This window comes from Arachis hypogaea, chromosome 11, assembly GCF_003086295.3.
Source record: "Arachis hypogaea cultivar Tifrunner chromosome 11, arahy.Tifrunner.gnm2.J5K5, whole genome shotgun sequence".
Classification (NCBI taxonomy): Eukaryota; Viridiplantae; Streptophyta; class Magnoliopsida; order Fabales; family Fabaceae; genus Arachis; species Arachis hypogaea.
Window position 1 is genome coordinate 41,391,828 of NC_092046.1, and position 72,089 is coordinate 41,463,916.

The following is a 72,089-nucleotide window of genomic DNA, read 5'->3' on the forward strand; positions in this document are numbered from 1 at the left end:
AGCCATGAAACTTAGGCAGTAGATTTATTAGCGCAGTTTTCAGTTCAAAATCTGTAGCCAGATTTGGATGACGCGTTTGATACGATTGTAGTGTAAAGTCCAGAGCTCCTACTTCCTGGAGAGTAATTCTTCTGGGCTCCGCCATATTACCTGCGCGTAAATCAACAGAATCAGTAGAAGAGGAGCTTGTTTCTTCCTCAAATGGCGCTTCAGATTCGCCCTCAGATAAGACTGGTGAATTGGTAGTAACCACTTCACCACCCTCAGAGGCTAACCGACGTCGAGCTCGCCTAATACGTAAAATAGTTTTCTCGATCTCAGGATCAAATGTGGCTAAGCTCGGATCCGAAAGTGAACACGTCATTCAATAAAAGAAACATACAGCTCATGATAATATAATAAAATATATTAAGAAAAATTAAACTAAAAATAGAATAAAAAGTGCAAAGAAGCAAATATAAAAATATTTACACCAACCAATAATTTAGCACACTGTTGCAACTCCCTGGCAACGGCGCCAAAAATTGACGGACGGAAAATTGCTGATTAAGAATTTATAATGAAAATAGCATTGCAAGTACAGTTCTTAACCGACGAAAATTCCGCTTATCAATTTAAAAAGAGTTGTCACAATTTAAGAATGAAATACTGGGAGTAGAATTCTCATGTCGTCTCCCAACGAGTTGACAAAAGAGTACAATTTATTGGTCAGGAATTTTCTAAGAAATTTTAGAGTTGGAGAATGGAAAAATAAAATGATTATTAATTAACAAGAGGTTTTATATATTTGAAATAAAAAGTCTTGACTGGGAGAAGATTAATCGAAATTTCTATCCTTGTTGAAATTTCCCAAGGATAATAGTAAGAGGTTGTTATTCTACTTAGTTATCCTTTACTTAATAAAGAAAAGTCAAGTAACTAACCAACTTTGATTCACAAGTCCTAATCCTCTCCTAGGGAAGGATTAGAGTAAGTGACTAGAGAGTTAGCCAACAGCTCCCAATTACAAATTAACACTTGAGTATTCCAACTCAAGGGTCTCCTATTAATCAACTCCCAAGTCAAGTTGGGAGTCTACTCCATTGACATGAATACCATTTTCATAAACATGTAAAGGGGGTAGATGGAAGACATGGTAATTCAAATAAAGCAATAAAAGAAAATTAATTAAAGGTAAAAAAAACTCTTTGCATTAATAAATTCCAAAATCGAAGATATCCATATGTGACTCTGAACAAACTAAATGGAAAGTAAAATAGTAAGGAAATAAGAAAGCAAACTATAATGATAAAAGACTTCAAACGGAGGTAGTAACTCTTCTCAATATCCAATCCAAAAGCATAAAACTAGAAATCTATGAATATGAAGAACCCTAGAGGAAGTAGTAGTTTTCTCTCCAAGATTCAAAAACTAAAACTAAAATTGTGTCAAAGTGAATGTGTGTTGAGTCTCTGCTTGTCCCCTGGCTCTAGTCTGTGTTTCTGGGCCGAAAATTGGGTCCAAAACCAGCCCAAAATTGCCCCTAGCATCTTCTGTAATTTCTGCACATGGCGCACGTCACGCGTACGCGTCGATGGTCTTCTGCGCGTGTACGCGTGCACGTCGGTCGCGCGTGTACGCGTGCACGTCAGTCACGCATGCGCGTCGATATGCGACTTTGCTGTTCACGCATACGCGTCAGTCACGCATACGCATCGTTGTGAAAAGCTCCAAGCCACACGCACGCGTAAGCCATGCGTGCGCGTCGATCCTCGCTGGTCATCTCCTCTGTTTCTCGTGTTCCTTCCATTTTTGCAAGCTTCCTCTCTATCCTCTAAGCCATTCCTGCCCTATATAGCCTGAAAACACTTAACACACATATCGCGACATCGAATGGTATAAAAGGACATTAAAAATTGACAATTTAAAGGCTTAGGAAGCAAGTTTTCAATCACAGAACAAAATTGGGAAGGATTTGTAAAATCATGAAATTTGTATGAATAAGTGTGCAAAGAACTAATAAAAACCTCTCAATTTAGCACAAGATAAACCATAAAATAGTAGTTTAGCAACAGGTCCAATATGCACATTATCAGACAAAATAATAGCAATTCTCTTAAAACAGTCAAGAAAAACATGGTTCTTGGATAGCTAATTTAATCCTAGAATAACATCTAAACCATGCAAAGATAAAACAAATCAAGTCATGTGTAAGGGTTCTACTATCTATATCAAACTCTACTTGTGATCACACTAGGCCAGTCAGAACATTTTGGGATGTAGGTGTATGAACAAGCAAATCAAAATTCAACTTGGAGAAATCTAATCCAAACTCTCGCGCAACAGTTAAAGAAATAAAAGAATGCGACGCACCAGAATTGTAAAATGCAGTTATGAAACGAGTCTTGACATAACACTGACCTTGGATCAGGGAGTCTGAATAGACAGCATCTTCAGGAGTCATTATAAATACTCTTCTTTGCTGTTGCGTCCTAGCCACTCCTTGTACCGGCTTCTTCGGACAATTACTCACTATATGTCCCGGTTCACCACAGTTGTAGTAGACTTTTATTCTAAAATAACAAGGGCTACCAATGTGATCCTTTTCACACTTCTTACACATCGGGCCTACCTGGATCTGCTGAGGTTGCTTACCAGCATTCTGTCTTAGCCTGTTTTCATTCCCAACAGTAGAGTGCATAGGAAAGTTACTAACTTGATGATTTCCTCTCATAGGTACTCCAAGTGTCTTAGAATTAACCTTCTGCAGTAATGCATGCCTACATAATATTTCTTAGTTGTAATTTTGGACGACTCATCCTTGATGCTGCCATCTTCTTTTCACAGTCCTCCATCAACGGCTCTTATTGACAAGCTCTGCAAAAGTTCGTATCTCCAGTGGTACTAACAATTGCATCAGCTCATCACGAAATCCTCCATTGTACTTCAAACACTTCCATTCTTCAAAATCATCTGGGTTTTCCTAACAGATCTTGGAGAATCGGCACAGATCCTCAAATTTTTGGGTATATTCTGCCACCGACATATTCCTTTGTTTCAACTGCATCAATTCCATCTCTTTAGCATCACGAATAGATCTAGGAAAATACTTTTTGTAAAACTCCTCCTTAAAAGTATCCCAGACAATCTCTCTTACCTCCTGCCACAACAAACGTTGCACTTTATGCAACCAATGCTGAGCTTCTCCTTCCAACATATAGGTTGCAAACTCTACATGGTATCCCTCTGGTACACGTTGCATTTTCAATGACCTTGCAATACCTCGAAACCAATTGTCAACTTCGGTCATAACAAGCGTCTCCTTAAACTTAGGCGGATTCACCTTCAGAAAAACTACCAGCGTCATAGGTTTATCATGATTCCCACTATCCTCTTCTTCGTTATGTTCGTCATCACGACCCCGTTGAGCCTACCATTACCTTCCCATAAATGGTAAATTGCTCGAGTCATAGTAGTTGCCATTTCACGCACAGCATCAGCCATGGTGTTTATCGCGGCCATAAAAGTGTCCGCGTCTCTCATCGGATCACCTATAGGATTCTCATTGCGCTTACCACGTTCTTGTCCCCGTGCAGCCATCAAGATCCTATTCATACCCAACATTCAATATTAAGGTGATCAGTCATAACATTTCAGGCAAGGTGTGAATAGTCTGTAAGATGGATACACGGTGACAATCATGTAGTCCATATCACAAGGATATCCTATATGCATGAGACATAACTTAGACTATGCAATAAAGCATGATTCAATCCATTTTCTCAGGCTTTAATCTATCTGGTGATAACCCGATCGCAAATCAATCTTTGAGAACACAATTGCACCCTTTAGCTGATCCATCAAATCTCAATCCGTGGAAATGGATACTCGTTCTTAATAGTAACCTTGTTTAGCTGTCGGTAATCTACACATATCCTCATTCTACTGTCCTTCTTCTTTACCAGTAGCATCGGAGCTCCCCAAGGTGATGCACTTGGATGAATAAACTTCTTTCTAAGCAGCTCATCCAACTGTTTCTTTAACTCTGCAAGTTCCAATGGCGACATCCGGTATGGTGCTATAGAAATCGATCCAATTCCAGGTACTAAGCTAATGCTGAACTCTATCTCTCGTTGAGGAGAAAACTCAGGAATATCTTTTGGAAAAATATCAGGAAATTCCTTCACCACTCGAATCTAATCTAAACTTAGTTCACTATTGGTGCACGAAATTGTGATCTCTGACAACGGCACCAAAAACTTGGTACGCACGATTGTAATCTCAACTCTTTTTCACAACTCCGCACAACTAACCAGCAAGTGCACTGGGTCGTCCAAGTAATACCTTACGTGAGTAAGGGTCGATCCCACGGAGATTGTCGGCTTGAAGCAAGCCATGGTCATCCTTGTAAATCTCAGTCAGGCGGATTCAAATGGTTATGAGGTTTTGATAATTAAAATATAAATAAAACAGAAAATAAAATAAAGTTACTTATGTAATTCACTGGTGGCAATTTCAGATAAGCGTATGGAGATGCTTTGTGCTTCTTAACCTCTGCTTTCCTATTGCCTTCTTCCAACCATGCGTTACCTCCTTCCATGGCAAGCTGTAAGATCCTCTCAGATGAAAACAAATCCATATGCGCTGTCACTGCACGGCTAATCATCTGGTAGTTCCCGCTAGCGTCGGAATAGGACCATTGTCCTTTTGCACACTGTCACTGCGCCCAACATTTGCAGGTCTGAAGCTCGTCACAGTCATCCCTTCCCAGATCCTACTCGGAATACCACAGACAAGGTTTAGACTTTCCGGATCCCAGGAATGCTGCCAATGATTCTAGCCTATACCACGAAGACACTAATCTCACGAACTTGGTCCGTGTATTAGATATCCAAGAGAATATACTCCGGCTGTCGTCCAATGACTACGTTGAACATCATGTAGACCACTTTGTGGTTGTCAGGCACGCGATTTTGGCTAAGCGAGTAACGAAGATTGGGTGATTATCACGGGTCACCCCTTCATTCTGACTTAACTAAATTAAGTACGAGAGTATATCTTGGAGAAGAAGTAGGTGTGAATTGAATAGAAAAACAGTAGTAATTACATTAATTCATGAAAAACAGCAGAGCTCCACACCTTAATCTATGGGGTGTAGAAACTCCACCGTAGAAAATACATAAGTGAAAGGTCTAGGCATGGCCGTGAGGCCAGCCTCCAAACGTGTACAATATCAAAATAGGAACATAAGGTATATCCCCCAAAATAAATCTCTAAAAGTAGTTTTTATACTAAACTAGCAACCTAGGGTTTACAGAAAATGAGTAACTAAGTGCAGATAGTGCAGAAATCCACTTCCGGGGCCCACTTGGTGTGTTCTTGGGCTGAGCATTGAAGCTTTTTCGTGCTTAGGCTATTCTTGGAGTTAAACGCCAGCTTTGGTGCCAGTTTAGGCGTTTAACTCCAATTCTGGTGCCAGTTTGGGCGTTTTACGCCAAGATATTTTGGGCTGACTTTGAATGCCAGTTTGGGCCATCAAATCTCGAGCAAAGTATGAACTATTATATATTGCTGGAAAGTCCAGGATGTCTACTTTCTAACGCAATTAAGAGTGCACCAGTTGGGCTTCTGTAGCTCCAAAAAATCTACTTCGAGTGCAGGCAGGTCAGAATCCAACAGCATCTGCAGTCTTTTTTCAGCCTCTGAATCAGATTTTTGCTCAGGTCCCTCAATTTCTGCCAGAAAATACCTGAAATTATAGAAAAATACACAAACTCATAGTAAAGTCCAAAAATATAATTTTTGAATAAAAACTAATAAAAATATAATAAAAACTAACTAAAACATACTAAAAACTATGTAAAAACAATGCCAAAAAGGGTATAAATTATCCGCCCATCACAACACCAAACTTAAATTGTTGCTTGTCCCCAAGCAACTAAAAACAAAATAGGATAAAAAGAAGAGAATATACAATGAATTTCAAAAATATCAATGAAGATTAGTCTCAATTAGATGAGCAGGACTTAAGCTTTTTACTTCTGAACAGTTTTGGCATCTCACTTTATCCTTTGAAGTTCAGAATGATTGGCATCTATAGGAACTCAGAATTTAGATAGTGTTATTGATTCTTCTAGTTCAGTATGTTGATTTTTGAACACAGCTACTTTATGAGTCTTGGCCGTGGCCCTAAGCATTTTGTTTTCCAGTATTACCACCGGATATATAAATGCCACAGACATATAACTGGGTGAACCTTTTCAGATTGTGACTCAGCTTTGCTAAAGTCCTCAGTTAGAGGTGTCCAGGGTTCTTAAGCACACTCTTTTTGCTTTGGACCACGACTTTAACCGCTCAGTCTCAAGCTTTTCACTTGACACCTTCACGCCACAAGCACATGGTTAGGGACAGCTTGGTTTAGCCGCTTAGGCCAGGATTTTATTCCTTTGGGCCCTCCTATCCACTGATGCTCAAAGCCTTAGATCCTTTTTATCCTTGCCTTTTGGTTTAAAGGGTTACTGGCTTTTTGCTCTTGCCTTTTGGTTTAAAGAGCTATTGGCTTTTTCTGCTTGCTTTTTCTTTTTTCTTTCTTTTTCTTTTGCGCCATTTTTTTTTTCGCAAGCTTTTGTTCTTCACTGCTTTTTCTTGCTTCAAGAATCAATTTTATGATTTTTTAGATTATCAATAACATTTCTCCTTTTTCATTATTCTTTCAAGAGCCAACAATTTTAACATTCATAAACAACAAATTCAAAAATATGCACTATTCAAGCATTCATTCAGAAAACAAAAAGTATTGCCACCACATCAAAATAACTAAGCTAACTTCAAGATAAAATTCGAAACTATGCACTTCTTGTTCTTTTGCAATTTAAAAACATTTTTCATTTAAGAAAGGTGATGGATTTATGGAATAATCCATAGCTTTAAGACATAGACTTTAGACACTAATGATTATGTAATAAAAACACAAACATAAATAAAACATAAAGCATAGGAAACGAAAAACAGAAAAATAAGAACAAGGAAATCAAAGAATAGGTCCACCTTAGTGATGGCGGCTAGTTCTTCCTCTTGAAGATCTTATGGAGTGCTTTAGCTCTTCAATGTCTCTTCCTTGCCTTTGTTGCTCCTCCCTCATGGCTCTTTGATCTTCTCTAATTTCATGGAGGAGGATGGAGTGCTCTTGGTACTCCATCCTTAGTTGTCCCATGTTGGAACTCAATTCTCCTAAGGAGGTATTGATTTGCTCCCAATAGTTTTGTGGAGGAAAGTGCATCCCTTGAGGCATCTCAGGGATTTCATGATGAGGAATTTCCTCATGCTCTTGTTGAGGTCCATGAGTGGGCTCTCTTGTTTGCTCCATCCTTTTTTTAGTGATGGGCTTGTCTTCTTCAATGAAGGTGTCTTCCTCTATGACAATTCCAGCTGAATTGTAGAGGTGACAAATGAGATGAGGGAAGGCTAACCTTGCCAAAGTAGAGGACTTGTCCGCCACCTTGTAGAGTTCTAGAGATATGATCTCATGAATTTCTACTTCCTCTCCAATCATGATACTATGGATCATGATGGCCCGATCTATTGTAACTTCAGACCGGTTGCTAGTAGGAATGATTGAGCGTTGGATGAACTCCAACCATCCCCTAGCCATGGGCTTGAGGTCAAGCCTTCTTAGTTGAACCGACTTGCCTCTTGAGTCTCTCTTCCATTGAGCGCCTTCCACACAAATGTCCCTAAGGACTTGGTCCAACCTTTGATTAAAGTTGACCCTTCTAGTGAAATGGTGAGTATCTCTTTGCATCATTGGCAAGTTAAATGCTAACCTCATATTTTCCGGACTAAAATCCAAGTATTTCTCCCGAACCATAGTGAGCCAATTCTTTGGGTTCGGGTTCACACTTTGGTCATGGTTTTTAGTGATCCATGCATTAGCATAGAACTCTTGAACCATTAAGATCCCGACTTGTTGAATGGGGTTGGTGAGAATTTCCCAACCTCTTCTTCGAACTTCATGTCGGATCTCCGGATATTCACTCTTTTTGAGCTTGAAGGGGACCTCGGGGATCACCTTTTTCTTGGCCACAACTTCATAGAAGTGGTCTTGGTGCACTTTTGAGATGAATCTCTCTATCTCCCATGACTCGGAGGTGGAAGCAATTGCCTTCCCTTTCCTCTTTCTAGAGGTTTCTACGGCCTTTGGTGCCATTAGTGGTTATGAAAAACAAAAAAAAAAGCAATGCTTTTTCCACACCAAACTTAAAAGGTTTGCTCGTCCTCGAGCAAAAGAAGAAAGAAGTGAGTAGAAGAAGAAGAAATTGAGGAGATGGAGGGTAGTGAAGGTTTCGGCCAAGCGGGTAATAGTGTGTATGTTGTGTGAAAATGAAGGTGGTAAGGAGGGGTATTTATAGGGTATGGGAGAGAGGGTATCCATGTATGAGGGGTTAGGTTTGGGAGGAAAATGGTTTGAATTTGAATGGTGAGGTAGGTAGGGATTAATGAAGGATGGATGTGAGTGGCGAAGAGGTTGTGGGGAAGAGGGTAGGATTTGATAGGTGAGGGGTGTTTGGGGAAGAGGTATTGATGGGATTGGTCAATGGTGTTTGGAGAAGAGTGTTATGGAAAGGTGTGAAGAGGAGAGAAGAAGTGGTAGGGTAGGTGGGGATCCTGTGGGGTCAACAGATCCTGAGGTGTCAAGAAAATTGAGTCCCTACACTATTCTGGCATTTAAACGCCCATTGTGTGCCAATTCTGGCGTTTAATGCCAGCACTGCTACCTTTCCTGGCATTAAACGCCACTTTGCTGCCCATTTCTGGCGTTTAACGCCAGCCAGATGCCAAACAGCCCTTTCTGGCGTTAAATGCCCAGAGTGCTACCCATTCCGGCGTTTAACGCCCAGAATGCTGCCAGGTTGGGCATTAAACGCCCATTCTTCTATCCTTACTGGCGTTTAAGTAAGTCTGTCCTCCAGGGTGTGCTGTTTTTAATGCTGTTTTTCATTCTGTTTTTGATTTTTTAGTTGTTTTTGTGACTTCACATGATCATCAACCTAAAGAAAACATAAAATAGCAATGGACAATAAATAAATATAATTAAATAACATTGGGTTACCTCCCAACAAGCGCTTCTTTAATGTCAATAGCTTGACAGTGTGCTCTTAGAGAGCTTCACAGAGACTCAGAGCTTGATGTTGGCCTCCCAACACCAAACTTAGAAGTTGAGTGTGGGGGCTCTGTTTGACTCTGTATTGAGAGAAGCTTTTCACGCTTCCTCTCCATGGTTACAGAAGAAGATCCTTGAGCCTTAAACACAAGGTAGTCCTCATTCAATTAAAGGACTAGCTCTCCTCTGTCCACATCAATCACAGCTCTTGCTGTGGCTAGGAAGGGTCTTCCTAGGATGATGGATTCATCCTCATCCTTCCCAGTGTCTAGGATTATGAAATCAGCAGGGATGTGCAGGCCTTCAACCTTTACTAAGACATCCTCTACAAGTCCATAAGCCTGTTTCCTTGAATTGTCTGCCATCTCTAGTGAGATTCTTGCAGCTTGTACCTCAAAGATCCCTAGTTTCTCCATTACAGAGAGGGGCATGAGGTTTATCACTGACCCCAGGTCACAAAGAGCCTTCTCAAAGGTCATGGTGCCTATGGTACAAGGTATTAAGAACTTTCCAGGATCCTGTTTCTTCTGAGATAATTTCAGTTGAAGCAGATCCTTTAGTTCATTGATGAGCAATGGGGGTTCATCCTCCCAAGTCTCATTACCAAATAGCTTGGCATTCAGCTTCATGATTGCTCCTAGATACTGAGCAACTTGCTCTTCAATAATATCTTCATCCTCTTCTGAGGAAGAATGCTCATCAGAGCTCATGAATGGCAACAGTAAGTTCAGTGGAATCTCTATGGTCTCTATATGAGCCTCAAATTCCTTTGGTTCCTCATTAGGGAACTCCTTAGTGGCCAGTGGACGTCCATTGAGGTCTTCCTCAATGGAATTCACTGCCTTTTAACTCTCTCCAGGTTTGGCCACGTGGGACGTGTTTATGGCCTTGCATTCTCTTTTTGGATTCTCTTCTGTATTGCTTGGGAGAGTACTAGGAGGGAGTTCAGTAACTTTCTTACTCAGCTGACCCACTTGTGCCTCCAAATTTCTAATGGAGGACCTTGCTTCAGTCATGAAACTGAGAGTGGTCTTAGATAGATCAGAGACTACAGTTGCTAAGTCAGTGTGGCTCTGCTTAAAATTCTCTGTCTGTTGCTGAGAAGATGATGGAAAAGGTTTGTTATTGCCAAACCTGTTTCTTCCACCATTATTATTAGTGAAGCCTTGATTAGGCTTCTGTTGATCCTTCCATGAGAGGTTAGGATGATTCCTACATGAAGTATTGTAAGTGTTTCCCTAGGAATCTCCCATGTAATTCACTTCTTCCATTCCAGGATTCTCAGAATCATAAGCTTCTTCTTCAGAGGAAGCTTCTTTAGTACTGCAGGAAGCAGCTTGCATTCTAGTCAGACTCTGAGAAATTATATTGACTTGCTGAGTCAATATTTTGTTCTGAGCCAATATGGCATTCAGAGTATCAATCTCAAGAACTCTTTTCTTCTGAGTTGTCCCATTATTCACAGGATTTCTTTCAAAAGTGTACATGAACTGGTTATTTGCAACCATTTCAATGAGTTCCTAGGCTTCTTCAGGCGTCTTCTTCAGATGAAGAGATCCACCAGCAGAGTTGTCCAATGACATCTTGGACAATTCAGACAGACCATCATAGAATATGCATATGATGCTCCATTCTGAAAGCATGCCAGAAGGACACCTTCTGATCAATTGCTTGTATCTTTCCCAAGCTTTATAGAGGGATTCACCTTCCTTCTGTCTGAAGGTTTGGACTTCTACTCTAAGCTTGCTCAACTTTTGAGGTGGAAAGAATTTGGCCAAGAAGGCATTGACCAACTTTTCCCAAGAGTTCAGGCTATCTTTAGGTTGTGAGTCCAACCATGTCTTAGCTCTATCTCTTACAGCAAAGGGGAAAAGCATAAGTCTGTAGACCTCAGGATTAACCCCAGTGGTCTTAACAGTGTCACAGATTTGCAAGAATTCAGCTAAAAACTGATGAGGATCTTCCAAGGGAAGTCCATGAAACTTGCAATTATGCTGCATAAGAGAAACTAATTGAGGCTTAAGCTCAAATTTGTTTGCTCCAATTGCAGGAATTGAGATGCTCCTTCCACAGAAGTCAGAAGAGGGTGCAATAAAGTCACCAAGCATCTTCCTTGCATCTCCACCATTGTTATTGGGTTCGGCTATCTCTTCTTCTTTTTTGAAAAATTCTGTCAGGTCCTCTTCAGAGTGTTGTGCTTTAGCTTCTCTTAGCTTCCTCTTTAGAGTCCTTTCAGGTTCCGGATCAGCTTCAACAAGAATGTTCTTATCCTTGCTTCTGCTCATATGAGAAAGAAGAGAACAAAAAAGAAGAGGAATCCTCTATGTCACAGTATAGAGATTCTTTTATGTGAGTAGAAGAATAGAAGAAGAGAAGAATGATGTAGAGAGAAAGGATGAAGAACTCGAACACAGAGAGGGAGAGAAGGTTCGAATTATAAGAAGAAGAGAAGAGTAGAAGAATGAGAAGAGAAAAAATTCGAACACAGAGAGGGAGAGAGGGTTCGAATTTTAAGAAGAAGATAAGTGTTAGTGATTAAATAAATAAATAGAAAGATATGAGAGGGGGAGAAAATTCGAATACTAATTAAAAAAGAAAAGAAAAATATTTTTTGTTTTTATTTTAAAATGTAGTTAGAATTCGAAAATTAAGAGAGGAAATATAATAAAATTAAAATTTAAAACATTTAGTTAGTTAAAAAGAATTTTGAAGAAGTGGTGAGGAGTTTTCGAAAATTAGAAAGAGAAAAGTAGTTAGGTGGTTTTGAAAAAGATAAGAAATATTAAAACAAACAAAAAGTCAAGTAAACTTTTAAAAATCAAACAAAAAGTTAAGTAGTTAATTGAAAAAGATTTAAAAATTAATTTTGAAAAGATAGGAAGTTAGAAAAGATTTTGAAATTAAGTTTTGAAAAAGATATGATTGAAATTTATTTTGAAAAAGATTTGAAAAAGAAATTTAAAAAGATTTGATTTTGAAAATTAAAGTTGATTACTTGACTAACAAGAAACTAAAAGATATGATTTTAGAATTTAAAGATTGAACCTTTCTTAATAGGCAAATAATAACTTGAGATTTTTGAATCAAAATATTAAATGTTAGCAATGAATTCAAAAATATGAAATAAAAATAAGAAAAAGATTTTGAAAATCAACTCTAAAATTTTCGAAAATATTAAGAAGAAAATTGAAAAAGATTTGATTTTTGAAAAAGTTTTGAAAAGATAGTATTTTTAAATTGAAAATTTGACTTGACTCATGAGAAACAACCAAATTTTAAAAATTTTTGACTAAATCAAACCAAATTTCGAAATTTATTAGTAAAACAGGGGAAAGATTTTATTTTTGATTTTTGAATTTAATGAAGAAGGTGAAAAACACAAAATTAACACAAAACATAAAAATTATGAATCAAAACTAATAATGCATGCAAGAACACTTTGGATGTCAAGATGAACACCAAGAACACTTTGAAGATCAAGATGAACATCAAGAACTTATTTTTGAAAATTTTTAAGAAAAGAAAGACATGCAAGACACCAAACTTAGAAATTTTCACACTTTAGATACTAATAATTAAAAAATACATATGAAAAACAAGAAAAGACACAAAACATGAAAATACAAAGATCAAACAAAGAAAATCATCAAGAACAACTTGAAGATTATGAAGAACACATGCATGAATTTTCGAAAATTTTTAGAAAAGTTAAAAATATGCAATTGACACCAAACTTAAAATTTGACACTAGACTTAAACAAGAAACATAAAATTTTTGGTTTTTATGGTTTTATAAAAAAAATTTTGGATTTTTTGAAAATTATTTTGGAAAAGAAAATAAAGAAATTCAAAATTTTTAATAAGAATTCCAGGAATCATGCAATGTTAGTCTAAAGCTTCGATCCAGAAATTTAGACATGACTTAATAGCCAGCCAAGTTTTATGTGAAAGCTTCGGTCCAAAAGACTAGACATGGACAATGGCCAGCCAAGCTTCAGCAGAGCATTACATACAACAGCCAAATTGATGGGAATCAAAAGCCTCCTGCAATGATAAGTGGAAACCTCGGTCCAAAAAATTAGACATGGCTTGACAGCCAGCCAGGTTTCAACAGATCATGATGAAACTCTAGAAATCATTCTTAAAAATTCTGAAGAACAAAATAAAATATATTTATTTTTTTTGAAAATTTTTTTTTTCGAAAATAAAATAAAATAAAATTAACTAATCTGAGCAACAAGATGAACCGTCAGTTGTCCAAACTGGAACAATCCCCGGCAACTGCGCCAAAAACTTGGTGCACGAAATTGTGATCTCTGACAACGGCGCCAAAAACTTGGTACGCACGATTGTAATCTCAACTCTTTTTCACAACTCCACACAACTAACCAGCAAGTGCACTGGGTCGTCCAAGTAATACCTTACGTGAGTAAGGGTTGATCCCACGGAGATTGTCGGCTTGAAGCAAGCTATGGTCATCCTTGTAAATCTCAGTCAGGCGGATTCAAATGGTTATGAGGTTTTGATAATTAAAATATAAATAAAACAGAAAATAAAATAAAGTTACTTATGTAATTCACTGGTGGCAATTTCAGATAAGCGTATGGAGATGCTTTGTGCTTCTGAACCTCTGCTTTCCTATTCACTTGTTGCGCTTTAAGGCTCGTTCCATCGCCCGAAACCACTTGTCAGCTTCCGTCAGATTTGTAAACCCTTTAAAGATCGGTGGATTTATTTTTAGGAAGGTCACTAAAGTCATTTGTCCATTGCCACTGTTTCTACCATTACCATACCCAGCTTATTGACCAAGTACCTGACCGGTGGCTTGCATAGCAACAGCCATACTCTCTAGTTCAGCCATGAAGTTCACGGGATTATTTTCAGTCGTTTCGGGTCCTTCACTGTCTCTCTGTCCTCTCCCTCGATCACGTTTGCGTCCACGAATCGTAATATGGTTCTTGTTCATACCAAACAAGTGATATCCAATTGATTAGTCTCAATATCTCAAATCTAGTGCTTCAAAGTCTCAAATGCATGCTCATGAACAAATATGCCACATATATCAGTTAGATATCCTAATTAGCATATACACACGCTCAGGGTATGCCCAGAGGCATAGTCATTCTGTCTCTCAGGCTTTACAGAAACAAACTACTCTGATATCACAATGTAACGTCTTACCACACAGAGCTTTACGCCTAGGACGTAAATCAGAGGTGGTGAGGCACTATGACCTCTAAGAGAAAAAAAACACACATAAATATTATTGAAAGAATTATAACTAGGAGCCTTGAAAAAGAAGCTTAAACAAAAGCGTATCAGAACACGCATCACACTCATCCGAATTAGCGCTAAACGGATATACGAGATTGAAAGAAAGGATAAACTATGCATATATAGAATAGAATTTCAAAAGATATAAATATCAATCTCTAAACAGGACCTGCGAAGCAAAGGCCGGCCAGAGTATACATACATACATACATACATACATACATACATACATACATACAATATATATATACCCAAATGATTAACTCAAACTCCAAAATAAATCCTATTTCTCCAAGTTAACCTCTAAGAGGGACAAAACATAATATATACAAGGTAAAGAATCTATTTACATATATATACATAAACGGAATACAACACAAAGTCCCAAGAGTTCTTCGCTTCCAAAGAGTCTTCAGAATGCTCAGTGAAATGCCTCCCTACCTGCATAAAAAAATAACAATATATGTATGGAATGTGAATCAAGGGTTCTCAGCATAGTAAATGTGTCCGCATAGTTAATATAAAAGGTCCCGAGAAAGTCAGAGGCATTCCTAGAACTCCAGCACTCAAACTTAAACTTAAAGAAGTATACTAAACAGAAATTAGGTAGATTATCAAAGGTATTCAAGTTCTAAATCTAACTTCTTCACTTTCTATCTCCCCCAACCCTCCGAATCACTGGTGGAACTATCCTCAGCGTCACCTCCACCAGCATGAGGGATCTCTCAGTTGTATACACATACAAAGCATACAACAAAACATGATTTAAAAGCAGATACAGCAGGTAAGTCAAGTAGCAGACAAATACGGATAATCAATTAGGCAAACCAAAATATGCATACTCAAACAAATCACACAAATGCATATGATACATGTCTGTCCTATGGCTGATGATATCATCTGTCGGTTATATAGCCAATTCGACATGTCCTAGTAGCTAACCTTGGACAGAAACACCCCATCGCAGAGCAAGTGGATCAAAGCCACAACCGCTCACATTCTACTCGCTTGACTCAGAGCAAGTGGATTGAACCACTACTACTGCGTACTATCCAGGTGAGTGTTTATGAACTCATCCTAGAGCAAGTGGCATAAACCACTATTGCTGTTACTGCCTAGGCATCTCAATCACTAAGCTGAAACAAGTGGAACAAACCACTACTACTGAAACTGTCCAGGTATCTCATTCAAAAATTCATTCTCATTATTATTGCAATTCATTCATATTCATTCAAAAATTTTAATTAAACTCAGTTCTCATTATTCTTCTTTCTCATAACCAACCTCATCATCAATCACACCTCAACTTGGTCACGTTTCATTGCTATTATCATTATCTTCATCAATTACTTTTTATTCAACATTACCGACATATCATTACCTAGTTATCACTTCGCAAATCCGTCTTAATATTCCTTTAACTCATCTAATCTTTTTACCTTTGTTCTAAAGTTTAAAAACTTGCTAACAGACCCTAAACAGGTATTAAAGAGGTTTGGAAAGCTAGAGAGTATGTCTAAAACTTAAAAATGCCACTTTTCTAAAATAAGGTGGTCATGCATACGCATGCCACCCCATGCGTACGCAAAGACTTAAATCTTGCCAATCTCGTGTACGCGAGCACTTCCCGCGTACACGGGTTCTCCAAACAGAGGTGGTGGCACGCGTATGCATGAACACTGCCGCGTACGTGCACTTTCAAAACTTGGCCTTTCATGCATACGCCTACCTCATGCCTACGCATGATTGTAAAATTTGACAAACTCGCGTATGCATCCACCTCATGCATACACGAGTATATGAAACAGAGAAGATTCTCGCATACGTATGCATGGGTCCGCGTATGCATGCCTCAAATTTTTCAGAAAAGCTGCTAAGTCTGTAGAAATCAATTTTACACACCCAATTTCGAATGCACATAACTTTTTCGTTAGAAATTGTTTTTAATCCGTTCTTTGAACATTGTAAACTTCACAAATCCAATTTTCATTTAAAACAATTTTTTTAAAGTTTGAAGGTCCAGAAGCCAAGTTATGGCCTGCCAAATTTGGTCAAAAATCAACTTTTACCAAGTTTATCAAATCTCTAGTTTTCCAAAATCCTCAATCCAAAAATCAATGGTTTCATCCTCAAATGTATCCTCTTGTCATTGTTTCTCGTTGCTCTTCCACCCTTCCCTTCACAAGCCCCCGACTTTGTGAGCCAAACCATACTCACAAAGTTTTGGGAGCTTCTCCACCTTCTCTTTGTTGCAATTGTTGTTGCTCATGACTTGTTTAGTAGAAGATACAATGAAAAAGAGGAGGGAAAGGAGGTGTGGGAGAAAAAAGAAGAAGAAGAAAAGGTAGATAAGGGAATTTTTAGTTCCTGCAACCATTTGAAGTGACATTTGGCACTATTACCTAACACGTCAGCGGACAACCATTTGTCTTCTGGTAGTAAGAGTCAATTTGTTCATTTTTTTAATGGGTGGGGACTTAGATGAGGTTTAACAATGATTAAGGTATTTACCCTTTCTGTTGTTGTTATTGATGATTGACTACTTCTACTCTGTTCATGTAGTAACTAATTTTTATAAAGCTGATATTATGGTCCTCAAAAGTCTCTTTTTTTTTTTTTTGTTATGATGGAAAACGTTATAATGTAAATAAAAAAGACAAACCAGCTGGCCAAGGGCATAAGAGATCCCGGGTTGTAGCTGAAGGGTCGTTGCCCCCAACATTGCTGATGACAATAGTTTGATTATACATTATACTAATTATTTAAAACGAAGTATAGTTTGATTCCGATCCACACTAAGATGCATAAATTTGTAACCTTCTCTTTGCTCAACTCCAACATGTCTTTGGACTGCATCATGCTAAAGCAAAACATATAGTAACTAAATTCTCAAAAACTTTGGCTTCCTTCCTTATTCCAATATGCCAACCAAAATGGTAAATCATTTATATGTTATGTTGATCATCAATGCGTTTTGTGTTTTGCACACTTTTCAAGGATGGCATAAGGTCTTAATCCCATTAGATCATGTTGTAGGTGAGTTGCAGCAGAGGTAAGGCAGTGCTAGTAAGGGTATATGCTGAGAAGCATGGGAAGAGGAGATCATCAATTCAACAGCATCGCCACCACCACCATGTCCATCAAACATTTAGACAAGAGGCGCATAGTTCTGCAAGTAAGGGATATGATAGAAGAGCAGGGTTGCTTAACTACTCGCATCAATTGCGCGCGTCCGCAAAAGGAACATCTGCATCTTCCACACCCTTACTCTCCATGTCTACTAACATCCATGTTCACACAGCTCCAACCAAGGTACCATTGACATTATAAAAACAATAGATTCACATGATCAAATAAAAAAATTTTAATGGGCTATTAAAATATTCCTTCTGATGTTTTGTAGCTTCTGGCTTTTGATCATTCTTGTAGGGTATGCTGAAATGTATGTTAAGAATATAATATGTAGTGAAGGAGTTTCCTCCGTGTTACCGTTTTGCAGATGACCTCTCCCAAGAAAAAGCCCAATTATACTGGAACACCAACTTGCTTTGGCAATTGGAAACTATTGATTCCAAGCTTCTTAAGATCATGGTGCAATGCCCCAAAAAAGAAGAAAAAGGTGCATAGCAGATTTTTAGAAAACCGCATGAAAATTTTCCAGGTATGTAGATTAAAATATAATATATAACGGTTACATACATGGTACTAATATATGGCCCGTTTTGATACCTGTTTTATTATCAGAAAAGGAGAGGAAGGAATTTCTTTTCGAATGTGTACTCAGTAAGACGGACGCGTGCTTGTGTTTAGGATCAATTTTGTTGTGGCTTTTCACTTTTCTCAATGGTGCAATGTCTCGATACAGCTAAGTTCTTGTCTTACCTAACTGCCAATTATTGATAAGCACATTCAAACTGCTTGAATTGGCTCTACATTGTCATTTATAGGTGTGATGGACCAAGACTTCAATTTATATATCTAGAAATCTTATTCAGTATTTCATTGATTTATAACTTGCATCTCTATATATATAAATAAATAAATAAAACACGACTAATCACGTAAGAACTATCATGGTTAATGGCACTGTTCACTATAACCCGCTCTGTTTCACAATATCTGTCATATTCACCTTTTTTTATATATTCATAGGTCAATGTAAGCCACAAAATTATGATAAGCATGACATTGTCAAACGAATTCAATGGGACCAATCCCATAACGCTTATCTAATAACACAACAATTATATTACAGTTACATTATAAAATATAATTCTTACAAAATTATGCTCACAAAGCATGGGCTATTGAGACCTCTGTTGTCGAGTATACTCCCAGAGTGCAATAGCGCCACTGACATGAACATTGAGAGATCTAATAACTCCAAATTGGGGAATTTCAACGCAAGCATCCAATATATGAATTATATCCACAGGTATACCTTCTTTCTCTCTGCCAAGAACCAGGACCTAAGTATACAACCACATAGCAAAGCAGCAAGGTAAGAAAATCGTGGCACCAAATAGGAAACTAAATGAACTATGATGTGTATATGTTAAGTGTGGGATATCACACTGACTCACATCTCAAATACGAATATATTAGATTGGATGTGGACACCACTTAAGAGAATGGATCCACACCTTATTCAATGGAAAACAACAAAAAAAGAAAAAGATAAAAAGATAAAAAGAAAGTTTCTTCCTGCTAATAACCTGAATCTATAAACACGGACTTATAAAAATACGAAAAAGCTAGAGTACAACATTTTATTCCTATTTGTTTCTTTCCATCATTTCTAAGTTGTATACGTACATTTCAAAAGTAGTGAAACCTGTCTATACATGTAACAGACGGATTGAAGAATGTATTCCCACAAGGTATCATTCTAGGAGGCCGTTCATTAATCAACCATGTTATGTGTATATCAAAATTAGTCACCCAAATCATCCGCCCTTATAAAATACATGTTGGAATACAAAATATACATTGAAAATGAGTTAAACAACACATTATTTATATACAAATCTATACACAAATCCATGATAACTAATTTTTTGTATGAACATAGCATTTTTGTTCATTATTATCATTTTCTTTGAGACGTCTACTCACAAATCTTGACATTGTATAGAAGTGCCTTATCAATAGTAGAGAAATCGGATAAAATATATTTTTTATCTCTAAAGTTTTTAAAGTTTTAAAAATATCTCTGACATTTTATTTGTCTTAGTTTTGTCTATAATGTTTCAAATATGTGTCAATTATACCCTTGAGAGTTACACCATTATAGAATATGATAATATAGCAATTCAAAGCTGACATTGCAATTCTAAGCTGTCGCGCAAGTGACACTGCAGTATACAATTGTCACGTCATAAATGTCAATGTCTAAGAGTATATTGAAACATATTGAAAATTTACGAATAAAATTAAAACCATAAATAACAGTAGAAAACGAGAAAACATATATAAAATACAGTAAATATTTTTATAAAAAATCATATTAAGATCACTTTTCAAAAACATCCTTTTTAACAAAAACTCATAATACAGCAACATACATATCTATTAAAAACAAATATGAAATTAAGGTAAATAATTAATAATTATAGACTCTTATTAGTAAATTATAAAAAAAATACTTTTAAGGAATGCAGATATATTTATATAATGTGAAAAATATGTGATGTTTGTCATAATTTATATTTATTTTTAATAAAAATGTTACTATGTTAAAGTGAATCCCAATAAAATGATACATTATAAGAGTAGTTTTAATATATTTTTATTTACAAAAAACTTTTATTGAATAATAAACGTTTTTTTTCCTCAACATTTTTATTTGGTTTCCATTTATTTCAAACATTTGGTTTTAATTTGCTCTTATCATTTTAATATTTCGTCTCAGGTGGTTTAGACACGTGAGAAGAAGATCAACAAAACATCCGGTTAGGAAGATAGATGAGATGGAAGATGGACAGGTAGCGAATGATAGAGAAAGACCTAAAAAGACTATACATGAAGTGGTCAAAGGAGATCTACGTGTCAACAGTCTCACTGTAGACATGATACATAATAGGGTGCAATGGGTCGTTTGATCACCCCACCTACTAGAATAAGGCTGCTGTTGTTGTTTACTCCTAACATTTTAATGTTTCAAATATACCGCTGGTAGACATTGACCCTCATAACGTGGCAATCATCTGTTAACATGTCATTGATACGTTAGTCTAAGATTACCATTTGCCAGGTTGTCATGTTAGTGTAATCATTAACAACGCTAAACTCTAAAGGATATATTTTAAACTTTTCGAAAACTCAAGCGACAAAAAACATACTTTATCCTAAAAAAGGAGAAATTATTATTTCTATCCACGAACCCCCCCCCCCCCCCCCTCCTTCTTTAGTCATTAGATGAATAAATGGGTTCAACCATTTTGATTGGCTTATGATGATGAACTAGAATCGGAGTTTCCTCATAATTATTGATTTATTCGCTACCTCCTCTGTAATGTTAAGTTGTTTGGTAAACAAATCTTATGTTGATATGATGTCAAAGAGAAGGAGTGAGTTTTAGGATTTCTGAAAGTTAATGAACAAGAACTCCAAAGGAAAAAACCAAATCCCTACATTATATAAAAGAATTTTCATTTTAAGAATGGATCATACAATTCTAATAAACCTTTGTTAATATGAACTGGTTAAACCATCCTTTAAAGAAAAAGAGAAAGGGTTTATCTGGCTTAGGGTCTTCTCGTCTGCTATGGTAGCATCTAACCTTATTGACCAGCAATCTAGAGCCTAAATACAGTTAATCGTCTTAGTTGACTCACTTTGACATGAACATGTTAGAACTGGTGGTGGTGGTGGTGGATTGGAGATTGGGGGTGGAGTAGGATTAGAATTAGGATTAGGTTAGAGGCTAATTTGGGGATTTTTTGATAGTTTTTTAGTGTTTGGGTATTTTGTCAAGAGAAATCCATCTTTTATGTGTAGTTTTGTTTTTTCGAAGATAGATTTGTCAGTGTCCTAAACATTTATGAGTAGAAATGGTAGTTTATCACCCTAAGAAATATAAGAAAATAGTTGGGAATAAGGAACCACAATAGAAATCAAAAGTAAATCAGGTTTAGGAGGACACTTGAATTTGCAGTGGTTCCTGTTGAAATCCCCTCGATCATACAGCAAATTTAAAGCGGAGGGTCAGAACTAAATGGACAACTTACAGTATTTTTTGGAAAGGAATACTTGTCCAAGGGTATGCTATTTGCAGTTTGTTCCAAACCCAAGATGGAAAATCCCTCCCTCTTCTTTTTCTGCAAGTAAGCCTTGATGCTATCAACTGGGACTTCTATGATTGGAACCCATTTTTCAGCTGTCACACTGTAAAAAAGCAACTTTTGGGAATGATTGACAAAATCATATTGCAAAATAAATTAAATATATTATATGATACTATATATTTAAGGATAATGCTGTAATTTTCCCCCACTTTGCATTATCCATTAAAGACAGTAAATTCAACTTAAAAATAAATCTACTACTAATTAATAAACAAAGAAAATATCGAAGCAATATACCTTGCATTATCAATACACTAAAGAACATAATATATAAGCACCAGAAGAGAATAGCCAATTTTAAGCATACGCAAATTAAGGATGTCGCATCTTGTGCAATTATGAAACATTAAGTAGAAAACCTTAATGGGATTCTGCATAACTTGGAATTCCAACATGCATTTGAATTACATGTACATAAATCCCATTTTTTGAAAAATAAGATTGAGAAGTAGCCTGCCTCCAACTTTATCATTTCAAATTAGCTATGCAAATCAGTGAACTCCACATTTTTCAAATTACATGTACATAAGTCCCATTTTTTGTATATGCAAATTAGTGAATACATATCAGGAACAACAAAACTCACTTTCATTTGGAAATCTTTGGAATGATGATTTCATGCAAGTGAATAGTTACAGGCATATTAAAGTGCAAGAAGTTTGCGTGAGCTAAAATTAATTGTGGTTGTTGTTCCCTCGGAAACTTTACATTGTTTCACTATATGCACAAAAGATGCTTATAAGAAATGTTATATCTTCAACTATTCTTACCCCTCCTTCTGCTCTGTTACACAGGTGCATATAAGCAGTCTAATACATCATCAAAAATCATGCTCTCTAAAGATTTGATCATTTTGAATTATTGGTGTCTTAACAGTAATCCCATTTTTGAGCTCCAATAACCCAAGTAGCGAATCAAGTTTGTATGTGAAGTATGTGACACGCATAAAACAGAAGTAAAAACAAAACAAAAAACAGAAAAAAAAAACAAAACAAAAAACAGAAAAAAAAAACAAAATAAAATAAAACATTATACTATCATGAAACCTGATCAACTGGAACTGCTTGTCGCTTATGATGTTTGCATCAGCAACAGCCAGCCCTGATGCTCTAAATACCTGCTTAAAACAAAAGCTTGTTTAAAGAACAAACCATTTTTTCCGAAATGCACAAAAGGAAAGAATGAGAAAATGAAATTGTAGGATAGATACTATGAAGAACGGGAGAAAAATTAGTTACTTACCTCGCATGTCCGCGCCAGACCAGCAAGATTGGGTATGCGGTCAAGCAAGGATGCTACAAAGATAAAATGTTGTCGACTTTCAGTTAGTCGATTGAGAGAAGATCTTCTTGACTGCAGTAAATTGTCCAGAAGGAGATCATCCCTTTCCAATTCTGTTACATTGATATTCAAATTAAATTACGTTAGATCTAAAACATGAACTCAGCGCATTATCTGGTCAGTGTTTAGAAATTGAGGCCATGGCAGTGTCATGGCAAAATGGTGTGGCACACATTGGGCCCACCACCATTTGGGTGAGGCTGCGTTGCAGAAATAGTGGTGGTCACCATAGTGACAGCCATCGTGGTCCACAATGTGAATGGTGGGGCTGGGTGTAATTTTTTTTTTTTTTATTGCATTTGAAGGTTGTTTCAGACAACTAGAAACTCCTAATAGCTATTAGCTAATGTTAGTGAGGTCACATTACCCTAGTTACAGCCTCTTTCCCTCACCAACCCAACAATCTCTTTCCTCTCTGTTGAGCTCCCTCCCTCTAAGCGCCAACAGCATTGCCTCTACACTGCTTTCCAGTTCCTCCTCCCGTCTTCCCTCTCTGTCATTCTCTCTGCTGCTGGAGGAAGAAGCCATCTGCTGCTCGAGGAAGAAGCCGTGCAGCATCTCTGCCACAGCATTGCTGCCACCGCCGGTTGGCCCTCCTCCAACACTCCAGGTGGTTTTCCTTTTCCAACTCTTCCTTCCCCTCTCTTCGAGACCCCATTCTGTTAGGCTGTATTTGTTTACCAGCACAGAATACTGAGACGGAGACACAGAGGAACAAAATCATATTTGGCAGATGAGACATGGACATAGATATTATGTCCAAAGACACTTGAATGTTCTTTTTGACAGGAAAGACACAGAGACATTGACAAACACAACTTATTTTTCTATTTTTTTCATTATTCCTATCAATTTTTCATAATTATATTGTTTATCATTATATTTTTCCTTCTAAAGTTTTTGTATGGAAAAAGATAGTAAATTGGACTTTCAAAATTTGTTCTTTTTTATATTTAGTTTATCACCAAACAAAATATAAAAATACTAATTTTTGTATCTATGTCCTTTTCATGTCTTGTCCTATCTTTATAACCAAACGCAGCCTTACAAAACATTAGTTTTTATTTTTTTTCTGGTTCGTTCCTCTCTTCGATTCTCTCTCTAATCAGAAGTTCTGAACCTCACTTCTTCTATCCTTTGTTTCAAAACAACAAACTCCTCCTAATCACTACTTGTAAGGGCCCGGTTTCCGGTAAACTAGATTTTCAGTTACTTTTCAACTTATTTTGCAAATCCCGAGAATCAGAACTCATCATGATTTAGTGAGGCAGGCCTAGATGAAAGAAAAACCGAAAATAAATCATAAATAAGGTAATAAATGAGTCAAATTTACTTTTACTAGGGTAATAAATCCCTTTGGTCAAATTTGACTATGCAGAGACCTGTTTACACTCATTTTTGGTCTGCTTACCTCACTATATTATCCTAGAGACATTTTAGAGCTGGGACTGCAATTAGTGACGGTTTCGCGCACGCCAAGATAAAAGTCAACGACCGAAGACTGTAAAATCAGTAATAATACAATTACCACCTTGGTAATTATCTTCTAGGAATAATCTAAGCCACTCATTATTGAGTTATTCTTTTAAGAATAAACCTCGGCCGTTCATTGTTTTACCACGCGGTAAACTTAATCCCAGACAAACTTCAGCCTAATACTCAATGTACACCTCTTAGAGACCAGGAATTCTCTTTGTTCTCTCTCAAGTAAACCGGTCATTCTCTCCCTCGCATATGGTAAAAGAGAGAAGGAATTCGGCCATATGAGAGGGAGAGATGACCGGTTTACTTGAGAGAGAAGAAAGAGAATTCATGGTATCTAGGAGGTGTACGTTGAGTATTAGGCTGAGGTTTGTCTAGGATTAAGTTTCACCGCATGGTAAGACAATAAACGGCTGAGATTTGTTCTTAAAAGAATAACTCAATAATAAGTGGCTGTGATTATTCCTAGAAGATAATTACCAAGGTGGTAATTATATTATTATTGATTTTACGGTCTTTGGTGCGCTGACTTTTATCCCGGCATGCGCAAAACTGTCACTAATTGTAGGCTCTAAAATGTTTCTAAGATAATTTAGTGAGGCAAGGTGAAGAATAAGTGTGAACAGGTCCTTGGATGGTCAAATTTGACCAGAGGGATTTATTACCCTCGTGAAAGTAAATTTGACTCATTCATTACCTTATTTATGATTTATTTCCGTTTTTTCATCTGGGCCCGCCTCACTAAATCATGATGAGTCGTGATTCTCGGGTTTTGCGAAACAAGTCGCAAAGTAGCCGAAAATCCAGTTTACTAGAAACCGGGTACTTACACTACTCATCATTTGTTAGTTTGAAAACATGATGAGACAATGTTTTTGGTGTTTCTTTTGGGGTTTTAGTATTTGAATATGCCATAGTTGACATTTGGACGAGTCTTATATTTTTTGGTGTTTTATGACTTACATGTTCTGCATTTTATTTTATTTTACTTTTGCATATAGATATATTTTCAGTCCATCCACCATTTCTGCCATTTCCCATAATGCCATACCCCATATGGCGGATTTCTCGGCCTCCACCATGAGCGGTCTGCAATCAAAAGCTATGTATCTAGTACTCAGGACGTCTACAACTATGCAGTCTAGAGTTGATCATTGAAACCCCCATTTGTCTTTATAGAAGTTAAATTCCAATTTATGGTATGGTGAATCACTGCATTGACAATGATTCAAACTCAAACCAAAGACATACCAGTCATTTTTCTATAGGTTTCGTCGTTGCCATAAAGGAAACCTGCTTCTATCTGCCCCTTGTCATGTTTGGTAACAGTAACCTTTTTCTGGAAATCTGAAGCAATATATTTAAGTTGGTTTCCTTTGATGGCATCAGAGAGATGTTCCAACTGATTCTTATCCCCATTGAAGTTTAGAGTCTCATTCCTGATGGTCACCACATCCTTTGCCATTGAACACCGTAAATCTTCTCTAGCATCCTGCAAAAGTTGTTGGAAGAGAGATAAAAGGGTGGGATTCATAAATGAAACAAATTTTGACTCTTCTTTTAGTAAGAACTTTGGTAAATTACTTACATTTAAAAAATTGAGTACTTGCTCCATGAGAGAGGTTGGAACACATTCAAAATCACCTTCCTTTAAATAACAAACAAAAAATCAACACAACTATCATCTATAAAAGCAGAAGTACAAGCCTATAAGTGAGAGATGTTGAATTAGAGTTTCAGGCATGCAGGTATCAACATGTACTGACAATATACACCTAAGAGAATAAACAATACATCCACAAAGTGATGAAGCCTAAATCAAGTACAAGTGATGCCGTCTCAATGTAGCTAAGGAATCACATGTTATAAAATACATAAGCAATATGACTAAATAAGGATATAAAGATTGTGTCCATATCTAAAGAAACAAAAGATAAGTACGTGGTAACGCCATAATGGATTGTAGCCATTGGATCAACGTTTAGTATGTGTCCATCAGATCAAAAATTGAAAAAACAGAAATATTTGGTTCGGAATTTAAATTTGAATTCCTGAAAGGATAGCATCAATATGATTTTTTACACAAATAATAACCTCACCTCAACTCGATTGACGAAAATCCCAGCAGGGGTGGCAGAGCTATTTGGGTTATAAGCATCAAGATATCCTGCCATTGATGTTCGTAAGCTGAAAGATAAATATTAGAAATTCATGAGTGCATCCCATTTCACTAGAAAGTCGTACAACAGCTATCCACAGCTGAATTTCATCCAAAACAATGAGAAATAGATTACAAAATATTGAGATCATATCACATAGATAGAGACGCCAGGAGCAAAAGAAAAAATAAAAGAACATCAAAGTACCAATGAGTATTACTCAGTGATTTTCTGAAAGAAAGCAGCACAAAAATGCCAAATGAAGTCTTTTTTCCTCGTATGCAGTCATTTATTTATCATACATAGTAAAATTTCTTATATTAATTTCTTTAAAAATAAAGCACCTAAATCAATTGAAGTGTTTCCTAAAACTCCTTCCATTTTGTGGCATATTAAAATTTAGATAAGTCAACTTCTCATGCCCACTGCAGGATATATACGTAAAGATCATGGAAAGCAATAACACTGTTTCAGAATGTTTGATACGTGCATACATGGCATATCCACTATAGGAGATAAAGATTCATGATGACACATCATGGGATAACAAGAGATACAAAAATAAGAGTCATACCGGGCACAATCAGAATTCTTTGCTAGGTATGTTTTCAAATCAACCAAACACCTCTTCTCTAAAGCTAATATCTCAGAAGATCCAGAATCCAACAGTGGAAAAAGTTTATGAAGAATTTGGTATGCCAGTAACTGCAAAACAATCATATTACAATTCATTTGTTTGAATTTGAGCACAGGGCACATTGTCCCACGCGCATAAGAGAGAAATCGAAATGCTAACCTGAGTAAAACCACGTAAACTGTGGTGGTGAGAAGTTAATAGTGGAACTAGCAGAGGAAACAATGTATCCAAATGTCTAGATTGAACATCTTTAGATGAATTGAGAATAACATTAGCTGCTATGAATACATATGAAGAAAGTGCCTGTATTTAAACCCAAAAGACAAGAATACAGTATAAGTGATTTGTACAATCCTAACTAATTATATATATACACGATAGTAGATTAACTGTCAGTCATAAAAAGATATTGAACTATATACAGACATGCAAGTATAGATAGCAAGATGTTTCATGACTAACTGATAAAGAATATGTGATTGTCAATCAATGATAATTATATCTTTCAGAAATAATAACATGATGTTGTTGGAGTATCCAGCTGGAATGGAATGCTTGTACTTGCAAGAATATGTCTACATCATTACTTATCACAGCAATGGGATAGTATTTAATGTTTAGCTTTTGACTTTTCATGTTTTGCCCTCTCTTATCCATCTAAACCCTATAAATCTTCAACAAGCTACAGTATTGCAATCATTTTTTGTCTTTGCTTAACATAATCACAATTATGCCACTGAAATTCAATAGAAACACATAAGAGAAGTCATGGAGTGCATTCTACAATTGAGTTATTACTGTCGGTTTAAGCAAACTAAATTTACATGTGTAGTGTACTGACTGCAAATTCAGGACAATTAAAACCTGCTACCAAAGGATTCGTGTCATCTAAGAAAATATCCAATAGAAAACTACATTTACCTGTGGTCTCATATCATAATCTCGCAATATCAGGACCAATTTTTCTTGAACCTACAAGTTGAACATTAGGAAAAGCGTAATTGAGAAGAATATGAAACATGAACAAGAAAGCAACTAAATCAATCTAACATCAAACTTTCGGACAAAAGGAGGAAATTCAGGATGTATATGGTGTAAAGACAAGATACATTAAAAAAAGGCCACCCGGTGCCCAAGCATCCCGGGTTAACGTAGGGTTGGGGGAAGGGCCGCACCCAAAGATAAGATACATTAAAAAAAATAATTGAAAGTGTGCAATAACATCCCGTTTCATTTTATAAGAAACCCGCTTGATGAACTGTAAGTGAAGTCTAAACAGAGACAATGGGCGAAGCAAAAAAAGGGAAAAGAAAAGTCTTACAAGAAATGGAAACTTCAAGTAAATGTTGATTGCAAATGTCTCTAGGTACTGACGAACTGCTGGTAGGTTATTTCTCTGCGATTAAAAAATTAACATAGTTATTTCGGTCTAGTGTTGAATTAATACAGGTTGATAATAGTATAACCGACCAGGGTTTGTGCCGTATTATAAAAGATAGTTAGATTTATAGCAATTGGCAACTCTAACAATCAACCATCACCAAAGCCTTCTCCCACCAGGTTACTTTAGCCAGATGGATCAAACATTGGCATATATTAGGCTCCTATTAGTCTTCTCACATGGCTAAACTGTTTAAAACGACTTTTTGTCATCTTTTCCTCAATAGATTTTTATACTCATATGTTTCAATAACACAATTTATCTTTTCTAGTTTTCTTTTATCTCCACTCTTAAATCACATTATTCTCATCTCTGAAAAATTAACTTATACTCTCTTTGGCAGTTTAGTGCCCAACATTCAGTGACATAATTGTTGGTCTTATGCCATTGCGATAAGTTGATTTTGGAGCTTGAAAGGCACTGTTGTAGTCACAGATAACAATTGAAACATTTTAGGCTCAACAATTGCTGTAGTACATATCTTTTGTTGGTAAGTCATTTTCCTTTGATATGAATAGTTAAATACACAAAAGCAAATATAGTAATAAACAGAATTCAAATGCAGAGATAGATATGGTGACTGTCTTTAAAATCAAATGCAAGGAAATCATAACTAGAAGTTCATCGAGAAAAGCATGCTATGAATAAATTGAGGGTGCACTTGCTTAGTTGCTTATATGGAGACCACTAACATATGCTTCCATGGAAAAAAAGGTCAACAGCATATTAAATACTAATATCAGAAATAAATACTATTGAGAGATATGATGTAAAATTTACTTACATGGAGTGATATGTACAAGTAATCTACAACCTTCCCCACTATATCTTCATCAACAAATGGGGACAAGACACATATTATTTGCCAAACACGTATCTTGCGTCTATGGATCTGAACATAAATGTAAAGAATTGAAGACAAAATAAGTAAGGGAAGACTGATATTAGCGAAAAATTGCAATAGCATCACAAACTACAGTCATCATGCCATAATCAAAATATTTAAAGCGGGGATAACACACCAACCAAGAGCTGGAACTCTGGAAGAAATTGTATCCTTGTAGGATTAATGTCAATATGCCAACAACTCTCTAAAGATTACACTAATTTAAGGAAGAGTTACAGTTCCTCTACTGTCTAAAGGTTTCACCAAAATGATTAAAGACACCAATACTTCTTCAAGGTCATCTCAAATTATAGAAGACAGGACACTCTAGTCAATTGCATTTAATCAAACTAAAGAAGTGAATGGAACAAAGGGATACTTACAGCACTATATTTTTTGTATAACTCCTTAGCGAGATCTTTATCATTCACCTACATCAATAGATAGTGAACATAAGCGTTCCAGGATAAGCATAAAGCATCTGAACATTATCAAAAGTAAAAACACCTTGAATAGGAAGAGAGACAGAACCAAACTTGACATAACAAACAACAGTCAACCCTTTAGTATCAATTAACAGTAAGTAACTACCGCAAAGTCAAGAAGCTCTAGAAGAAATGATTTGCCAGATTCTAGAGCCGCAATGCAGTCTGCATCTTCACTTGGTGATCCTACCATCCTAGCCTGGTCTGCCAACTTGTAAAACAAAACAGCAACCGATACTCGTGCATACAACTCTGTATTAATAAATGCCTGGTAAGAGAAGTGGCGAATTACTACAAAGTTACGAGCTTCAAGAAATTCAAAGAAATAATACACTTATAATAAATTGCAAATCAGTATGTTCTTGTATTATCATAGAAATATCATCATGTTAAGGATATTTGTGGGGGGGACTATAAGCCAACTTGTTCAACTGTTGAGTTACTAACTTCAGTCAGCTCTTGGTCAGGGCTCCTCGCCAATAGAGACACTTCCAGTCTTGCATCATTGTTGTCAGCTAGTTCAGCTTCAAAATCTTCATCAAATGCAACTGACAGGTGATTTCAAATTCAGAATGATATATTGAAATTGATATTGTAAAGCAAAAGATAGATAGCCAGGTAAATCAATTATACAGCAAAATAATTAAGTTTTGTACCTGAACCATAGAGAGACAGCAGCTTTAGCTCCTTTAGGTAAAACTTTATAATCCTAGGATTTAAGAGCCACAACCCTGTTAAGTGCAGTGCAGCCAGACGAATTGTACGAGGACTCTTTTTTCCTTCCTCAAGAAGATTTTGAACAAACTGTTTGCCAAGCATTAAAACTAATAGTCACTAGTTTCATGAAATAACATAGCAGAAGATCAGAAAGCTTCTTGAAGAGAATACAAACCCATTTCAGGGGTCCAGGTGCATTGCCTATTTGGTGCATTATTTCATCATTAAAAAACACAGGATGCAAAACAGATGACAAAAGAGCAGCAATGGAAGAGATTCTTCTCTTGTTGCAGCTTATATGCAGTATCCAAGAGGAACGGACCAAATTCCATATCGACTGATAAAAGATAGAGAGTCATTAGATTAGTGAACACTGCCGGTGAGATGCAGAGAAAATAAGCTCGCAATAAAAATACGTGTCACTCCAATAAGCCATTATGATTTATGAATCAGAAATTGTGTGCTTTCATGCTGGTTAAAAATCAAAACAAAACCAAGTTCAAAGTAATGCAATGAAACACAACATGTCACATTTATCAGCCACATATATGCAAGGCTAGTAGGGGGTTAGTGTAGGATCATGCCCAAGGCCCTATGGGCAATCAAGCATATATGCAAGGATTGTAAGGAATCCCACATTTGGCATGGTGATTGTTAATTAACTTATATTTCAATGCAAGCTGATGTTCTTATCATTCAATAGCAATGTTCAATATTTTACTAAGACGGCATCAGATTACATGGCTACACACATTGGCCATCTAAGATAAAAACAGGAGATATGCCATCAATATAATATAAACAACATGAGTGTCATGCTCATGCATCCTTCATGCCTTCAGTGACATGCTCATGCATCATTCATGCCTTCAATTTCAAGCCAAAAGACTTTTGCATGAGGAGTCTATGCGAGATATGCATCTGCTTAGGCTTTAAGAAAAGTCAGTTCTTGATATCCTTGACATCCTCACACAAGAAAATTAACCATGCATATGTAGTAAATTAATTCAATCAAAAGTACCATGGAAATTGAACATATGAAAAAACATACCTCTGTGTCAATTATATTAGAAATAGAAACAACAGCATTTGACCTCACATTGCTGACTAACTCTATTAACATTCTGAGTGATCTCAGCATGGGTAAAACAGAACTTTCCCCAGCATTTTCAAGGCTGCAAAACACACCATTAAGTAAGCTTAAGAATTGTAAAGAAGATACAAGGCACAATAAGATAACAGAAGAGAAAGCTAAAAGATGTCCATTTTTGTAATGTGTAACAGTAATTTGTAACTAAAAAATTGGAAATATAAAAAATACTGTTGAAAAGAATTGTGGGTCTTCACCAAGTTTAAATGTTAATAAGATAACCCTAACTGCAACCATACAAATCCTACAAAAATCTTACACACACACACAGGTGCATAGAAATCATTCTGATGCTTACCTTTCAACAAGATCACTAAAAATGCATTCAAGAGTCCCTTCAGAAAAGGAAGCACGGTTTTCCTCCAAATGAAACCCATTCCGGAAAGCTTGAGAAGGGATTGACAACAAAGATTCTAGGCACACCCACTGAATAAGTAACAGATCAGTTAACATTTACTTGTTTATCACTTCAGATCCAATCCTACAATTAGTGCGAACTTAATAATTGTGATATGATAGGACAAGGGTAAAAAGAAAAAAAGGAAAATAAGCTTGTAAAGTTCAGATTCAATTATTGCAATGAAGATAAATGCCTAATGTGAAAGCTCACTAGAACCTTTATATCCAACAAAACTGCTCTTCGAGTTCTAGCCAAAACTCCTGTTCTAAGTAGATCATTGATATTTTGAAAAAATGCTCCACACATAGAATCTAACCAGGGCCTTCCTTCTGTGTCTGAAAGAATGTTCTCATTTTCCTTAATTAGATACATAGATCCAAGAAAGCATGGGGATGCTAGAACTTTGAGCCCAAAAACAAGTGCTTCATATGCTGCAAGATGAATTTCAGCTTGTGTCTGCATTAAAATGCATAGCAACCAAAGGACATCATCACGCACTTCAATCATGAAAAAGGAGCAATGCTTTAATAACAGAATTCATGTAAATGCCAAGCACCTCTGAGCAGGAACAGGGAGATCTGGTACTCCTCCAGAAGAATTGCCATATAAATATAAAAGCAGAGTTTAGTGGAGCATCACTTCTTATTTGTTTGCACCACAACAAGATTAATGATAATGCCTTCACAGATATAACCTGCTTGATTAAACACAACAATCAGATAAAGTTGCAAAAATAAGATATCCCTTAATCAAAGCAAATTGAACAGATTTCATATATAAAGTATAATTTTTACCTAAAAGTTAAGCAAATCAAAACAAGCTATATATATGTATTTCATTAGGTTATATCTAAAATTTTATGAGCTAGGATACCACCTCCACAAAATAATTTTCTTGTAATAACTTCTTTGGAATAAAGCAATCAGCTAGTCATAACAGAAATCTTAAAGAGTACCTACCGCCTGCAATACAGCAGTGGTGGCAGAAATTGACAATCTTCGTTGACTAGGGCCTCCAAGTTTTCCTTTCACTGCACCTGGCAGAGTAGAGTCCTCTGTTACAACACCAGACCAGAAAATGGAGCTGGCCTGGTTTGCAACCTGAACGAGATCATCCTGAAAGCCAATACATTTAAGGACTGTATAAGTCATAGCAATAAACTAATTAGCATATCATAGAAGGAAGAGGTTTATGAGAAGTTACCAACAAATAAAGAAATTTATCAACAAGTTTCTTAGAGACGCCTTCTATTAGACTAAGACCATCAACTATTCCAGAAAAGGCATTTGCTACATCAGTTCTGGCTTTATTACCATATTCAACAGCTCTTTCCTTTGCTTTATGAAGCTCCAGAACTAAACTCAATGCAAGAATCAAGAATTTTACATATTTGGTATCCTGTCCTTGATTCAAAATATCAGCACCACTGCTTTCAAGAAACTGCAAAATATGTGCAATGGATCCACTATTAGAGTCATACCAGAGAATTGATGCAGGGATACCAGTCAGTGCAGCAATATAAATTGCAAGAGTTTAAAATAACTATTATGGGCTTAACAAAACTAATATATAACTCAAACTAAAATATGCTGCATCCAGTATTAAGAGTTCTTTTTTATTTGTCTTATTTATTTATTTACTTTTTATGAAAGAAGAATACATTAAATGAAGAGAAGAATAGTACAAGAATGGAGGAAAAAAGCTCCTTCTTACACAAACAAAAACATACAAAAGAAAGAGGAAAGCTATCAATAAGCATATGTTTTCACCGTTCACTAAATACAGGCCAAGCTTCTAGTCCTATCCCATAAAACTAGTTTCTCTGAAAATCTATTGTTGAAAGTGCATGAGTTGTGCTCCAACCAAATACTTCAAGCAGTAACACACATTTCTCATTGCTACAAAGGTTTTGCCTCTCTCCTACTCCCAAAACCAGCAAACATGGTTAAGAAAAACTAATTGAAGCTTGCATAGCAGACCCAATAAAGGGATCAATGAGTAATCCTAGCTCAAATTGAGGGCGCAAAATAGAGGATTCCCAAGTTTAGTTGGAATATAGCAGAGCACTCTATCTCTGATGTAACTGATACTAACTGCCTAAGAGTAGTTTGACTATTGTACCCCACCTAAAAATACAATCAGAATAACAGAACATCATTTTGACTCTACAATATTTTCTCTTTCTAATACACAACACTCACCAAAGATACAAAATAAAGTATTCCCTGATAATGCAAAAACAGATCTGATACTGATTCTAAATTTTCCCAAACTTAAATCAAGATAAGATGATGACTCTATTTTCATTTTTACTTTTTCTTTTTCACTAGAACTAGGAAGCAATTATAGAAACTACAACAGAAGAAGGAGAAAACAAACCGTTAAAATAGGTTCAAATGGATGTTCCTTCTTGATTGCAAGGAGAAGTACCCTTGCCCATCTATTTGCTTCAAACTCCCAAGCATTCAAGTCCTCATCATCATAATTAAGGGAGGCACTGGAAAGATGATTACTGACAAAGCTCAGTGGGAAGTCACAAAGACTTTCCCAGAGCTTTATCTCATTACTACAGCAATTGCCACAACAAGCCTTTTCACCGCAACCTGAAAGCCATCTTTTCATAGTCGCCCTTAGCTGACCTGGGGAGAAAGAAGAGAATAATCAAAATGTACCAGCTGAAATCATGTATCATCAGATTTTATGCTCCAACTTTATTGGGGGAATTGCTAGAGATACAAGTATTGGAAGTTTATGTTGATGAGAAGTCAACTATAATAAATAATCCATAACCAATGAAGCGCACTACCAACATGTCTAACAAGATTGGTATACCAACACTAAGTGGGCATTCACATACTAGTCAAACACATTCATAGGTGTCCAACTAAAAGGTTTTTTCTTCTTTTTTTCAAATTTAGACACACTGGATACAACTCAGACATGAAAAAAGCAATATGGATACATTAGACACATGACTTTAACATTTTTTTTCAATCTATTTAACCAACTTAGATATTGGAAGTGCAGCCCAGCACCCAACTTGAGACCAACATCATCTGTTTGGGTTTGTTCCAAAACTTATTCTAAAATTATACACTACATTGGGTGCCATTGTTTCTGATTTTAAGAAAAGTGAGTCTATAATTTGTGTGAAAAGGCTACTTTGTTTAGCTTTTGAAAAAAGTTGAGAACTATTTTTTTAAATTCTGATTATTTTATAAAATACAAATATGGCAACTGATTATTTGTAAGAGAAACGCTGAAACAATTGCACTCTAAAGGATCAATGTATTAAAAACTGATTTTTTTTTTCATATATTTTAATATATCAAAAACTGATTTTTCCAATGGAATAATATTAAGAACTAAAAAGTTCATCAAATAAAAAAAAAAACTAAAACTGTTATGAAATATAATTTTATGACAAGTTTTTCAATATAAAGGATATATTGTAGAAGCATTCCTTCATTTACCTCTACTTGTCTATTTTAAACTCGTGAACAAAGACTTAAAGATTCTAAGCCCTTCCTTCACTTTCTTTATTAAAACTTTGAACATCTGTAGATAAAGGTGTATCTTTTCCTATTGGAGAATCCTGATATATTCATGGAATAAGGGCAACCCGATGCACAAGCATCTCACAGGGTCCGGGAAGGGCTGCACCCAGAGGGTGTAATGTATGCAGTCTAACTTGATAATTAAATCAGTGGTTGTTTCCACGGCTTTGAACCCGTGACCATGAGGTCACATGAAGACAACTCAACCATTACTATACTAATTACATAATTACAGATGCAAAACCCACATAAATATATAATTGCAACTGCACATCCCACATAATTTGATTACATAATTACAGATTCAAATCCCGCAGAATTTATAGATTTGAATGATCAAATATTCTGCTGAAATATCTGCTAATATACAGGCAGATATTCTACCATAATTTTCCAATTAATTCTATTGGCATTCCTTTCCTTCCTTTCTAACACATTCCCCTTTCTTTCCATCACAACTCATAAAAATACCCTTAACAAACAGTCAACCAAAATATATATGAAATCATTATGCACACCAGAAAGCTGAAGGATGAGATCATCACAAAATATTCATCTAATCAGGCCCAAGAAACAAGGACACAGCTCGTATGTGATGGGTGATTAGTAAAATTGTGATTGGAAAATCATAAAACATCTTTTATGCATATACAACCAGTTCATCATTGAATTTATGCTTGATCTTGTTTGTGATATGCTGCCCACTACACATCAGAGCAGGGAAATCTTGTTTCATAAGAAAAGGATTTCAATTATATTTATGTAATCCAGTTTCTTTGGATGAATAGACATGAACAGGATGAATTGGTTCATCGGGCTTTCATGCACGTGCAAAGAGAAAATATTGTTTGGCAATATCTTTCCTATTTCCAAAAATAGTGTAGAGATGCAAGTTCAGTACAATTAGACCATAAGAAAGAGCTAGAACTTAGATTCCACGTACCACCATAATCTGTAAATTCCCTTGGAAAAGCTGAAAGGAAAAGCAGAAGAATCTCAAGAGGAATATCAAATGTACACACCACCAAAACAGCTGCCTCCAAAATTTTGCTACAAACTGTAACCATAATCAAGCTTTAAGTTGACTAATACTACAAACAATCTAATCAATTTTACAAAAGATCTAGACCAAGCAGATTGAATTAAGAACCTTTAAGACGGTAACTGGGATTGAAATGCTGTTTGCTGCTCTCAACAACATATCTAAAAATATCCAGTAATTCTTTTTTATCAGTTTGATTTGCTACTCCAGAAACAAAATCCATCGGAACAATGTGTTTAGATGATTTTGTACTGGCCTCAACAGTTGTTCCAATGCCTGCAGCAGCTAATGCAATGCATTCAGCAAGCGCCATAAGTCCAGCTCGTCCGAAGGAATGGTGTTTAGCTGTGGATGCTAAATTGCACAAAAATGCAATGCGTTTCCTGTAGCCAACTTTAAGACAATAAGAAATGCAAAGCCAAAGCATTTTATCACATGTTCACAAATTCATGATGACTGTGCAATTTATCCAGGACATGTTTCTTTTTGGTAATAAGAAGGCATTTATTCAAGAGTTTTTGCTAAAAATAAGGCATTTATTCAAGACATCCTTTATACTCCCCAACCAATATAACCCAATTTCACGGGAAAAAGTACTGTTCTACTTACCAATATTGGTATCTATGCATACCTTGGAATCAGGAAAGTAACATAATGGTGTATAAACCGGGCAGCACCTTCAATTACCCTTGACATGTAAACTCCTTTTATGCCTGAAATGCAATTCAATCAAAAGCAGTTGTAAGCAATCATTTTCTGTTTACCCCCCTTTTTTTGGAAGTATTCAATCTAATCATTTTAACAGAAAACCAGATTCAAGAAATTAATTACTAATATCAAATTATTGCCACAGGAGATCGAAAGCTTAACACAAAACACAAATCTGAATAAAAGAAAATTCATTTGAAAAGCTTAGTTATCAGAGCCGGACTGAATTGGACGGTTCGACTGAGAAAACTGGTAAATCAGTTGTCCAGTTCGATTTGACCTACGGACCGAACTTACAATCAATCCGATCAAGAAAGGTCAAACTCATTGAATCATTAACCTAGTGTCCCAGTACTTTGAACTAGTCGATTACCAGTTTCGGTTTTGAGAACTATGATCCTAAGGTTAAAAGTGTGAAGCACTAACCAAATTCTTTGTGGTGTATTGGGTCATTCAATCCTTGCATAAATGGACCAAGAACAAAATCTTCAGGCATCGAGTTAATGTAGTTTCCATAATCCTCCCAATTTATGTCCAGAAAAGACTGCATGATCAGGCACCTTACTGCATTATTTGGTAAACCCCAAAGAATGAAAAATGATGAGTGCAGGTGAAAGGAATAATTTGGTACAAGACACAAAACTTGGATAATGGTATTGATGCCATGTCTTATGAAGTTTTACTAACAAAAATATTCATTGGGTTGTACTTGTTCATGATGAATTGAAAGGTAAAATTAACCTTGTGGATTGCCATGATGAAGGCCTCGTTCCCATAGAATGGGCAACCAATTGAAAGTCTCACCACAGATTTCAAGTTGATCTCGATGAACGTCACCAATACAACTACTAGCATTGTGATATGACCCAGAGAATTGAAGCAACAAAGAGACCTGTATAACAATTATTTTAGCACGTTAGATGCACTATGCAGAATTTCTTAATAAGCAAAATATAGCTAGTCCTTGAGAAGCCAAAAAAAAAAAAAGACCCAAGTCCTGACTAATTGCTCATCTATTCAGCAAAACAAGCATTAAGCAGCAGGAAACCTATAAGCACACAAAGCATACATCGAAACAGACCCCAAAAACAAGAATAAACGTTCTAGGAAACATCAGATCCAGAAACATCCAAATATTGCCCACAAAAAGCAACATTTCAACATGTCATATTCCAAAAAGGACTCTATCTTTCTGCAACTTAGAAGGATTCCCAACTACTCCAACCATATTTAATTGGAACATGAAAAAGTATTTCCGACCTAGATAGGGACATAACCCTAGAGGCCTAGATATGGGAAAGAAGATAATGCAAACCTAGTACAACAAACCTGATTATTCCAAGCAGCTTCAACTAAGTGAGTCCCATATTCTTCAAGCATCTCATATAGAAGGACAAATGCATCCCAGAACTGTTTGCTGTCGAAGATTAAGTCATCTGAAGTCAAAAGTTTCCCAACACCAAGTGACTTGGCTTCCTTGTAAGCCCAACGATCTCTTTTTGTCACAGCATGAGGTGCAGAATGCGTTACATTGGTATTATTTTTTGAAATTTTAGAGATGGAATTGGCTCCCCTTTGCACATTCAGAGCCATCTTCAGTATATGTAAGCTCTGCTTTCGCACTAAATTTTCCTTGTCAACCTGACCAGGTTCAGTTTGATTCATAACAAAGAAAAGAACTAACAAATTAAACAATCTTTAACGGAAAATTACTAAATAAAGCTGAAATACCAGCCCCGTCTTTATTTCATCCCAGAACTGCTTTTCTGCTCTTATGTCAAACTCTTCAATTCTAAAGATTGAATCAGCATCTTCACATTTTTCTGCAGGCAATAAAAAGGAAAAACACAAAGAGAGTACATTATATGCATCTCTTCTCTCTAACTTTCCACCTGAAAACAGTGTAATGCAGCAGTTCCAAAGTTTGATGAAGAAATGCCCCCTGAAAACCAATGTTAAACACGATGCACTTAGAAAACAAAATAGCATGTATACACCATACAAAACAAACAGACATTAACGAATTTAACTTATTCTACCGAGAAAAGTCATGTCTCTGCCCACGAATTGAGATTTCAAATTTGTGATTCGTAGGAAATGCTTTGTGAACAATGGGAAGAAAGAAACCAACAGCACAAGACCTGTGATCCAGACTATGCAAAAGCATCCGCTCAGTCATATTACACAAGTCCCAAATCAAAGTTTCAACAAATTTAACGGCAATACACCGTTCCTCTCCTGCTGATTTAAAGAATGTATGTGTTTGCGCACATTGAAGGGCACCTTCCATAACTAGAGACAAAACATTGCATGATGTTCTCAATGTAAAAGTACTTGAAGAAGACAGCAATAATTCCTTGTCCTTTAGTGGATCTATTATGACATCATATGAACCCTGGAAAGATGGTTTGCTACTCCATTCATAGAAATCTAAATCACCGCTATGAAGCATGCCCATGGAAAGACCAACTGATCTCAAAAAATTTGGCACCAATGCTACTTCGAAAACACCCCAGGCACCCGTTTCCACCACAACATCCATGAACCATTCTGTGATCTGACATAAACATCAAGCATATCCAACAAGTGGAGAGGGAAAAATACAGAAATTAGGTTATGAGAAGCTCCCGAAGTCCAATAATTACCTAAAACTATATGAGACAATATCCTGGTTATTGGATAATAATATTGCAACTATACCTGATTAAGCAAGTCATGCTGAGATGTTTGTAGCACCACAACTAAAGGAAGGAAACATCTATACATAAAAGATTTCATCGCACCATAATCAGCCCCTGGAAATAAAAGAATTAGAGAGCACTGTTCCTAAAAAAAGATGAAACGTGACGGTTTTAAATGCTCCATTTCAGCATAGTATTTCAGTTTCCTAGAAATGTACTTTCACATGAAGAACATAAAAAAACCGTGTATGTAGTTTACAAATAGCATGTCTGGGAAAGTTCAAAACAAAAAGAATTAAACAAATCCGTAGATGGGATGACAACTCACCCATTTTCTTCAGTAGATGACAAAAAGCACTTGACAATGACAAAAGATGGAGATGTTTATCAGAATCCAAATTTTCATCCTCCAACATAATACCCTGTTATATTCAAGAATAACGAACCAACCATGAAGACGAAAAAAGTAAGAAATAAATCGGGTGTTACATACAATAATATTGATATAAAATATTTTTTTGAGTTGGTTAGAAGTTAGTTACAAGTTAACTCATCATCAGTAGTCTATATAGCGCACATTCATCCCCCTCCCCCCCCCCCCTCTCTTCCCCTCCCCTTCCTTCCTTCATTTTACCTAATCGTCTTAGTTCTGGCCATTTTCCTCAACACAATAAGCAATAAAAAGGTCCCTATTATTCACATCTACAACATTTTCTTTAAAAGTTTACTTCGTTTTATTTTGGTTCCCTTCATATTACAATAAAACATGAAACAAATATGCAGATTCTTCGGTTAAAAACAAATTGACAGGGATGGAATTACAATACTAGAACCTTCAGAAGATGAGGAAAATCGTCCAGGAAAGAAGCGAAGAGTGACAGCGGTGGCAAGCCAGTCGTGGCGAGAATACAATCGAGCGTAGCGGGAACCGCGGAGGGAGGCACTTGGTGGAAGCTTCTAGAAAGCGAAGCAACAACGAGAGCAGCCATGGGAGCAGCTTCTGCTTCTGGTTTGGACATTGGTTGCACCGATCAGTGATTCAGTGATCAACTTGCACTCGCTCTCCCTCTTCTTCCTTCTGCGGATTCAAATTTCAGAGAATGTTGCTTGCGTGCGACTTTTGCAGATGTTCTGGAATGGTGGTTGCAGAGGTGGAAGATGAGAAGTAATAAGACTAAAACCTAATTTTGGGGTCGATAAACCATTAAACCCTGAAGCTGTAGATGACGAAGTATGGGTCTACCGCCGCAAAGTCTATCGGCAAATTTTCGCGCCCTTTTGTACTTGCATAAGTGAAATTATTCCGTGCACATTGTTCTCTCATTTTTAGTTGGAGTATTTTTCCGTTTTGATCCCTAAATAATTTTGAATAGGATATTTTAGTCCTCAATAAAATTAATTATTCGATTAGTCTTTAATAATTAACTCCGTTAGTTATTTAGATCTTTTGTTCTATCAACTCTAACGAAAGACAAAATAGTTCCTAGCAATTCTAACACTAGGTAGAGACAAGTGTTCTATCACTTCCACCTTAACTTAATCCACTTCTATCCCCTTATTTGAGATCCGATGCCTAAGAACAATGTCTTCAGTTACCATGAAGTGGCATTTCTCCCGGTTTAGAACTAAGTTTGTTTCTTGGCATCTTTTTAAGATCAGGGTCAGATGATCAAGACAGGAGTCAAATGAGTCTTCAAAAATAGAGAAGTCATCCATGAATACTTCAAGAAACTTCTCTACCATATCAACACTACAAGAAAAAAGGCCTATGGCCACGCTTTTTTTTTGCTACGCTTTAAAAGCGTGGCTAAAAGTGGTCAATGGCCACGCTTTTGTGAGGGTGGCGACTGAATAGAGATTTAGCCACGTTTTTTCTTGCTACGCTTCAAAAGCGTAGCGAAAAGGGTCAATGGCTACACTTTTATAAGGGTAGCAATTGATTCGAGATTTGGCCACGCTTTATTTTTATACGCTTAAAAAGCGTAGCCATAGAGAGAAATAGGCACGCTTTTAAAGCGTGGCGACAGAATTTTGTTATAGGGTCATTTTAAAAGCGTGGCCGTTTCCTCTAGCTCTTTTGGCACACTTCAAAAGCGTGGCCAAAAGGTTTCCATAAAAAAAAAAAGAATTTCAGAGAACTCCCTTCAAAATTACTAAGTTACCATTGCAATATACCATCTACTCTTCCAAACTTTAACTTTCTCTTTCTCACAATTGCCCTAACACATTCAGATCAGATAACCCTAAGCCCACACACGAAGCGACAATTGCTCTCTAAGCCCTCCAGATCAGACAACCCTAACCTTGTCTTCATTGTGCCTCACGAAGAATCCCCTAACCGCGATGAGGAACATCAGATCGAAGAACCCCTAACCTCTCTTCATTGTGCACTCCCCGAAGAACGTCGCCGGCGCGCGCGATACCTCTGTCGGCAATCCCTCTTCCGGCCCATAGCCCTCCTTTAAATTTCTTCTCTCTTCTCTCGACACTCTCTCCCTCAAGCTCACTGTGGCTCACCTCTCTCACGGCTGGTCTCGCCGTCGACCCCTCTCTCTCCGGTTTCACGCTTCTCTCGCGCCTGTTTCGGACTCAAGCTCGTCGCGCTCTGTCACCACTGTCGCAAGCTCTGTCGCGCTCTGTCACCATTGCAAGCTCGTCTTCTTGCGTCGGCCGTCAACGCTTCCTTCGTCATGAGTTGGTCTTGGGTAGGTGAGTTTCAGCTTCCTTTGGCCCTGTTAAGTCATCAGTATATCTTGAATTTGTTGCTGAAAATTGAGATTGTTGCTGAAATAATGATTCTGCTAATTTTCTTTTGCTGTAAATCATATTTCGAGAATTGAAGTATAAGTTTTTGTTGCTGAAAGTTATTATACTTAAATTTGTTGTTAAAAATGATCAATGGGCTGAATTTGTTGCTGCTAAGTTGAATTGTTGCTGAACATATCGCTGAGCAATTTTGTTGTTGTTGGATAACGTCACTGTTCTTTTAAGTAGCAAGTAGATTTAAACTCTGTAATGAAACCAGTGGGATTTATTTTAAAAATTACAGTTTTTAATATATGAATGTTTTAAAAGTGCATCAGTTGGTTGTGTCTGTGTTGTGTTGAATGTGTTAGTTAAATTGATTTTTATTGTTAAAAAATGAACTAAGTTGCTGTCTTCTTGTTAAGGTTGGTAATTAGGAACTGGGAGGATGAAATTGAGTTAGATGGAGAAGTGATTGAATTGAGTTACCACGGCTCGTATCCCTGGTGGCAATTGCTGAGAGGAAGTGTAGAGAGAAGCCCAGCCAGAGCTTCATTGCTTTATCTACCCTTGTTCCTGGTATAACGTTTCATTTCAAATAAATAAAATGAAGATAAGGGCTGCACCATGACAAAAATCAGTTTGGAACAGTATATTAAATTCTCTTGGTCATTATTTGCTCCTCTGTCTGTACTTTTCAAGATGGATTGCATCTTCTAAATTATCACTTTTATTGCAATAGTTAATATTCTATTATTTTGTTTTGCATTGAAATATTGCCTCAAATTAATGATTCTTTAAGCTGATGTTTCTGTGTATGTTATATAGCATTCTAATACAATTGAGCTGGATATTTTGTATTTGCTAACTTGTTTACTCTGTTGTTTCAGGTGTTCACTACTATGGCATTCATCTTGTTCACTGAAGAGAATGTTGACATTGCTGTTGTTGAGGTAAATTATCTATTTTCTTCACTGGCAATTGCTTCAGGCAAACCTGCTATTAAGTTATTGTTCTGATTTTGTTGTTTCTATGTTGCCCCCCCACCCCCCCCACCCCCCCCCCCCCAAAGTCTTAAGATAATATTGGCTTTGTCTAAGCCAACATAATGGATAGTTCTTGATAGTGTTTAATTGTTAATATTGTCTTTATTTTAAAAAATTTAAACCTAAAACTGTGAGATGGCCAAAGTCATAATGTTGTATCTTCATTTAATTCTACAGGCTGGTTTAGGGGGTGCTCGGGATGCAACGAATGTTATATCCTCAGTTAGGTGTTTCTCTCCATGATCTTATTTTCTCAATAATAAGATATCTAAACTTGAAATGAAATGACGTTTTTCTTGGAGACAAAACACGCTACAATTGCATAGATACTAAATTGAGGACTATTAACAAGGATACAATCCAATTCTTATGTACATGACTAAATGCAATAGCAGCTGCATTGAGATTATTTTGTCCTGCTCCAATTACTCAATGCTCATTAAAAAGAAGCATATTTAAATTAGCTAGAGAGCTTTCCATCTTTGCCTTTAGGAACTGTCGTTTGTTTAATCCTTGCATTCTATAGATACAATCAAGCATTACATTAATTTATCCTAGAAGCTCAGAGACAGGTAGGAGAGACATACCTAAATGAAAAGAGTTCAAGATCTCATCAAATTATCAAATTGGTGTGTGCCTTTCCATTTCTGTAATTAAATTCTTGTACTTTTTATATCTTAAAAAATAATTAAAAAAAGCTCCTAATATTGAAATTGTATTGTTTCAAACAATAGAAAGTTCTGCCAAGAAATTCCTTGGGCAAAGGTAACTCAGCCACCCTAGCTGCCAGCGTGGTATGCTTATAAATTCCTTGTTGTGCATGTTAATTACCTTGACTTTAATTCCATTGCTTTACTTTCAGTTTTCTCCTTCTAATATATACCATATTTCCTCCTATTTTTGTATGAACGGCATGCAAATAATGTGTTTCTTTTTGATAAATAATTTTGATCAAATAATGCAGGGTTTCTTCTATGAAGACTGCTAAACCTACTGTTAATGGTATGAATTTGTTGTTTTTAATTATAATTTTTTATCAAATATGAAGTGTGTAGTTGAGTTGCTTAATTTCATTAGATAGAGAAACATTCTTGTGCCTCTCTATTCAATAGCTTTTGAGAGCTATGATGGTTCATGATATGGTGGTATTCAGGACCTTTGTGATAAAGATTTTTAGAGTTTGATCCTTATTGCCCCAATCTTAAAATTGTATTTTAGCACAATATATGGATAGACCTCTGCATTGTCCATGCAATAAGCCCAAAATAAGTGGTTGTGAGGGGCATGCATATTAGATATAAAAGTATTTACATGCCTCTACTGAACAACTTAAGTTTTTGGAAAAGTTGCTTCAATGATAAATTTTAATAGTTTGAATGATTTGATATAGGTATTTGATTACAGGCTTATGATAGTTGTAAGTTCTATTAGGCATTGAAAAAAAATCTGGTGTTCTTGGTGTCACGGGCTACAGCAGAGCTACTTGGCTTGAAGTAAGGATAAATTGTCTCTCAATCGTGCACACACACATTATTTGCATGTTGTGGAAATTATATTCATATGACACTCAAATAATTTTGATAAATCTCTCGGAGAAGAGGTAATTTTATTTCTATCATGTCTGCTGCTGCTTCCCTTGCATGTGTTTCTTTTTGCAATTCATATTTGAATACTGCCAAAATTGTGGTTGCAGATAAGAGCTAGCCTAAATGAGCATTTTGGTTCCTGCAGGGAGATTTCGAGGGTGTCAGTCCCAAAAGATTTCGAGTCTGGAGGTCCTAAATGGTTTGTTTCTTCTTCAAATCCTTTTTCTTTTTCGTTTATTTTTAGTGTGAAAGATTTGCTATTTCATTTTTTGTGTATCCTTTTGTTTCTCAAGTTGGATTCTCAAAATGATTGTATTACATGTTGCTTTGAGTTTAGCAAATTGACACTAGGTGTAATTTACAGTTTTGCTTACATCGACTTCAAGGATTCTTCTAGCATGAAGAGAGCTCTAGAACTCAAATGAAACTGAACTTGCTGGTGGTTATTACCTCTCAGTTGAAGACAGTGTTTATTATTAATTTTGATAGTGTTTATTATTAATTTGACAGAGTGTGGCGTTGGCTTTGATACGATAATTAACTAAAAGTTTGATTTCTTTATCCATTTATTTATTATTAATTTTTATTATTTATAGCTTGAGAATGAGGACATGCTCTATCTACTTTCTATTGATGATGATGAAGAGCAGTGCATTCAAATACCATGTTGATGCTGAGGCATACACCTATGATGATGAGGTCATCAAGAAAGCTGAAGCAATGGGGAAGCCCGAAAATCCTAAAGAAGCTACTGTGGAAACTACTAGAGCCATAAAACATCATCAAGAAAGCTGAAGCAATGGGGAAGCCCGAAAATCCTGAAGAAGAAGCTACTGTGGAAACTACCAGAGCCACAAAAGCTTCTCAGTTGTTGCTAAATGCCATTGAAATCATAAAGAAGAAGCTGGATGCATGATGTACGTCTCTGAGCACATAGTGGAGGCTGATGATTAGTTTGGTGAATTGGGTGCACATATGTGAGGAGGTTGATCAAAATTATTGTTAGATAGGATGGCAAAGTTATTGGAATTGTAATTCATGTATTAGGAATACATTGCGTAGTTATACTGTCATCATTTTTATTTTTAATATTTTGTTATACTGTTATCATTTTTATTTTTAATATTTTGTTATACTGTCATGTAACTAAACATTTTTTTTGGTGAAAGTTTATGCATGTTGGATTAGTGGATTTAAAATTATTGGTCATTGTCTAAATTTTAAAATTATCTATTAATTTTGTAAGGTTTTATTACAAAGATTAAAAAAGATTAAAAAAAACTATAGGTTACTGTATAAAGTTTTTGCCACGTTTTAAAAGCGTAGCCATATTGTACAGCAGTCATCAATTGCTACGCTTTAAAAGCGTAGCTGTATGTCTTGCTATTGGCACGCTTTAAAAGCATAGCCATATGTCTCTCTATTGGCACGCTTGAAAAGCGTAGCCATATCTTGCTATTGGCACGCTTTAAAAGCGTAGCCATATCTGGCACATATGGCCACGCTTTTAAAGCATGGCGATCTTTAAAAGCGTGGCAAAAAATAAAGCGTGGCGATAGGTCACCAAAAGCGTGGCGATAGAGCAACCGGCACCCTTACAGTTGTGACCCTTTCAAAAGCGTGCCGATAGCTCAAAAAGTGTGGCGAAAAGCTATCGCTACGCTTTTTTTGACTTTTCGCCACGCTTTAAAAGCGTAGCAAAAGGCATGTTTTCTTGTAGTGCAAAGAAGATGGATAACATACATCTCTGAAAGGTGGCAGGTGCATTGCACAGGTCAAATGGCATTCGTCTATAGGCGAACACACCAGATGGACATGTGAATGTTGTCTTCTCTTGATCCTGTGGATCTACTGCTATTTGATTGTACCCGGAATATCCATCCAGGAAACAATAAAAAGCATGACCTGCTAGTCTTTCTAGCATTTGGTCAATGAAGGGTAAAGGAAAGTGATCTTTCCTGGTAGCGTCATTGAGTCTTCTATAGTCAATGCACATACGCCACCCTGTAACTGTCCTTTTAGGGATCAGCTCATTCTTTTCATTATGAACCACTGTCATGTCTCCCTTCTTAGGAACAACTTGGACAGGGCTCACCCAAGGGCTATCAGAAACGGGATAAATGATCCCAGCCTCATAGAGCTTAGTGACTTTCTTCTGCACTACTTCCTTCATAACTGGATTCAATCGCCTTTGTGGTTGCACCACTGGTTTGGCATTATCCTCCAGCAGGATTTTATGCATGCATCGGGCTGGGCTAATGCCCTTAAGGTCACTTATAGTCCACCCAAGGGCAGTCCTATGTGTTTTGAGCACTTTAATTAGTGCTTCTTCTTCTTGTGGCTCTAGGGCAGAGCTTATGATCATAGGATAACAATCTCCATCTCCTAGAAAATTTCAGGGAGGATGGTAGTGGCTTAAGTTCAAGCTTTGGAGGCTTCTCCTTTTCGTTAGATGTTTCCAGAGGTTCCTCTGAATCAGGTTGGATATCATCAAGGATATCATGTAGCCCATCCTTGAGACTTTTGGCCATGTTGACCTCTTCCACCAGGGAATCAATGAGGTCAATGCTCATGCATTCCTCAAGAGTGTCTAGATGCTGCATAGTCTTGACAGCATTCAGTACGAACTTTTCTTCATTGACTCTTAGGGTTAATTCTCCTTTTTCAACATCAATGAGGGTTCGTCTTGTAACTAGGAAGGGTTTTCCTAGGATAAGGGATGCAATCTTGTGCCCCTCCATGTTCAACACCACAAAATCAATGGGGAAAGCAAAGGGTCCAACCCTGACAATCATGTCTTTGATTACTCCTAATGGTATCTTAATAGAACCATCAGCAAGTTGCAGGCATATACAAGTTGGTTTGATTTCATCAGTCAAACAAAGCTTCTTTATTAATGAAGCAGGTATTAGGTTGATGCTTGCTCCAAGGTCACATAGAGCTGTCCTTGTACAAGCATCACCTAGAGTGCATGGTATCATAAAGCTTCCAAGATCCTTAAGTTTTTCTGGTAAGCTATTCTGAATGATTGCAATACACTCTTTAGTGAGGAGGACTGTTTGTGTCTCTCTCCAATCCTTTTTATGACTCAGAATGTCCTTCATGAACTTAGCATTAGAAGGTATCTGTTCAAGAGCCTCTACAAAAGGGATCTTTATCTCTAATGTTCTGAGATAATCCGTAAAGTGGGCAAATTATTTATCCTTTTTCTCTTGACAAAGTTTCAGAGGAAATGGCATCTTAGCCTTGTATTCATCAACCTTGGTTGATGAAGGCCGAATGCCATGTGAGTTGGAAGGGGGGTAACTAGCTTGCTTAGGAGGGTTGTTATCAGTGAGTGACTGACCTCCCTTGTATGGGCGTTCAACGCCCATGTTGCTGCTCCCTTAGGCGTTTGAACGCCCAATTTCTGCCCTTTCTTGACGTTCAACGCCAAGAGGGATACCTTCCTGGGTGTTTGAACGCCCATTCTCTGCCCTTTCCTGGCGTTCAACGCCAAGAGTGATACCTCTCTGGGCGTTTGAATGCCAAAATTATCTTGTGCAGAAATCTGGTTATCCTCTGTTAGTTGTTCTTTTCCTAACCTCCTGTTGTTCTGAGGTTGGGTATTCAAGGTTTTGCCACTCCTTAATTGAATGGTTTGGCATTCATCTGTTATCTGCTTAGATAACTAATGTCTTGTTTGCCTCAGTTGTGCTTCTACATTTCTGTTAGAAGCCTGAGTTTCTCGCAGAGCCTCTTGCAGTTCCAGCAGCTGCTGAACGAGGGCGTGTAGCTGCTGAGTCAATGGGAGTCTCAGCAGATGAGTACAGATGCTGATTGATGGCAACTGTCTCAATAAGCTCTTGGGCTTCTTGAATGATCTTTTTCATGTGTATGGAACCACCAGCAGAGTAGTCCAAAGACATTCTAGCCATGTCTGAAAGTTCATAGTAGAAGATGTCTAATTGTACCCATTCTGAAAATATTTCAGTGGGATATTTTCTTAGCATCCTCATATACCTCTCCCAAGCATCATATAGAGATTCACTATCTCCTTGTTTGAAGCCTTGGATGTCCAGCCTTAGCTGGGTCATCTTTCTTGGAGGGAAATATTAGTTTAAAAACTTGTCCACTATCTGTTTCCAAGTTTTCAAGCTAGATCTAGGCTGGTTATCCAACCACCTTTTTGCTTGATCCTTTACAGCAAAAGGAAAGAGCACTAATCTGTAAACATCTTGGTCTACTCCCTCACTGTTAGGGGTGGAAAAAGGCCAGGCGACCTGTTAGGAGCCTACAGCCTGGCCTGTGTTTGGCCTGACCTGGCCTGGCCTGTTATAAAATAGGCACAGGCTCAGGCTATTATAAAAGCCTTATTATGTTAATAGGCCAGGCCCAGGCTCACTAATTAGCCTGGCCTGGCCTGTCAGGCCTGTCTGGGCCTTTTAATATATAATTATATATATAAATAATTTTTTTACTAACAAAATAATGAGATATTTTAAATTTACTATATTTAATTATAAATAATTTTATATATTTTAAATACTTTAAAGTTTAAAAATTCTTATAAATACTAAATATGACATTTTATATATAAATATGTTTATTAAAAAATATTTTTTTAAATAATATTTTTATTTTTGTAAAAAAAAGAATAGCAAACCTTTTAACAGGCTTTAGGCCAGGCCAGGCTGAATAACAGGCCAGGCTTAGTATTTTGAAAAAAGTCTATAGCAGGCTGTAGGTCAGGCTGCAGGCCAACCAACTACATGACAGGCCAGGCCTGTTAAGAGCAAAGCCTGGCCTGGCCTGGCCTGTTTTCACCCCTACTCACTGTGTACTGTGTTAGCAATCTTTAAGAAATCTGCCACAAACTATGTAGGTTCTTCCTGAGAAAACCCAGAATACTGGCAGTTTTGCTGTACTAGAGTGATAAGTTGAGGGTTTAGTTCAAAGCTACTTGCTCTGATGTGAGGTATGCTAGTACTTCTTCCATAGAAGTTAGCAGTGGAATTTGTATAAGATCCCAGAGTTCTTCTGAACTCTTCATTCCCATTTAGGTTCATGATTGAGAAGGGTAGAAAAAGAAGAAAGGTGGAAGAGGTAGAAGAAGAGATAGAAGTAAAGAAGATAAACAAGAATTAAAATATTTTTTATTTTTATTTTATTTATTTATTTAATTCAAAATTAAAATTAATTAATTAAAATGAATGAAATTTGAAGAAGAAAGAAGAGGAGATTTCGATAACTAGGAGAGAGAAGAGTTAGTTAGGAAGTTTTGAAAAAGAAGAGAGAAAAGATATGTAATTAATTAAGAAAAGATTTAAATTTTGAAACTTGAAATTGAAAATTGAATTTTAAAAATTGAAATTTTTAAATTTTGAAAAAGGTTTGAATTTTGAAAAGTTTTAATTTTGAAAGTTGAAATTTAAAATTTAAATTTTGGATTTTGAACGTTGAAATTTTAAATTTGAAATAAGATAAAATTTTGAATTTTGAAGAAGATAAGATGAGATTTTTTTGAAAAAGATGTGATTTTTAATTTTGAAAAGATTTGATTTTGAAGATTGAAAACTAAGATAAGATAAGATAAAAATTTAAAATTGAAATCTGAATTTTTATTTATGATTTTCAAAAATTAACTAAAGTAAGTTAGAAAAGATTTTTTTTATTTTTGAATTTAATGATGAAAGAGAAAAACAAGTAAAAGACACAAAACTTAAAATTTTTAGATTTAGTGCAACTTATTTTCGAAAATTTTGGAGGGAAATACAAAAGGGACACCAAACTTAAAAATTTTAAGATCAAAATACAAATAAAACTCAAGAACACTTTGAAGACTAACAAGAACACAAAGACAGGACTCAAGAAACTCAAAGAACACAAAAATATAAAAAGGACACCAAACTTAAAATTTTTAGAAAAACAAAACACAATTTTTGAAAATTAAAAGAAAATAAATAAGAAGACATCAAACTTAAAGAATTGACACAAGAATTAAACAAAGAAACTATTTTTGAAATTTTTTTTGAAAGAAGGATTTATAGGGGACGAATATTTTGACCAAGAACAAAATAAAAAGACTCAAACACCAAACTTAAAAATTGAAACAAGACTCAAACAAAAAGACACTAATTTTAAAAGATTTTTAGAAAAAGGACTCAAAAAGTTAGAAAATTACCTGTGACACAAACAGAAAGACTCAAACTAAGAACAAAGATTAAACAAAGAAAATAAAAATATTTTTGAAAAGTTTTTTAATTTTTTTTGAAAAAGAAGAAGAAGAAAATAAAATTAAAGACTCAAATAAAATAAAAAATTACCTGATCTAGGGAGTAAGACAATCTGTTAGTTTATCCAAACTCGAACAATCCCCGGCAACGGTGCCAAAAACTTGGTAGCACGAATCCCCACACCTTCGTACTGTTGTACCAGCAAGTGCACTGGGTCGTCCAAGTAATACCTGAGTGAGTCAGGATCGATCCCACGAGGATTGTGGTTTGAAGCAAGCTATGGTTATCCTACAGGTCTTAGTCAGGTGAAATCAAGAAGTTGTTGGATTGAGGCTTAATTGCATTAAGAGAAATATGAGAGAAGGGAATAAGGTATTTTGTCAATGAAATCAGTAAAAGGGTTATAATTGAGGATTGGAGTTGCTTAGCCTTTCTGAATTAACTCTGGTATTACTGTCTTCTTTGCTTGTGAATGATCTCTTCAATGGCATGCTGTAGGTGATTAACGCCTTTATTGAGAGGTCATCAATACTCCTCCGGATCTGAACCCCAGGGTTAGTGTAGATCCATCTCTGCTTGAGGGTGAAGCGCGTATAATCCATTCTCCTTAATGATTCTACTCAAAACGCCATAGACAAGGTCGGATCTTCCGGATCAGAGAATGCTGCATCTTTGGATTCTAGCCTCTACCACAGAGACCTTAATCTCCCCATAAATTGGCTGAACTGGTGTCTCGAGAAGTCTCCAATGAAGTCGTAGATTAGCCGTCTGAGAGATGTATGATTCAAGCTGGTGGTGCATGCTTTCCACTGAAGTATTCACATGAACCCAAGTAGACACGGGTGTTTGTCAAGCACATTCATCTTAATATGATGAACAGAGCTGATTGTCACTGATCATCCTATTCACCATATTGAAGTACAAATATACATCTTAGAAGTAATCACACACGGATCGAAGAAGAAACGGTAATACTTTTATTAATTCATAGGACTCAGCAGGGCTCGTCCCCTCAACCTAGGAGGTTTAGAAACTCATACTGATAGGAAAATACAATGTAAAACTCGAATGTAGTGTGTAATGTTCGAATAATTATGTAAAATAACTCTTGAATACTAAACTAATGGCTAGTAAGGGTAAAACGGTCTTTTTAGTGCTAAATTCCACTTCTGGGGCCCACTTGGTGAGTGTTTGGGATGAGCTTTGATGAGATCCACGTGCTAGAAGGTCTTTTGGGCATGAAACGCTAGCTAGGGGTCCTCTCTGGGCGTTTGGACGCTGGGCTCTGCTCCTTGGGCGTTGGACACCAAGAAGGGGGCAGGAAGTTGGCGTTGGATGCCAGTTTTGGGCCTTCTAATCTGAAGCAAAGTATGGACTATTATACATTGTTGGAAAGTTCTGGAAGTCATCTTTCCATAGCCATTGAGAACTCTTCATTTGAATCTCTGTAGCTCCAGAAAAGCTCTTCCAAGTGCAAGGATGTTAAATCTGGATAGCATCTACAGTGCTTTCTCTGTCTCTGAATCAGACTTCTACTCCAGCTCCTCAATTTCAGCCAGAAATTACCTGAAATTGTACAAAAATACACAAACTCAAAGTAGAATTCAAAAATGTGAATTTAACAATAAAACCTATAAAAACTTAATAAAATCTAAACAAAACATATTAAAAACTATATGAAAACTATACCAAAAAGCGTATAAAATATCCGCTCATCACCAGCCCAAGGTAGACACCCTTTCTGGCTTACCCTTGAGGGGGAGAGGCGCATTCTGAACTATTGGAGCTTTGATGCTGGCTCCAACTACTTGATCAAGGTGACATATGATGGTTTAGGTCGGGAAAACCAACAAATTGCGGACGTCTTACTGGCCATATTTGGTTCTATTCCTCCTAACCCTCATCTTCTGATGGGTGATCGGGACTCCGGTTGGAATTGTGTCGGTAAGTGTAGGGCATTCTTCTTACTATTATTCTTCCGTTTTCCTGATTTACACATCGTGTTATTATTGATTGCATTATTATTGATGACTTTGTAACTTCCCTTTTTTCTTTGTAGTTGCAATGGCTACTGGGAACACTTCCCTGAGTCGCTTGATGACTCATTTCTTTCCTGACGTGGACAACGACTCTAACTCCCCCACTCCTCAAGCAGAGAGTCCCACCCGGTCACGATGCGACCAGCGGGGTTGACCAGGGTATTTCGATAGATATCCATGTGCCGTTGCCTAGGGGGCTTTCGGGTTTATTAGTCTTGGGAAGCCGTATTCATAACTTGGTAATTATTTTCAAAATAAAGTACAAGTAATTTTTCAAAAATAGGCCTCATCAAAACCTGTTGCCGCCGTTTCGTGCTGATGGAAAGGGGAAAGAGTACCCCTTCCCTTATATATCACGACAGTACAAGTAGGTTTGCAAGATTAAAACAAAGTAAATAAAAATGAGCACATGGTATAAGGAAGAAATGTAACCAAAGCGTGATCAGTAGACAAATGTGATCGGAAGATCGCCTGGGCGTTAGAAGTAAAATCTCCTGAGATTTGCCATGTTCCAAGTTCTCGGTATCTCCTTTCTGTCTAGTCCTTCCAACTTGTATACGCCTTTGCTTTGGACCTCTTTCACCCTGTAGGGTCCTTCCCAATTGGGGGACAGTTTCCCTTCCCACGGGGTTAGCGGATCGATGTTGTTGCACTGCAGTACCAGGTCTCCCTCTTCAAACTTCTGCTGTGTACCTTGTGATTGTAATGTCGTGCCAACCTCTACTTCAATACTGCTTTCGACAAATGAGCCATTGCCCTGGGCTCATCTACTAGGTCTTTTCACTTGCCTCATCACCTTTTTCTAATAGCAGCCTTAGGCTAGGTTCTCCTATCTCGATGGGGATTATGACATCTACGCCGTAGGTGAGCCAGAAAGGCGTGTCTCCGATAGCAGACTGTAGCGTTATCTTGTAAGACCACAAGACCGAGGCTAACTCGTCTGTCCACGAGCCTTTCCTTTGCTCCATGTACTTCTTCAACCCTTTTAGGATGACCTTGTTTGCCGCCTCTGCTTGCCTGTTCCTCTGGGGTTGCTCCATAGAGGAGAACCTTTGCTTGATACCAAGGCATGATAAGAATTTTCCAAACTTTTTATTGGAAAACTATATTCCGTTATCCGATATCACGGTCTGAGGATTTCCAAACTTGGCGATCACTTGCCTCCACAATAATTTCTGGCAATTTGCGGACGATATACTTACCAATGGCTCTACTTCTACCCACTTGGTATAGTAGTCAATGGCCACGATTAGGTATTTGATTTGTCCCGAGGCCATCGGAAATGGGCCTAACAAGTCGACTCCCCATTGGGAGAAAGGTCGGGAAGCCATGATGGAGCTCAGCTCCTCTGCCAGTGCCTTATGAAAGTTTGCCTTGTCTTGGCATCTGAGGCACTTTTTCACATATTCGTTAGCGTTGGTCAACACAGTGGGCCACTAATAATAAGCTCAAAACGAGCTTTCAGGCCAAGAATTTCCCCCAATGTGGTGTCTACAAAACCTATCGTCTACCTCTTTCAAGACATACTCCGTCTGTTCGAGCCGCAAGCATTTTAGCAAAGGTTGATTGAGCCCTATCTTGTATAGCTGACCTTACACCACCATATATTTTCCGGCCTCTCTTCTCACGATCTTGGCTTTTTTTTGTGTTCTTTGGTAGATCTTCCTTCTCAAGGAACTGCTGGATCGGGTCGATCCAGGAAGGTGGTTCCTTTTGGCTCTGAATCGAGCATAAGGCCACCGATGAATCCTTCACCAAGCCTTGAATGAGAGACCGATTTCCCGCTCCAAGCTTGGTGCTAGCCAACTTTGACAAAAGGTCTGCTTTAGCATTCCTCTCTCTGGGCTGGACAATCACCTACTCAAAGCCCTTGCATAACTGCTTGGTTTTTTCTAAATACTTTTGTAGTAACGGGTCCCAAGCTTGGTATGTCCTATTTACCTGGGTCGTTAGCACCTGGGAGTCACTATTGACTTCGAGCCTTGCTACTCCGACCTCTCTCGCTAGTATTAAGCCTCCAATCATGGTTTCATACTCTGTTTGATTATTGGATACCGAAAACTCAAACTTGATGAACTGCTCGTAAGTCACCTCATCCAAGCTTTCTAATATTATCCCTACTCTGTCAAATGCTTGGTTAGATGCTCCATAAACGTGGAGCTTCCACCGTGTGTTTAGGGTCTCGAGCGAGATGCCGACCACCTCTACCGAGAAGTCGACTATTGCCTGGGTATTGATGGCATGGTGGGGCTCGTATTGAATGTTGTAATGGGACAACTCTATCGCCCAAGCCATTATCCAACCAACTAGGTCGGGTTTCTGCAATATCTGTTTGATCACTTAGTCAGTTCTCACGGTAATCGGGTGCCCCTGAAAATATTGTCTTAGCATTCGGGAGAAAACCAACAAAGCAAAAGCCACAATTTTTAGCCTCGTGCACCTCAACTCCGCCCTAAGGAGCGTCTTACTTATGAAGTACACGGGTTGCTATTGTTTTCCTTCCTCTCGTACTAGAGCGGCAGCCAAAGCTTCTTCTATTACTGCTTGATACAAGTATAAGAGCTCCCCCACTTTTGGCTTTCTGAGAACTAGTGGTTCCGACAAGATCCTCTTGAAATGATTAAAGGCCTCGTCACAAAATGGGCCCCATTTAAAGGCCATCCCTTGTTTAATCAAGTTAAAGAAAGGTAATGCTTTAGCAGTGGTGCACGAATTGTGAATCACACTTTTCACAACGCGTACCACTAACCAGCAAGTGCACTGGGTCGTCCAAGTAATACCTCACGTGAGTAAGGGTCGAATCCCACGGAGATTGTTGGTTTGAAGCAATCTATGGTTATCTTGTAAATCTTAGTCAGGAAGTCAATTATGTTTATCATCTGAATTGCGAATAGCCAAGAGAGCATAAATTAAAGATTACTTGTTGTGCAGTAATGGAGAATATGTTGGAGTTTTGGAGATGCTTTGTCTTCTGAATCTCTGCTTTCCTCTGTCTTCTGATTCACGCACGCACGTCCTCCTATGGCAAGCTGTGTGTTGGTGGATCACCGTTGTCAATGGCTACCTTCCCTCCTTCCAGTGAAAACTACGCTCACGCGCTCTGTCACAGCACGGCTAATCACCGGTTGGTTCTCGATCCGGTTGGAATAGGATTTACTATCCTTTTGCGCCTATCACTAACGCCCAGCCTTCAGGAGTTTGAAGCTCGTCACAGTCATTCAATCCTTGAATCCTACTCGGAATACCACAGACAAGGTTTAGACTTTCCGGATTCTCATGAATGCCGCCATCAGTTCTAGCTTATACCACGGAGATTCTGATTAAGGAATCTAAGAGATACTCATTCAATCGGATATAGAACGGAGGTGGTTGTCAGGCACACGTTCGTGGTTTGAGGAAGGTGATGAATGTCACAGATCATCACCTTCATCACAGTTAAGCGCGAATGAACATCTTAGATAGGAACAAGCGTGTTTGAATGGAAAACAGAAATACTTGCATTAATTCATCGAGACACAGCAGAGCTCCTCACCCCCAACAATGGGGTTTAGAGACTCATACCGTCAGAGAATACAAAGTTTTGATCTGAAATGTTATGAGATACAAAATAAGTCTCTAAAAGTTGTTTAAATACTAAACTAGTAGCCTAGGGTTACAAAATATGAGTGGATTATGATGGATGATGCAGAGATCCACTTCTGGGGCCCACTTGGTGTGTGCTGGGGCTGAGATTTAAGTGAGTCACGTGCAGAGGCCATTTGTGGAGTTGAACGCCAGTTTTTGTGCCAGTTTGGGCGTTCAACTCCAGCTTTTGATCCTTTTCTGGCGCTGGACGCCAGAATTGGGCAGAGAACTGGCGTTGAACGCCAGTTTACGTCGTCTTTCCTTGTGCAAAGTATGGACTATTATATATTGCTGGAAAGCCCTGGATGTCTACTTTCCAACGCAATTGGAAGCATGCCATTTCGAGTTTTGTAGCTCCAGAAAATCCACTTTGAGTGCAGGGAGGTCACAGCATCAGCAGTCCTTTTTCAGCCTGAATCAGATTTTTGCTCAGCTCCTTCAATTTCAGCCAGAAAAATACCTGAAATTACAGAAAAACACACAACTCATAGTAAAGTCCAGAAATATGAATTTTTCCTAAAAACTAATGGAAATAAACTAAAAACTAACTAGAACATACTCAAAACTATATGAAATTAACCCCAAAAAGCGTATAAAATATCCGCTCATCACAACACCAAACTTAAACTGTTGCTTGTCCTCAAGCAACGAGACAAATAAAATAGAAGACTAATAGGTTGAGAAGCAATAATATCTCAGAGTTTTTGAGTGAAGCTCAGATTCTAATTAGATGAGCGGGACTAGTAGCTTTTTGCTTCTGAACAATTTTGGCATCTCACTTTATCCATTGAAGCTCAGAGAGATTGGCATCTATAGGAACTTAGAATTCAGATAGTGTTATTGATTCCCCTATTTCAGTGTGATGATTCTTGAACACAGTTATTTTATAAGTCTTGGCCGTGGCCCTAAGCACTTTGTTTTCCAGTATTACCACCGGATACATAAATGCCACAGACACATAATTGGGTGAACCTTTTAGATTGTGACTCAGCTTTGCTAAAGTCCCCAATTAGAGGTGTCCAGAGTTCTTAAGCACACTCTTCTTTTTGCCTTGGACCCTGACTTTAACCGCTCAGTCTCAAGTTTTCACTTGACACCTTCACGCCACAAGCACATGGGTAGGGACAGCTTGGTTTAGCCGCTTAGACCAGGATTTTATTCCTTTAGGCCCTCCTATCCACTGATGCTCAAAGCCTTGGGATCCTTTTTATTTGCCCTTGCCTTTTGGTTTTAAGGGTTATTGGCTTTTTGCTCTTGCCTCTTGGTTTTATGAGCTTTTGGCTTTTTCTGCTTGCTTTTTCTTTTTCTTTCTATTTTTTTTTCGCCTATTTTAATATACATATATATATTTTTTTTCTGCAAGCTTTGTTCTTTGCTGCTTTTTCTTGCTTCAAGAATCATTTTTATGATTTTTCAGATTATCAATAACATGTCTCATGTTCATCATTCTTTCAAGAGCCAACATATTTAACAGTCTTAAACAACAAATTCAAAAGACATATGCACTGTTCAAGCATTCATTCAGAAGACAGAAAGCGTTGCCACCACATGTTACTAATTAGAATTTTTCTTATTCAAAACTCGAAATTTTATTGCCTCTTATTCAAAAGATCTACTATTTTATTCATGTTTGCTGATGATGAGAAAAATAGACTATAACTTAATTGGGGATAAAATCAAATTAGACACTAATTACTACTAATGATCATGTAATGAAGACACAAACATAGATAAGCACTTAACATAGAGAAAACGAAAAACAGAGAAAGTAAGAACAAGGAACGAGTCCACCTTAGTGATGATGGCATTTCCTTCTTGAGGCACCAATGATGTTCTTGAGCTCTTTTATGTCTCTTCCTTGCCTTTGTGGCTTGATTCCTAGTGATTTTTGGTATTTCTATCCTCAGTTGCTTCCAATAATTATGTGGAGGGAAGTGCATCCCCTGAAGTATCTCTTGATTTGCAGCCACATGTTCTACCACTGAGCTATAGATCCTTCACATAATTGTTTTACCACACCAAACTTAGAATGTTGCTCGCCCTCGAGCAAAAGAAGAGGGAATAGATGAAAAAGAAGATGTGGAAAGAAAAAAACTAGGATTATGAGGAGAGAAGGTGGGGATCCTGTGGGGTCCACAGATCTTGAAATGATCCTGTGAGGTCCACAGATCTTGAGGTGTCAAGGCATTTACATCCCTGCACCAATTTGGGCATGCAAAATGCCCTTGCACACAACTCTGGGCGTTCAGCGCCAGGTTGGTGCCCATTTTGGGCGTTCAACGCCCATTTACTAGCCATTTCTGGCGTTGAACGCCAGAACCATGCTTGGTCTGGGCGTTCAGCGCCAGGATGTTGCCCATTTTGGGCGTTCAGCGCCAGAACCATGCTCTGTTCTGGCGTTGAAAGCCAGACAGGTGCTTCCTCCAGGGTGTGATTTTTCTTCTGCTGTTTTTGATTCCGTTTTCAATTTTTAATATTTGTTTTGTGACTCCACATGATCATGAACCTAATAAAACATGAAAAACCATGAAAGTAAATAAAAATTGGGTTGCCTCCCAACAAGCGCTTCTTTAATGTCCTTAGCTGGACCTTGCTGAGCTTTTAATCTAGCTTCAGCCTTGAGCATTCTTGCTCAATGTTGCCTTCTAGATAATGCTTGATTCTCTGTCCATTGACAATGAACTTCTTATTAGAATCAATATCTTGAAGCTCCACATAACCATATGGTGATACACTTGTAATCACGTATGGTCCCCTCCACCGGGATTTCAGTTTCCCGGGGAATAGCCTGAGTCTAGAGTTAAACAACAGAACCTTCTGTCCTGGTTCAAAGATTCTAGATGACAGCTTTCTGTCATGCCACTTTTTTTATTTTTCTTTATATAGCTTGGCATTTTCGAAAGCTGTGAATCTGAACTCCTCTAGCTCATTTAGCTGGAGCAATCTTTTTTCTCCTGCTAATTTGGCATCAAAGTTTAGGAATCTGGTTGCCCAGTAGGCCTTATGTTCCAGTTCCACGGGCAGGTGACATGCCTTACCATACACCAGTTGGTATGGAGAGGTCCCTATAGGGGTCTTGAATGCTGTTCTGTAAGCCCACAGAGCATCATCCAAGCTCCTTGCCCAATCCTTTCTACGGGTATTTACTGTCCGTTCCAGGATTCTCTTTAATTCTCTATTAGAGACTTCAGCCTGCCCATTGGTTTGTGGATGATATGGAGTGGCCACCTTGTGGCGAATTCCATACCAAACCATGGCAGAGTAAAGCTGTTTATTGCAGAAGTGAGTGCCCCCATCACTGATTAGTACTCTAGGGACACCAAACCTGCTAAAAATATGTTTCTGGAGGAACTTCAGCACTGTTTTAGTATCATTGGTGGGTGTGGCAATAGCCTCAACCCATTTTGATACATAGTCAACTGCCACCAGAATATAAGTGTTTGAGTATGATGGTGGGAAAGGTCCCATGAAGTCAATTCCCCATACGTCAAACAACTCAATTTCCAAGATTCCTTGTTGAGGCATGGCGTAACCATGAGCAGATTACCAGCTCTTTGGCAACTGTCACAATTACGTACAAACTCTCGGGAATCGTTATAGAGTGTGGGCCAATAGAAGCCACATTGGAGGACCTTGGTGGCTATTCGCTCACCTCCGAAATGGCCTCCATATTGAGATCCGTGGCAATGCCACAGGATCCTCTGTGCTTCTTCTCTAGGGACACACCTACGGATAATTCCATCTGCACATCTCTTAAAGAGATAAGGTTCATCCCACAAGTAGTACTTTGCATCAATAATTAATTTCTTCTTTTGTATCCTGTTGTACTCCTTGGGTATGAACCTTGCAGCTTTATAGTTTGCAATATCAGCAAACCATGGTGCTTCCTGAATGGTGAATAAATGCTCATCAGGAAACGTCTCAGAGATCTCTAGAGAAGGGGGGGACGTCCCTTCCACTGGCTCTATCCGGGACAGATGATCAGCCACTTGGTTCTCTGTCCCTTTTCTGTCTCTTATTTCTATATCAAACTCTTGCAGAAGCAATACCCATCTGATGAGCCTGGGTTTTGAATCCTACTTTGTGAGTAGATATTTAAGAGCAGCATGGTCAGTATACACAATCACTTTTGATCCTACTAAGTATGATCTGAATTTGTCAATGGCGTAAACCACTGCAAGTAATTCTTTTTCTGTGGTTGTATAATTTTTCTGGGCATCATTTAGAACGCGACTGGCATAATAAATGACATGCAGAAGCTTGTCATGCCTCTGTCCCAATACTGCACCAATGGCATGATCACTGGCATCACACATTAGCTCAAATGGTAATGTCCAGTCTGGTGCAGAAATAACTGGTGCTGTGACCAGCTTAGCTTTCAGTGTTTCAAACGCCTGCAGGCATGCTGTGTCAAACACAAATGGCGTGTCAGCAGCTAGCAGATTGCTTAGAGGTTTTGCGATTTTTGAAAAATCCTTTATAAACCTCCTATAGAATCCTGCATGTCCTAGAAAGCTTCTGATTGCCTTAACATTGGCAGGTGGTGGTAATTTCTCAATTACCTCTATATTTGCTTGATCCACCTCTATTCCCTTGTTTGAGATTTTATGCCCAAGAACAATTCCTTCAGTCACCATGAAGTGACACTTTTCCCAATTTAAAACTAGGTTGGTTTCTTGGCATCTTTTCAGAACAAGTTTCAGGTGATCAAGACAGGAACTGAATGAGTCTCCATATACTGAGAAGTCATCCATGAAGACTTCCAGAAATTTTTCCACCATGTCAGAGAAAATAGAGAGCATGCATCTCTGGAAGGTTGCAGGCGCATTACATAGCCCAAAGGGCATCCTTCTATAAGCAAACACTCCAGATGGACATGTGAATGCTGTTTTCTCTTGATCCTAGGGATCCACTGCAATCTGGTTGTAGCCTGAATAGCCATCCAAAAAGCAGTAATAATCATGACCTGCTAGTCTCTCTAGCATCTGGTCTATGAATGGTAAAGGAAAATGATCCTTTCTGGTGGCTGTATTGAGCCTTCTGTAGTCAATACACATGCGCCACCCTGTAACTGTTCTTGTAGGAACCAGTTCATTTTTTTCATTATGAATCACTGTCATGCCTCCCTTTTTTGGGATGACTTGAACAGGGCTCACCCAGGGGCTATCAGAAATGGGATAAATAATCCCAGCCTCCAGTAATTTGGTGACCTCTTTCTGCACCACTTCCTTCATGGCTGGATTTAGCCGCCTCTGTGGTTGAACCACTGGTTTGGCATTGTCCTCCAATAGGATTTTGTGCATGCATCTAGCTGGGCTTATGCCCTTAAGGTCACCTATGGACCACCCAAGAGCTGTCTTGTGTGTCCTTAGCACTTGAATAAGTGTTTCCTCTTCTTGTGAATTTAAAGCAGAGCTTATGATTACTGGAAAAGTGTCACCTTCTCCCAGAAATGCATATTTCAAGGATGGTGGTAGTGGCTTGAGCTCGGGTTTAGGAGGTTTTTCCTCTTTCAGAAGAAAGTTCAGAGGCTCTTTCATGTCCTCTGAATCCTCCAAATCAGGCTGAACATCTTTAAAGATGTCTTCCAACTCTGATTCGAGACTCTCAGCCATGTTGATCTCTTCTACCAAAGAGTCAATGAGATCAACTTTCATGCAGTCTGTTGATGTGTCTGGATGTTGCATGGCTTTGACAGCGTTCAACTTAAACTCATCATCATTGACTCTCAGGGTTATTTCCCCCTGTTGGACGTCAATGAGGGATCGTCCAGTTGCTAGGAAGGGTCTTCCTAGAATGAGAGTAGCACTCTTGTGCTCCTCCATTTCCAGCACAACAAAGTCAGTGGGAAAGGCGAATGGCCCAACTCTGACAATCATGTCTTCAATCACTCCTGATGGGTATTTAGTGGAACCATCAGCAAGTTGGAGACATATCCGGGTTGGTTTAACTTCTTCAGTTAAGCCAAGCTTCCTGATAGTGGATGCAGGTATTAGGTTGATGCTTGCCCCAAGATCGCATAAAGCTGTCTTGGTGCAATCACCTTCTAATACGCATGGTATCAGAAAACTCCCAGGGTCTTTAAGCTTTTCAGGAAAGCTTTTCAGAATGACTGCACTGCATTCTTTAGTGAGGAGAACTCTTTCTGTTTCTCTCCAATCCTTTTTATGACTCAAGATCTCTTTCATGAACTTGGCATAAGAAGGTATTTGCTCAAGTGCCTCTGCAAATGGAATCTTTATTTCAAGAGTCCTGAGGTAATCTGCAAAGCGAGCAAATTGCTTATCCTGCTCCTCTTTCCGGAGTTTTTGAGGATAAGGTATCTTGGCTTTATATTCTTCAACCTTAGTGGTTAAAGAAGCCTTTTTAGAGGGGTTGTTATCAGCACTTGTGTGTGTCTGATCCCTCACTGGCAATTGAGTGCCAGAGTCAGAAGCTGGAGTGAAACTGGACGCCAGCTCCTTGTCTGCTTCTGGCGTCTAAACGCCAGAACTGTGCCCATTTTGGGCGTTCAACGCTGGATTCTGCCCTATTTGGGCATTCAACGCCAGATTCCTGCCCATTTCTGGCGTTGAACGCCAGTTTTGGGCATGGTCTGGGCGTTCAGCGCCAGCCTTCCACCAATTCTCTGTCGTTTTAGCGCCAGACTTATTTTTCCCTGGGCTCTTACTGTCCTCAGGTGAATCTTTGGTGGGTTGCTCATTTCTTGATTTTTTGATGCCTTGAGGTGGGGTATTTAATGTTTTCCCACTTCTTAATTGAACTACTTGGCATTCTTCTGTTATTTGCCTTGACAGCTGCTGCTTTGTTTGCTTAAACTGTTCTTCCATATGTATATTAGCCATCCTTGTCTCTTGTAATCTATCTTTGAATTCGGCTAACTGCCTTGTTAGGAAGTCCAATTGCTGATTGAATTCAGCAGCTTGTTCTACAGGACTGAGTTCAGCAGTTGCTGTTTTAACCTCTTCATTCATGGAAGGGTTGCTGCTTAGATACAGATGCTAATTCCTGGCAACTGTATCAATGAGCTCTTGAGCCTCTTCAATTGTCTTTCTCATGTGGATAGATCCACCAGCTGAGTAATCTAGAGACATCTGAGCTCCTTCTGCATGCCCATAGTAGAAGATGTCTAACTGGACCCACTCTGAAAACATTTCAGAGGGGCATTTTCATAGCATCTCTCTGTATCTCTCCCAGGCATCATAAAGGGATTCATTATCTCCCTGTTTAAAGCCTTGGATGTCCAGCCTTAGCTGTGTCATCCTTTTTGGAGGGAAATATTGATTCAGGAATTTTTCTGTCAGTTGTTTCCATGTCCTTATGCTGGCCTTAGGTTGGTTATTCAACCACCTCTTAGCTTGATCTTTTACAGCAAATGGAAACAGCAATAGTCTGTAGACATCCTGATCTATTTCTTTATCATGTATTGTGTCAGCAATTTGTAAAAATTGTGCCAGAAACTCTGTAGGTTCTTCCTGTGGAAGACCGGAATACTGGCAACTTTGCTGTACCATGATAATGAGCTGAGGATTCAACTCAAAGCTACTAACTCCAATGGAGGGTATGCAGATGCTACTCCCATATGAAGCAGTAGAGGGGTTAGAATATGACCCAAGAGTCCTCCTGGACTGTTCATTTCCGCTTATGTCCATGATGGATAAAAGGATATAACTTGGATTGATTTACCTTTTTATTTATTTTATTTTATAGAAAGAGGACAACTTAACCAAAAATAAAAATAACAAAAATTATGATTTTCGAAAAAGTGAGGAGAGAAAAAGTGGTTAGGAGGTTTTGAAAAAGATATGATTTGGAAAAGATTTTAAATTTTTTTTTTTTAAAAAAAATCTGAAATATATTTTTTTTATATATAATTTTCGAAAATTTATTTAAAAAAAGGAGAGAAAAGATAATTTTGAATTTAGTGAGGAAAGAGAAAAACAATAAGATAGCACAAGATTTAAAATTTTTAGATCTAATGCTCCTTGTTTTTGAAAATTTTGGAGGGAAAGCACCAAGGAACACCAAACTTAAAATTTTTTGAAAACCACCAAAATTTTCGAAAACCAAAGGGAAATCAACAAGAAAACACCAAACTTAAAGTTTGGCACAGGATTTAATAGAAAAATTATTTTTGAAAAAGGTTTTAAAAAATATGATAGCCAATTACCATGAACATAAACACCACGTTCTAACTAACTGAGCTATAAATTTAAAGTGTTTTAACAAGGGATAAATAATAAAAGACTCTAAACCAAAAAAAAAGAGAAATTTTTCCTAATCTAAGCAACAAAATAAACCGTTAGTTGTCGAAACACGAACAATCCCCGGCAACGGCGCCAAAAACTTGGTGCACGAATTGTGAATCACACTTTTCACAACGCGTACCACTAACCAGCAAGTGCACTGGGTCGTCCAAGTAATACCTCACGTGAGTAAGGGTCGAATCCCACGGAGATTGTTGGTTTGAAGCAATATATGGTTATCTTGTAAATCTTAGTCAGGAAGTCAATTATGTTTATCAGCTAAATTGCGAATAGCCAAGAGAGCATAAATTAAAGATTACTTGTTGTGCAGTAATGGAGAATATGTTGGAGTTTTGGAGATGCTTTGTCTTCTGAATCTCTGCTTTCCTCTGTCTTCTGATTCACGCATGCACGTCCTCCTATGGCAAGCTGTGTGTTGGTGGATCACCGTTGTCAATGGCTACCTTCCCTCCTTCCAGTGAAAACTACGCTCACGCGCTCTGTCACAGCACGGCTAATCACCGGTTGGTTCTCGATCCGGTTGGAATAGGATTTACTATCCTTTTGCGCCTGTCACTAACGCCCAGCCTTCAGGAGTTTGAAGCTCGTCACAGTCATTCAATCCTTGAATCCTACTCGGAATACCACAGACAAGGTTTAGACTTTCCGGATTCTCATGAATGCCGCCATCAGTTCTAGCTTATACCACGGAGATTCTGATTAAGGAATCTAAGAGATACTCATTCAATCGGATATAGAATGGAGGTGGTTGTCAGGCACACGTTCGTGGTTTGAGGAAGGTGATGAATGTCACAGATCATCACCTTCATCACAGTTAAGCGCGAATGAACATCTTAGATAGGAACAAGAGTGTTTGAATGGAAAACAGAAATACTTGCATTAATTCATCGAGACACAGCAGAGCTCCTCACCCCCAACAATGGGGTTTAGAGACTCATGCCGTCAGAGAATACAAAGTTTTGATCTGAAATGTTATGAGATACAAAATAAGTCTCTAAAAGTTGTTTAAATACTAAACTAGTAGCCTAGGGTTACAAAATATGAGTGGATTATGATGGATGATGCAGAGATCCACTTCTGGGGCCCACTTGGTGTGTGATGGGGCTGAGATTTAAGTGAGTCACATGCAGAGGCCATTTGTGGAGTTGAACGCCAGTTTTTGTGCCAGTTTGGGCGTTCAACTCCAGCTTTTGATCCTTTTCTGGCGCTGGACGCCAGAATTGGGCAGAGAACTGGCGTTGAACGCCAGTTTACGTCATCTTTCCTTGTGCAAAGTATGGACTATTATATATTGCTGGAAAGCCCTGGATGTCTACGTTCCAACGCAATTGGAAGCATGCCATTTCGAGTTCTGTAGCTCCAGAAAATCCACTTTGAGTGCAGGGAGGTCAGAATCCAACAACATCAGCAGTCCTTTTTCAGCCTGAATCAGATTTTTGCTCAGCTCCTTCAATTTCAGCCAGAAAAATACCTGAAATTACAGAAAAACACACAACTCATAGTAAAGTCCAGAAATATGAATTTTTCCTAAAAACTAATGGAAATAAACTAAAAACTAACTAGAACATACTCAAAACTATATGAAATTAACCCCAAAAAGCGTATAAAATATCCGCTCATCAAGCAGCCGACACATCAAGAAAATAGGACAGAGCCGTCAACCTGCTTGCTAACCTTTGCACATCTTTTCACACGCTGGCTTGTCATGCAAAGCCCGACTTTACATTTAGCCATGTTAGCTTCAACCCTCACTGGGTGATCATGAATCCCAAGAACTTCCCTGCTTCCATGGTGAAAGTGCATTTCAAGGGATTTAGCCTCATATTGTGTTTTCAAAAAGAGTCGAAGATGACCTACAGATCGGCTACTAGATTGTCCGGCTCAACTATTTTAACTAGCATGTCATTGACGTAGACTTCTACCGACCTATCTATGTGGTCCTTGAAGACCCTATTCATCAACTTTTGATAGGTTGCCCTTGTATTTTTTAGGCCAAACGGCATGACTTTGTCATAATATGTTCTCCCTAGCATTATGAACGCTGTCTTCTCCTCGTCAGGTTGGTGCATAGGGATCTAATTGTACCCTAAGTAAGTGTCCATAAAACTCAAAAACTTGTATCCCACTGCTGCGTCCACCAGGGCATCTATGTTAGGAAGGAAAAATGAGCCCTTTGGACAGACCTTTTTAAGGTTCTAGTAATCCAAGCACATTCTCTATTTCTCGTTTGCCTTCTTCATGAGGACTACATTCGAAAGCCACGTGGAGTGGTCTAGTTCCCTGATAAAACTGGCTTCCAACAAACTAGCCGTTTGCTTGGCTACTTTGTTTGTCTTCTCCGAGGACATCTTCCTCTTTCTCTACGCAGCGGGCTGCACCTCTGGCCTTACGGCCAACCGGTGGGACATGAAATCTAGCGTCCAGATCTGCCAAGAACACACCGGATGCTTCTTTGGACCTCTTTCATAAGGATAAGTTGGCATTATCACAAGCAACAGCCATCTCTAGATCTCCTCGGATTGCCCCTACCAACCCGTCATCCGCCACAAACTTCATTGTTAGTAGCTTCGTGCAAATAACCGCTAGCAGGTCATTGATGGTTCTCCTCCCAAGGATGACGTTGTACGCCGTAGAGTTGATGTGGAAATTTGCAAAACCATAACTCAGCAAGTGCATAGAATCATATCATGTAATATCACGGTGAGTGAGTTATTATTTCCATAAGGATTAGAGGACTAAGCAACAATGATGAGTTGACTATTATAATTAGACAAATAAAAAAGCAGAGGAATGAATAAGAAATTATATAAAAATGTGTAAATAGAGGCAATAAAATAGCAAACAGTGAGTGAAAACAATAATGGTGAGAATTTTAAGGTTCAAGAGATGTTCACTCTCTAGGAAAATAATCCTTATGTTCATTTCTTTGAGGCATTCAGGGATCAATCATGAGAAATCATAAATAATCAAATTCCAACTTTAGCCATTCAATTTCTCTTTAACCTAATTAATCGTTAATTCCTTAGTCAATTATTTAAGAAAAGAGGTGAAGCACAATTTTGATTTAATTTCAAATATGATTCAAGAATAGTCCTTAGGTTGAATTATATGTGACTTATCCAAGGTAGTCCTAAACAATTGAAACTTACAAAGTGGCGTACACTCTTTGAAACTATTCCTAGTTAAATAAAAAAGTAGTGAGAAAGAGTTTTCAAGATAATTCCAATATTACTTTTTCCAAAACAATATTTAGAATTCAAAACGGAGTTAGAATATTTTCCAACAATTATAAATCTTTAGGGATGAAGAACGAAAACTCAATCATGAAATAGATCAAATCATAAACCTCAAATAAATTAAAATACTTAGATTAATAATCCATAAAAAGATTAACAGAGCTCCTAACCATAACAAAGGAGATTAGTTGCTCATGATGTGCTGAAACAAAAACTATGAATTGTCAAAACAGCTCGGGGAAGAAGACAGAGTCATGTAAGTGTTTCTTCTCCATAAATACTAACCTTAATTTAAGATTCAAAACCAATCAAAATTAAAACAGAATCAAAACTAAACTAATTAATATTCCTTTAATAGTTTTTCATCCAAGTCAAGCTATAAATAATTCTTCATGATTGTCCATCAATGCTCCAAATCATGGGTCTTGTGCTCCAGCATTACTCATAAACTTAAGTACTTTAAAGGATTGGAGATTAGAGAGAGATTTATCAAGGAATCACAAGTCTTAGGAGTGGCCCAATTTGGTGCGTGAGGTGCCACATAGGAGGCATGAAGCGCAAGCCCAACAGAGGAGGAATTGGCATTACAAGAAAAATTAGTTTTACCGACAAATTTTTAGTGGCCATAACACAATGGTTATTATTAATTTTGCGCGTCCCATTCACGCGTACACATCTTTGATAGCGTTCTCTTAATGAGCGCTACGTTCGCGCCATGAACGCTGCTTACGCGTGCGCGTCCTCTGCGCGTGCGCATGGGTGGCAAAAATCTCAATTCCAGGCTTCAGCGCCACCCACGCGTTCGCGTGCTTCCTTCCAAATTCTCCATCGACCCGTGCGCGTCATGTAAGCGTGCGCGTCGGTTGCAAAACTCCAATTCCAATTTTGAATTTGCCCGAAAACGCTCACTTAATGAACGTAGTGCTCCCTTTGCAAATGAGCGCCAATCACTTCCACGCGTATGCGTCATGCACGCGTATGCGTGGGTCTTCGAAAATCGTCCCTGACGCATAAGCGTCTTGTACGCGTGTGCGTCGCAAGAGAGCATGGCATTCTTTATTTGAGCGCAACGTTATTCTGCAGTGCCTCTCTTTCTCTTCATTTTCTCACCTGAATTCAATCAAAAGGGCAATCAAAGTCTCACCAAAATCATAAGGTTTTGCATCATTCATAACAATCTCCTAATTTTTGCATAAATCTCATGATTTTGTATAAAATTAATGATGTTTGATTGAATCAAGATAATCATGAAATTCCACTCCAATCACTTACTTATTGTGCAAGAAAGTGCATAAAATCTAATGAAACAAATGAAAAATGCTTGTGAAACTAGCATAAGATGACTTGTCATAACAACACCAAACTTAAATCTTGCTTGTCCCCAAGCAAACACTAGAACATGAGAAGAAATGAAAGAAAACAGAAAAGCATATATGTCTTTATTTAGCAGGTAATTGAATTTGGTTCATGGGGTTTTATGCAGACAAAAATGCAGCTCAATTATTATCAACTTTCAAATATGAAATGTCTCTTTGAGTATTAACTAGAGTTGCCACTATAAGACCTTATTCTCTATTGATCCTCGTTGGATTTTCTTTCTTCCCTTTGATTCAAAAACTTATTTTTCAATTGTAGCTAAGTGTTGCAGCAGCTTTTTGGCTCAATTCAACACCTGTTCACTATAGACACTTGGCTCACAATTCGTCCTAAGACATTGATGCCTAGCACCTCTTTGGGTCACTAAATGCTTTGTAATTAGGTTGCTCTTGATGGTGGATTTTTGGTTGGTAATTCCGGATTAGTTAATCCAAGTTACCAAGTTTTAAAATACTCCTCAGAACCTAATAATCCAAGCAGATCCTAATACAATAGCATCACAGGCATGTGTCTTAAGGTCCAAGCTATTGGTGTCTAGCTTTATTATTTGTTTCTTTCATTTTTGTTGCCAACTCTTGGCTTTTCTTCTTTTCTTCTTGCTCTTTCTTTTTCCAGGGATATTTTGTTTTACTAAAGGTTCTACAACAGCACTTAAGTTCATACTACAAGAGACATTATATCCTATAGCTTTTATTATTGAGCTTACCAACTAATCAAGCAAATTACCACCATTGAACTTTATTTTTATTCCTACCACATTGGACAATCACTTTTTGTTTCAATATTTTCTCTTATTTATGCAAAAGCCAAGGGACCAAACACATAATTCAAGTAGATGAAAATGAGGCAGGCACTTATACTAAAACATTTATTTTGAACATTAAAAAAAAAGATAGAAGACAAAATGCAGAACTCATTCAAAACATAAAAGTGAGAACATAAAAGCTTAATCATAAAATTGCATAAGATGGAAACTTGGAAGGCATATCATTTTGCAGATATGCATCTTCCTTATTTACTTAAGATTATGAAGGAACTCCACCACCTCTAATTCTTGTGCTCTTTTCCTTTGCTGGACTCTCCTTTCTTCTTTGGCTCCTGCTTCCTCTTCTTTTTTGTTTCTTGTTGCTCTTCAGCAGGGCATCTCTGAGGCCAAGACTGGTCTACCTGATCCCAGAGTCCAGCCTCCTTCAACCTTTGTTCCGTTTTTCTATATTTCTTAGGGCTCTTGCTCTTTGCTTGTTTACAAATTCTTGGCACTCGATAAATGGTTTGATCTCTCGGTTTACCACTGGCATGCCGCAGACTATGTAGTTTAACTTTGCTTGAATCTCTATATCATACTCAATCCTGTCTAAGTGCCTCTGCTCTCCAGCTGTGTGGTATATATGTTTATATGATGAGATATTTTTGCACCCTTATGCATATGACAATCAAAGTATTTGAAAATCGTATATATGTTTATATGATGAGATATTTTTGCTTCTTCCTTAAACGTGTTCCAGGATG

The 72,089-nt window shown here is 37.6% G+C and overlaps 3 protein-coding genes and 1 non-coding gene across 5 annotated transcripts; 2 read left to right on the top strand and 2 right to left on the bottom strand.

Annotated features, from left to right (window-relative positions):
* Positions 1-10,780: 10,780 nt before the first annotated feature.
* On the top strand, positions 10,781-10,884 carry LOC112725274 (small nucleolar RNA R71). The gene has a single exon (XR_003164393.1). It is a non-coding gene; the product is annotated as a small nucleolar RNA R71 (small nucleolar RNA).
* Positions 10,885-17,214: 6,330 nt separating this feature from the next.
* LOC112720744 (uncharacterized) lies at positions 17,215-18,410 on the top strand. Its single transcript, XM_025771798.3, has 4 exons — positions 17,215-17,349; positions 17,450-17,725; positions 17,913-18,074; positions 18,158-18,410. Exons 1-4 carry the CDS (start codon positions 17,335-17,337, stop codon positions 18,221-18,223), a joined length of 519 nt encoding a protein of 172 aa, XP_025627583.1. The 5' UTR covers positions 17,215-17,334; the 3' UTR covers positions 18,224-18,410.
* A 109-nt stretch (positions 18,411-18,519) lies between these two features.
* Positions 18,520-41,833, bottom strand: LOC112720743 (uncharacterized). 2 transcript variants are annotated; one of them, XM_025771797.2, is made up of 35 exons: positions 41,279-41,833; positions 40,774-40,867; positions 40,465-40,559; positions 39,804-40,321; positions 39,496-39,706; positions 39,094-39,405; positions 38,506-38,656; positions 38,191-38,328; positions 37,688-37,769; positions 37,165-37,439; positions 36,958-37,071; positions 34,837-35,096; positions 33,661-33,897; positions 33,417-33,572; positions 33,014-33,151; positions 32,674-32,913; positions 32,356-32,483; positions 31,959-32,082; positions 31,083-31,244; positions 30,847-30,994; positions 30,638-30,738; positions 30,297-30,458; positions 30,089-30,136; positions 29,604-29,711; positions 28,700-28,774; positions 28,300-28,350; positions 27,538-27,681; positions 27,316-27,446; positions 26,682-26,769; positions 26,171-26,230; positions 25,834-26,074; positions 23,002-23,153; positions 22,806-22,876; positions 21,643-21,799; positions 18,520-18,882 (listed from the first exon to the last, which is right to left on the bottom strand). In XM_025771797.2, exons 1-35 carry the CDS (start codon positions 41,462-41,464, stop codon positions 18,718-18,720), a joined length of 5,523 nt encoding a protein of 1,840 aa, XP_025627582.1. In that variant the 5' UTR covers positions 41,465-41,833; the 3' UTR covers positions 18,520-18,717. The 2 variants fall into 2 exon arrangements, with proteins under 2 accessions (XP_025627582.1, XP_072062859.1); XM_072206758.1 differs by lacking the exons at positions 18,520-18,882; positions 21,643-21,799; positions 22,806-22,876; positions 23,002-23,153 and adding an exon at positions 23,597-23,793.
* A 13,013-nt stretch (positions 41,834-54,846) lies between these two features.
* Positions 54,847-56,371, bottom strand: LOC112721281 (uncharacterized). The gene is made up of 4 exons (XM_025772351.1): positions 56,018-56,371; positions 55,604-55,933; positions 55,279-55,512; positions 54,847-55,164 (listed from the first exon to the last, which is right to left on the bottom strand). Exons 1-4 carry the CDS (start codon positions 56,369-56,371, stop codon positions 54,847-54,849), a joined length of 1,236 nt encoding a protein of 411 aa, XP_025628136.1.
* Between the last annotated feature and the right edge of the window lie 15,718 nt (positions 56,372-72,089).

Bases quoted from the DNA above. Each gene is read 5' to 3' on its own strand.
- LOC112720744 (XM_025771798.3), top strand. The intron at 17,726-17,912 runs GTACCATTGACA...ACCGTTTTGCAG, and splicing joins TTCACACAGCTCCAACCAAG to ATGACCTCTCCCAAGAAAAA. The intron at 18,075-18,157 runs GTATGTAGATTA...TTTTATTATCAG, and splicing joins ACCGCATGAAAATTTTCCAG to AAAAGGAGAGGAAGGAATTT.
- LOC112720743 (XM_025771797.2), bottom strand. From the start codon at position 41,464: ATGTCCAAACCAGAAGCAGAAGCTGCTCCCATGGCTGCTCTCGTTGTT. The intron at 40,322-40,464 runs GTATAGTTGCAA...TGTTTATGTCAG, and splicing joins AGCATGACTTGCTTAATCAG to ATCACAGAATGGTTCATGGA. The intron at 30,137-30,296 runs GTAGTTACTTAC...CTATTGATGTAG, and splicing joins TAGAGCTTCTTGACTTTGCG to GTGAATGATAAAGATCTCGC.
- LOC112721281 (XM_025772351.1), bottom strand. From the start codon at position 56,371: ATGGCTTGGGCGATAGAGTTGTCCCATTACAACATTCAATACGAGCCC. The intron at 55,934-56,017 runs GTAAATAGGACA...GGCTTTGAGTAG, and splicing joins CCCAGGTGCTAACGACCCAG to GTGATTGTCCAGCCCAGAGA. The intron at 55,165-55,278 runs GTAAGTATATCG...TCCAATAAAAAG, and splicing joins GGGTAGAAGTAGAGCCATTG to TTTGGAAAATTCTTATCATG.